Source organism: Suncus etruscus, chromosome 12 (assembly GCF_024139225.1).
Source record: "Suncus etruscus isolate mSunEtr1 chromosome 12, mSunEtr1.pri.cur, whole genome shotgun sequence".
NCBI classification, from domain to species: domain Eukaryota; kingdom Metazoa; phylum Chordata; class Mammalia; order Eulipotyphla; family Soricidae; genus Suncus; species Suncus etruscus.
Window position 1 is genome coordinate 104335657 of NC_064859.1, and position 69069 is coordinate 104404725.

At 53.1% G+C, this 69069-nt stretch overlaps 4 protein-coding genes and 1 non-coding gene across 6 annotated transcripts; 4 read left to right on the top strand and 1 right to left on the bottom strand.

The window, feature by feature from the left end:
- The first annotated feature begins 249 nt into the window (after nt 1-249).
- Nucleotides 250-4490, top strand: LOC126024332 (collagen alpha-1(I) chain-like). Its single transcript, XM_049784716.1, has 4 exons — nt 250-286; nt 404-462; nt 1997-4003; nt 4089-4490. The coding sequence occupies exons 1-4, from the start codon at nt 250-252 to the stop codon at nt 4488-4490; spliced, it is 2505 nt and encodes an 834-aa protein (XP_049640673.1).
- Nucleotides 4491-5416: 926 nt separating this feature from the next.
- On the top strand, nt 5417-6990 carry LOC126024333 (basic proline-rich protein-like). Its single transcript, XM_049784717.1, has 3 exons — nt 5417-5512; nt 5565-6401; nt 6463-6990. Exons 1-3 carry the CDS (start codon nt 5417-5419, stop codon nt 6988-6990), a joined length of 1461 nt encoding a protein of 486 aa, XP_049640674.1.
- Nucleotides 6991-8564: 1574 nt separating this feature from the next.
- SIX3 (SIX homeobox 3) lies at nt 8565-10496 on the top strand. Its single transcript, XM_049784285.1, has 2 exons — nt 8565-9259; nt 10304-10496. Exons 1-2 carry the CDS (start codon nt 8688-8690, stop codon nt 10494-10496), a joined length of 765 nt encoding a protein of 254 aa, XP_049640242.1. The 5' UTR covers nt 8565-8687.
- A 16296-nt stretch (nt 10497-26792) lies between these two features.
- TMEM18 (transmembrane protein 18) lies at nt 26793-32436 on the top strand. Of its 2 annotated transcripts, XR_007500860.1 has the most exons (6): nt 26793-26875; nt 27663-27783; nt 29236-29290; nt 30998-31091; nt 31175-31430; nt 31540-32436. XR_007500860.1 is itself a non-coding variant. In XM_049784278.1 (5 exons), exons 1-5 carry the CDS (start codon nt 26798-26800, stop codon nt 31265-31267), a joined length of 441 nt encoding a protein of 146 aa, XP_049640235.1. In that variant the 5' UTR covers nt 26793-26797; the 3' UTR covers nt 31268-32436. The 2 variants fall into 2 exon arrangements, 1 of the variants encoding a protein (XP_049640235.1); XM_049784278.1 differs by having other exon boundaries at nt 31175-32436.
- A 341-nt stretch (nt 32437-32777) lies between these two features.
- On the bottom strand, nt 32778-32882 carry LOC126025317 (U6 spliceosomal RNA). Its single transcript, XR_007501339.1, has one exon. It is a non-coding gene; the product is annotated as a U6 spliceosomal RNA (small nuclear RNA).
- Between the last annotated feature and the right edge of the window lie 36187 nt (nt 32883-69069).

Here is a 69069-nt window from a genome sequence, read left to right on the forward strand (position 1 = left end):
GGACGAGAAGCAGGTGCCCTGCGGCGGCCAGGGGTTTTGCCCCTTCTCCTGGGCGCCCGATCGCTCCAGGTCCGGCTGGGCGGGCGGCGGGAGGGGCCGTAGCAAACAGCTGTTCCTCATACATATTTCATTACACAATCAGATAATGCGCCCCACCACCTTCTCAATTATTCACAGATAAACATTTTCAAGACGTTTTGACATCTGTCTTAGCGCCTGCTATTAATTTAGTAATGACTGCAGTTAAAAATGGATGGGCTGAGCCTCCGAGAAACGGCTCTGCATGGTCTGGGGGGCTCAGGCCCTGCGCTTGGGGCCTGACGCCGCCAGGGAAGGGATTAGCGGGCCGGTCTGCCGGCGGTGACGCTGGGAAGTTGGAGGCGAGGCCCTCCCCCATCCGCAGACCCCCTCACTTTCCCGCCCGACCGGACGACCCCGGCCTTTGCCCCGCTGGCAGAGAGGGTGAGCAGGAAAGTTCTGACAGCGCTGCTCGGCTTATCTGGGACCCAATAAAACGAGGACAAGAAAAGGGAGGAGGAAAGAGAACTCCAGACAATCGCCGAGAATTCCTGACAACAAAACCCTTAATACGCAGCAGCGACTCCTGGGGTCCCGGACCTCCACGGTGCTGCCTGCAGCCCGGCTGGAGCAGACAGGATAGGCCTTTAAGGAAAAAGAGAAAAATAAACTCGCTCGAATGAGTGTTCACAGGGCAGTGGGAGCTCAGCAAGAGAACGCGGCTTTTCTGCTTGACTAGTGTGCTGAAACCGGCTGTGCATGCCCTTAAAAAATAATAACTAAAACCCCAAAACAAAACCCCTCAAAAAAAATGGTTGACTGATCTTGAAGCAATAGATGAACAAGTGGGATCTCCATGTCTGCAAGGCAGGCACTGTTGGTGCCCGGGAAGACAATGAGGAAAACCACCCCGGTACCAGTGGGCACTGAGAAATCGTCCTTCTGATGGTCAACCCAGTCGGACTTTTCTGGGGAATAAGGAAAAGCGACGCTGTGACAGAGAGAGAGAGGTCCAGGGAGAAAGTTCCCAGGCTGGGAAGAGGAAGGCGGTGGGACTCAGTTTTTACTCTTTATTGTTCAAAACACCCGCAAGAACAAACACTTGCTAAAAGGTCTGCAATCCAGTGCTTTGGGTGTGTGTGTGTGTGTGTGTGTGTGTGTGATGAGGCTGGTCTGGCGCCCCAAACGCCTCCATTTCTCCACTTCTCTGACGGCTCTGTCAGTCTAGTGGCTGCCTCCTGGCCCTGCCACAGTAGTCATGGGCCCTGGAAGTCGCCTTCTCCCCTTTGTTCTGTGTGAGGGAACCCCTGAAAGGGCCAGCAAATTGGGGGACAGAGGTCAGCACCCCCTTGGCCTAGAAAGTTCTTGCCTGAGTGGGGAGCGGAAGCTCCATCCAGTTATCATCTCCGAGCCCAGACCTGGGAATGGAAACTGTGCAGAGTTTCCCAGAGAACATTGGCCCCCCAAACCCAATGGTTCCGAGTCACTTGTCTGGAGCCCCTTCTGGTAGGAAGGAGGAGATGGAATGGGGGTGGGTGGGCAGGAGCCGAAGTTGCGGCAGATTTCTGGACAAATATAAGGCCTGCTGGAGGCCAAAAAATGGTTTTCCAACTCTTGGGGTCTGCGGGTCCCTCAGGCCAGAAACCCGGTAGGGAGGGAGCTGGACGCTCTGCTTTACGCCCCACCTTCCCAAAAAAGTCCCTCCGGGGCCCATCTCCAAACCAGTGAGGAGAGTGTCCGGTGGGAGCAACCGGCAACCTCTGGGCCACCGGCCCCGCGTGGCAGCCAATCCAGACAACTGAGGAAGCCAGCCAGGCCAGTCCTGCCCTGCTCAAGAACACCCGAGGCCTTCGTGACCCCGGATTCCCACCTGGCTCGGTGTCCTGTCCTCTGGGTTGGGGGAGGCCAGGTGACCCTCGCAGGTCAGGCTGGTGTGAGAGTGAGGGGCTCCCCTTCCCTGAATTCTTCCACCTTCTAGGACGAGGCTGGGGCAGGCCCCGGGCTGCTTCACATCTCCACGTCGGGGCGCCTCCTCCTGGCTCCCCCGAGGGCAATGTTTACGGGGGTCCAAAGGAAGATGGGACCCTCTGGGTCAGTCACCACCAAGGGCGCCAGGGCTGCGAGTTCCGGGCGAGGCCATGGCCGGGGCCTCCTTGGTATTTGTAACTGGGAGCCCCGGACCCGCCCCTGGCTCCTCCTCCCGCCCCCCGGGGGCACCGACCCCGGGGCTGCCGGAACGCGGCGGCGGGCCCCCCAGCCCGGCGTGGCCCAGGGCCGGCGGCGAGAACGAAGCGGCCTGGGGGCGAGGCCCGAGCCGGGGTCTGGGAGCGGCCCCGGTGCACAGCGCCAGGCACGGCGGCGGCTCTCCGGGGAGCTCGAGGCTCGCGGATCCGGGCAGCCCGGCAGGTGCGTTTCCTTGCTCGCCGCGCCTGGCTCGGCCTCGGACCCCCTGGGCGGTGTCGGACGGTACTTTCGCGTCGCGTCGCGTCGAGTGACCGCGCCAAGGCCCGACGGCCAGGCCGGGGACCCGAGGCGATGGGCGCGTCCCCGGATTCCGGTTCCACGCGGGTCCACTCTGCCAGCGCGGGTGGGAAGCGGCCCCGTGCCGAGCCGGGGCGTGGAGGGCGGGCGGTGCCAGGAGCCCAGCTTGGCCAGGCCGAGCCCGGGTGGGTGGAGATGGCAGGGTGGGGGATGGATGGATGGATGGCGTCGGCTACCTTGGAGAGCGCCGGCTCGTCGCCAAGCTGGGGAGGGGGCGCGTGACCCCCCGGCAAACCACGCTAATGATGTCGGGATTCCGGAGGGGGCGAGGGGCTGGGCGGGAGGAGGGAGCGGACGGGCGCGGCGCCCCGGCGCGCACAGACAGCCGCAGAGAAGGCGCAGCCGGCGCTGGGCGCCCGACAGGTTCGGGGGACGCGGCGGACAGGAGGGCGGGGGCGCACGGCGAGCTCAGAGCGCACCGCGCCGCCGGCAAGGAGGCGCGCCCGCCGCCCGCCAGATGAATATTTACCCGCCGCTGCTCGCCGCGCCCGGCCGCCCTCACCTGGGCGCAGGTAAGACCCCGGGGCGCAGGCGCCGGGGCCCCCCCGCCCACCGCGGTATCGGGGTCCCCGGCCGGGCGGCAGGGGCGGGCATCGACGGGGGAGGCGCGGTGCGCCCGGGGAGAGCTTGGGCACGGCCCCGGGCACCTGCGCGCGTGAGTGTCCGGCTGCGGGGACGCGTCTCTGGACTTGGCACCGGCTGGACACCCCCACAGGCTGCCCGTCGCGCGCTCCCTTCCTTCTCCCTCCCTCCCCCTGTCGACTCGCAGACCGGGCACCGTACGAGGCGCGGGCTCCGGGACGTCCTGTCCACTGGGGGAGCGGCGCGTTCTGCGGGGAAACTCCGCACAAAGGCCGCCGGCTGGCGGGTGCCAGCCCCGTTGCCCGCTGCGCTCCGGAGGTGCCCGCGCGCCCGGAACCCCGCAGCCGCTGACCGCGCGGCGCACCCCGGACCGGGAGGGAAGGCGCTCCTGGGGACGGACGCGCGGGCGGGACCCCAGGGCAGCGCGTGGTGCCCGTCCAGGCCTGGGACACTGGGGCGGAGCCGGCCCGGTGGCCGGATGGCCGGAGGCGCTGACTTACCTGGAGGCCACCTGTTGAGAGTCCAGTTTGGGGTCGGCGCTCCGGGGGCGACGCGCGTGCCGGACGCGGACCCAGGAGGGACGTGGGCAAAACCCATGCACCGGCTCGGGCCGCGCCCCGCAACTCCTCGGGGCCGCTTGGGGGGACCTAGGGCGCAGCGCGCGTCGACTCCGCCTGACTCCGGCGCTCAGAAGTCAAGAGCCGCCGCGCCGCCGCCTCCGCGCGCCTTTCAGGGCCCGCGCGCGCGCCGCATTCTTGAGCCGCGGCCTCCGGGTCCCCCCGACAAAGACCCCCGAGCCCGGCTCCCCCTGCCCGCTAAATCCCCTTCGGGGTCAGTGCGCCAGCAGCAGCAGCACCCGCCAGCCCGTGTCTCTTAAAGACCCGCACCCCCTCCGCCCCCGACCCCCGCCTCCCCCGCCTCTGCACCGAGCCCCCCACCCGTGCCAGAGGCCCCGCGGCCCTGACCCGCCGCCCGCGAGGCCCCCGCCCCGCCCCTCGGCCCCTCCCGGAGCAGCTGTCGCGAAGGCCGGCCGGCCGGGCCCCAGCGCTTGCGTCCGCCTGGCCCGGCCGCACGTCACCTTCCCGGGCCTGCGGCTCCTGCCTGCCCCGTGGGTCCAGGCGTCGCCTTGGCCCGCCGAGAGGGTCGGCCTGGAACTTTGGGAGCGGACTCGGCGCGGAGTCCGTGGGGAGAGGGGCAGGGCGGGGCGAAGCCTCGGCCTGGCCTACCTGGGGCCCACCTGGCTCTGGGGCAGGGGTGAGGGCTGGCGGAGCTCCGCCCTGCAGCCCCGAGCTCCCAGGTACCCGCTGGCCAGGCCCTCTGTGACCCTGCCTGGGGGTGAGTGTGGGTGACCTCCAGAACCGCCAGCCGGTGGGCAGGGTTGCCCCCGACCCAAAGCGAGTCAGCGCCGGCTCGCTCTTACTGTGGCCCATCAGGGACCACGCGTAGGGTCAGCAGGGAGAGGACCAGGATGTGGCCTCAGGTGCCTGCCCGCTGGGTGCCTCCTCCTCCTCTTCCTCTTCTGCCCAGATGTGTGAACCTGGGCTGAGGCTGCAAGGGCCTCCTGGGGGCTGAGCGGACACTTGGGTGATTTGGCAGGTTCCTGCTGGCAGAGCACTTGTGTGGGGTCTGAGCCCTGAGTCTGGAGCAGGGACTCTTCACGACTGTGCCCAGGGCCCTGCTGGCACGTAGGCGACTCCTGGGCCGCAGGGACCCAAGGAGCTCAGGTAGCCACAGGGTGCAAGCTGCCCTGGGGGCAGCGAGAGACCCGAGCGGGTGATTGGCCGGTGTGACACGGGTCTCTTCAAGGAGCCCCGGGCCACAGAGCTCGCTGGGCTGGGCTGAGCCTCGGTGGCTGGCCCGGCAGTGGGCACCCTCCAGGCTAGAGATGGAGCCTGGCGGGCCTCGTGCGAGGATGTGGGGGGCCGAGGGGCCCTTGGCGGGCCTCATTAGGCCTAGGGGTGTCCAGAGGTTCGGTGGCCTGCGAGCGGGCAGGCGCTTATTAGGCGGCGCTAACAAGGCTTACAAATGCCGGCCGCGCGCTTTCTTCCAGCGCCGGGTCCTTAGCAGGGCGCCGGGCTAATGAGGGTCAGTCCAAAGGGGCTGATCAAATATTCAAATTTCCCCGCACGCCGGGAACTTTTATGTGCGGAGAAAGTTGAGGCAGCTGAGCCGTGTTTACTGTCCGGGGCGGACAATCGCTGTGAGCCGAGCGCGGTCCGGCGGGGCGGGGCGCGGCTGCAAGGGGGAGCAGTTGTTGTTCATTCAAAGGGAGGTAATGGGGGCCCAGAAGGGCCCCGCGGCCTCCCGCCTCGAGCCCCGCTCCCCTGAGCCTTTCGGCCAGGGCCAGCTGGGAGATGCCACCCTGGGTTCGGTGCCCGGACTGGGCCGGTCGGAGTGGTCGCTGTCCTCCTTGGTCCTCCCAGGTCCGCCCTGGCCCTCCCTCCAAGCGCCTTGGCTTCCCGGGAGCCGACGCCGGGAAGGTAGGTCTGGGCTGCCGCTATAGCACTGACGACCCGCTCCCGCGAGGGTCCCTCCGAGGCCCGCCGTCCCTGGCTCCAGTGCCGCCCGCTCAGCCTCGGGCCTGCGCCTCCAAGGCCTGGAGCCCGGAGCCTGGGCCACCCGGAGCAGGAGCAGGGGCAGGGGCAGGGGACTCGGGCTTCGGTGCGCCGCCGGCCCCTCCAGAGGTGGCCGCGCCGGGAGACCGGAGCACGGACACTCCGAGCCGGAGAAGCTCCCCGCTGCTCCCGCTGCCCCTCGAGGCGGCCGGGCCGGGCGCTCTGAGTTCTTCGCTCTTTGGGCCTCCCGGCGCCTGGAATAAAGAGACGCCGCGGTGCGCCCGGCTCCCCCTCTCCGCGCCCCTGGCACCCCAGGCCGACTCCCAGCGGGTGGAGCCCCCAGCCCCGCTCCCCGCGGCAACTCACCGCGGCGGCGGGCGGGCGCGGGGCTCCGTGGAGGTCCCCCCGCGACCCGACCGCGCGCTCCCGCCCGCCCCCAGCAGCGCGGCCGCCCGGGGAGCGAGCGAGCGAGCGAGCGGGCGGGCGGGCGTGTCGCCGAGCCGGTCGTCCCTGCCTGCCCCTGTGGCCTCGGAGCTGGCGCCGGGCGAGGTGTCGGCTTTCTCGGCTCGCTCGAGCCCGCGGCACCTGCCCCACGGCCGGCGGGCGGCGGGGGAGGCGGCGCCAACCCGGGCGGGGGCTCGGGGAGGCGACGGTCCCGGTTCGCCCGCCCGCCCGGCGCCGGGGTCCTCGGCTCCGGGGGAAGCAGTTTCGGGGTCACGAGCTGCTTTCAGGAAAGTTGAGCACGATCTTCGGAACCCACCCGTAGGAATTCTCCCCACACGCGCACAATGCCCACCCCGCCCCTCTCTTCCTGCTCCCGCCCCGGGCCCTAATCCTCCCTCCAGAGAAAGGGCCACGAAGAAAGGACCTGGGTCCGGCCCGCAGACCCGAGCGCGGCCGCCCAGTCCGGCCCTCCGCGGGCCTGTGGCCTCCGTCCCGCGCCGGCCGCCTTCTCCACCCACCCACCCTGGCGCCGGCTCTCCAGGGCACAGTGCCCGCCGCCTGCCCCGTGCCATCCCTGTACCCTGGGCCCGTCGCCCCCAGTCCCGAAGGTCCCCCTGACTCCCCAGCTCGCACTTTCCCGGGCTGCGGACGCTGCGGGGCGCACGGCCGGGGGCGCGCGGAGCAGGCTGGCGGGCCGGGGGCTACCGACGGGCGCCGGCTGAACGCGCCCCGCAGCGCTCGGTCTTCCTCCCGCACCTCCCGCCGGAGCCCGAGCGCGGCGCCCTCCGCGCCGAGCCCCCCAGATCTGCATCGGAATGTGGAAAAGATCTTTGGACAAAAAAAGTTTTGAATTCCTCAATGATTTTTTTCTTCTGGAAAGGCAGCTTAAGATAATTGTGTCAGCGTTATTGAGGGCAGATTAGCCCAAGTCTGGACGCTGCGTTTCCATATGCGTCGTACACGGGCCCACAATGCGGGCATTGTTGGCCGCTGTGTGCGAACCCTTTTAAAATACACACTTTTTAACACCAAACCGAGTCGTGGCTAAATGTACACAGAGCTGGGGGCAGGGGAGGAGGAGGGTGGGCCGTGCCGAGGCACTCCCGGGGCCGCAGAGCCGCACAAAGGGGCTCTTCGCGCAGGGCCCACCTTGGAGGCCGCCCCAGGCCTCGCTCGCTCGCTCGCCCGCCCGAGCCTCCGGGTCTGCCAAGAGGACGGCGTTGCGCTCCGGTAGAGACCACCGGCCCTCTCCGGACCAACCAGCCGCTTTCCGGCCTGTCGGCACCCCAGGGCTGCCTTGGAGGTTTGGGCGCCCGTCCTGTGGGGAGACCGGACGGACGGCGGGAGTCTGGGACGCACCGGCGGGTCCCGTCCAGACCCGAGAGTCGGAGCAGCTTGGCGCAAAACTCGGGGAGGGAAGGCACAGGCGGACGCCGGCTCCGGCTCCGGCCCGACCGGGGCAGGGCGCAGGGCAGGCGGCCGTCTGGTCGGTCCCCGAGGAGGCTCCCATCCATCCATCCGTCCGTCCGTCCGTCCCCTCCCTTCCCCGTGCTCCCCAACACCGGCGCGCACGGGGGGGGGGCTCTGGGGTGGGGGGTGGGCGCCTCCCCTTTCCTCGCATCTCTCCTCCCCGCGCCGGCGCGTCCCAGGCGGCAACCACATTTTGGATTTCCCCGCAGAACTTTGGGGGAGCGGGAAGGAGGCTCCGAGGCGGGCCCCACCCAGGCGGGGGTCGGGGGCGCGGGGAGCGAGCCGGGGGCAGCGCCCAGCAGAGGCGGAGTGGTCCCGATCGCGCGGGGGCACCGCCTCGCCCCGCGTCGCCTCTCCTCTGCGCGCTCCCCTTCCTCCCGGCCTGCCGCCCTCCCGCCCCATCCCCCAGCTCGGCTTGCCGGCAAGACGGTCCTTACGTTCTGGGCCTTGATTGGCAGCGCTGACAGTGATTGGCACCGGTTGCCATGGCGACGCCGCCGCGACACGCCGCAGACCAATAGAAACCCGCATCAAAATGTTCCGGCGCCGCACTCACCGTGGATTTCGGAGAGATACGATGAGGCTGTTGTCGCCGGGGCGGACGCGGCGGCACCGCTGAACCCTGCCCGGCCCGGCCCGGCCCGGCCCGGCCCGCCTCGGCTCGGCTCGGCTCGGCTCGGCTCGGCTCGGCTCGGCTCGGCTCCTGCGCGCCAGGCCGCTCTGCGCCCTGCGCCCTCGGTGCGGATGCGGCCGCGCGCCGGTGTGTGCGCGGGGCGGCCGTGCGCGGGGTGCGGGTGTCCCCGGCGCCCTTCCTCCTCCTCCTCGTCCTCCTCCTCGTCCTCCTCCTCCTCCTCGCCCGCCCCCGCCTCCCCCGCTCCGCCCCCCGCCGCCCCCGCCGACTCGCGCCTCTCCTCTGCTCTGCTCTCCCCAGGTCCGCGCACGCTGCTCCGCGCCCCCCTGGACCTCTGCGCCTCCCACTTCTTGTTGTCCAACTTGGCGGAGTCTCACCACCGCGCCCCACTTCTGGCGAGCGGCGGCGGCGGCGGCGGCTCCAGGGCGCCCCCGGAAGACCCGTCCATGTTCCAGCTGCCCACCCTCAACTTCTCGCCGGAGCAGGTGGCCAGCGTCTGCGAGACGCTGGAGGAGACGGGCGACATCGAGCGGCTGGGCCGCTTCCTCTGGTCGCTGCCCGTGGCGCCCGGCGCGTGCGAGGCCATCAACAAGCACGAGTCCATCCTGCGCGCGCGGGCCGTGGTGGCCTTCCACACGGGCAACTTCCGCGACCTCTACCACATCCTGGAGAACCACAAGTTCACCAAGGAGTCGCACGGCAAGCTGCAGGCCATGTGGCTCGAGGCGCACTACCAGGAGGCCGAGAAGCTGCGCGGCCGCCCGCTCGGGCCCGTGGACAAGTACCGCGTGCGCAAGAAGTTCCCGCTGCCGCGCACCATCTGGGACGGCGAGCAGAAGACGCACTGCTTCAAGGAGCGGACTCGCAGCCTGCTGCGGGAGTGGTACCTGCAGGACCCCTACCCGAACCCCAGCAAGAAGCGCGAGCTGGCCCAGGCCACCGGACTGACCCCCACGCAGGTCGGCAACTGGTTCAAGAACCGGCGACAGCGGGACCGCGCCGCGGCGGCCAAGAACAGGTCAGTCGGGCCGGGCGGGCCGGGGTCGTTCCTGCGGGGGCCCACGCGCGGCCAGGACCCGCTGCCGGGTCCTCCCGGCTCAGCCCGCAGAGCCCGCGAGCGGGCGGGCGGGCGAGCGAGCGCTCTGGCCGGCTCCTCCTGGCCACCCTCGCCAACCCTACGCCCAGGCGTAGCTGCAGCTGGCGAGTGTCGCTCGGCTCCGGCTGCGGGTCCTCCGGCGCGGCGGGCACAAAGGCGGATGGATGGACCGGGCTGGCTGAGCTGCCCGCCGCCCCTCGCCCGCAGCCCGGCCAGTTCGGAGCTCATAGGCCCTGCGTGTTTGTGTTTGTGTGTGTTGTGCATTATGCGTCTGTGTGCGTGTGCTCACGCGCACGACCGCTCTCCTGTCCGTGTCGGGGTCCCTCTGTTCAGCAAGTTGGAGAGCACCCCAGTTGTTAGTCCCGATGCTAGCCGGCTGGGGCTGGGGCTGGGGAGAAGGGGACGCCGGCTGCGAGACGGCCGAGAAGGGGCACAGTTGAGGGCGCAGGGTCAGGGCTGAGCCCCCCAGGCCAGCGTCCAGTCTGAGCCCCGCAGGGCCCGGGCCTGGGCAGTTGCAGGCCGGTGGAGTCTGGGCTGGGGTCGAGCCCAGGATTCGCGGCTCCTGACAGAGGGAGCCCACTTTTCGCCGGATGGGGGAGCGCCCCGCTAGGCTCAGGCTCCAAGGAGGCAGCAGCAGGCTAGGGCGAGCGTCCTCCCCGCGCGCCCGTTTCACCTTCTCAGCCCGGTCCCTCCCCGCGTTCCGTGCCCGCTGGGGATGCACAGAGCGCCGCGGGTGTGTTCGGGGCTCCGGGGTGGGGGTGCAAGTCCCAGAAGCTGGGGGGAAGAAGCGCCAGGCTCGGCCCGCGGCGGCTTCTGCTCCTTCCCAGCCGCTAGGCCTCCCCGGGCTGCGCGTCTCTTCGGGGCCTCTGGAAATTCCGGGGGAAGCGGCGACGGGAGCCCCAGTCTCTGCGGGGACGGTGGGAGCAGCCGCTTCCCTCTGGCAGGGCTTCCTCTCTGTCTCCGCAGGCTCCAGCACCAGGCCATCGGGCCCAGCGGCATGCGCTCGCTGGCCGAGCCCGGCTGCCCCACACACGGCCCGGCGGAGTCGCCCTCCACGGCGGCCAGCCCCACCACGAGCGTGTCCAGCCTGACCGAGCGCGCGGACACCGGCACCTCCATCCTGTCGGTCACCTCGAGCGACTCGGAGTGTGATGTATGATGCCCAAGGCCAGCCTCGCGCACCCTCCTCCCTGCCCCTGCCCTCCACGGCCTCCTTCGTCCGTCCCCACCACCAGCTGGAACGGGGCGCTCGCTCGCTCGTCGTCCACGCACCCAAGCACACACACTCCCACCCCCAGCAGGAGAAATGATCCACGGACAGCCCCAGCCACCGTCTCCCGAGCATCCCCCCAGGAGCAGGTCGCTGGCAGCAGGGCCCACCGGGCGGACACATAAAAGAGGTGACCATTGTACACTTTCTGGGACAAGCTTCTCCTTCCGGTCCCCACGGACCGGCACCCCACCTGCATGATGATTTATTTGTATCTGGGAAAATAATCTCTCTAGTTTAAAATGATTAAAAAGAAAGACAGAATCGACCATTACAGCAACAACAACAACAAACCACAATGATGGGACAATAAAAGCAAAACAGACAAAAAGAGGAAAAATAAAGCTGCCATCTCCGTTCTGAATTTGTTTTTGAAAAAAGAAAAAAAAAAAGAACTCGAGAGGACAGGGACAGGGCTCCAGCCTTTGTCGCTCTCTCGCTCGCCCGCTCGCTCGCGCTGTTTCTTTCTGTTTTGAAGTCTAAGTATTGGTCAGACAAGATGCAACCCTGTTTTTTGTTCAGCCGACAATCATTTTCTTCGTAAGCACCTTTTTCGCTCCACTCTGTCACTGCCTGTGTGGGTACTGGTTATAAATGTGGAAAAAGAATAGTTATGACTGTAACAGATTTTTATTTTTATTTCAAAATTTTATATGAATTATGTATATCTTAATGATCGGTCATTTTCCCAGTTTGTAATATATGTGTAGAAATTGCCTGTATATGATATTGCTTTCTCCCCTCTCCCTTCTCTTTCTTCTCTCTCCTCCCTCTTCCTTCATCCCCCACCATTCACCTCACCTTTCCTCTGGGCACCCCCATTCCCTCGGCTGGCCTGTCGGTCTGAGAGTTTGTGGAGGGTTAGGAAGAGGGGACTCTCTCTGGTGAAAGCTGAGAGTGAGACTTTAGTGTTCTTATGCAAAAGCGATTTCAGTCTTTCTTAGCTGCTTTGGCTAGGCCGCTCACTTGCGTAGGGAGCTTTCACTGTTATCTTAACTGCGTGTTTATCTATATGTAAAAACTTTCTAAAGCAAATACAGTATTCTCCATTTTCGTACCACTCCCGGGACTGGTGTTTCTGTCCCTTCCTGGAGCCGCAGCACCGGGGTGCAGCCTCCATCGGCCTGGGTTCCCACCTGGGCACCAGGGGCTGGGTGTGGCCTGGTCCTGGGGGCAGGGGTGGGGGCTGAGAGGCTGGGGCAGCTGGTGGGGACTGAGGTAAAAACCAGATAAATCCCTAGCAAAAATGAAGATTGGCTGACGGGGAGGGGTAGCACCAGCCTCTCCCCAGGCAGGACCCCCCTAGTGGTGGGGAGATCATCGAGGAAACCGGGCACTTGGGCTTTTTTTGTTTTTTGTTTTTGTTTGTTTTGATTTTTTTTTGCATATGCTGGGTGTCTTGTCCATCTTTGGCTCTTTGGGGTTCTGCGCCCAGGCCCCCAAAGCCATTGTTTGGGAGGTGGTGGGGAAGGGTCTGTGTACTTGGGGGGTGGTGGTGGTGAGCAGGGGCAGGAGCTTGGGGAAAATTTAGGAACAGGAATCAATGAATGGTGAGTGGATGTTCTTCTGAGAGCTGTTGCATTTCCTTACTGTCTTGGGGAATTATTAGACACGGAGCCCCTTGAGACACCTCAGAACCAACACTAAAAGAAACCCCAAACTCCACCCCCACACCCCCAGGTTGGTGACACCCCATGGTGCCCCAGTCCCCCAGTTGTCCGGGCCGGGCGGCCGGCGCCTCTGCTGCTCAGGGCAGGGCGGCTGTGGGCGAGGAGGACTAGGAGGAGCCTAGCGGTAATTCCAGAAAACTTGCCCTCACTTGAAAGGGCAATTTCCAAAGCGAGGATTAGGGCAAAACGTGCCTGGAATTTCGTGCCCGTTCCACACTAATTTTGACTTCCGATTTCCGATTTTTTGTGTGTCGTCCCTGTCTTGGGCAGGGCCCTGGGGGAGCCTCAGAGACTTGGGCGGGGATGTCTAGGGGTGCCCAGGGCTTGTGACTGACAGGGGCATTGTGTGGCTGGAAGGGGAAGGGGTCCCCTCCCTTGCAGTCAGGGATCTGTGGGCGCCAGAAGGAAAGCAGAGTCTACTACTTGGCACCTCACTTCTAGCTGGTGGGGTTGTGGGACAGCAGAGAATAGCCGGAGTCCCGGGCCTAAACCAGGCTCCTCCCTCCGTTATTGGCCTGGAATATCAAGCTATGTGTGGGCTGCCTGGACCCCCGCTCAACTAATGGGCAGAACTTGAGGGCACCCCTGGATGTCCTGGGACTGGGTAGACTGAGTGGGGATGCCCACCTCCTGGGTTGCCCAGCATAGACACAAGGCCAGCAGACCCTGTGTGGAGAGAAGCACCATCTCCACCCTCTACCACAGAGTGGATGCATGTCCTGTGCTGGCTGAGGCAAGAGTCACCAGGGCTGCTGGCCAGCCTAGATGCGGGCAGGAAGGGCACCTTGTCGCTGTCTCCTGGACAGAATGCCAGGCCTTTTGCGGATGTTGGTGGGAAGGCATGGGCCGCTGCCCTCGTGTTTCAGAGCAGGCAGACCTTTGGGGGGGTGTCTCTCTCCACAGTGGCAGGTGGGCAGTGGGTAAGTGAGCCATGAGGTTGGGGTACCCTGTGTAGGCTTAACAAGAACTCCACCATGGACGCTGGCTTCTCTGCCTGCCTGTGGCACCAGTGGCTCTCTGAGAAGCCCAGCATACCCTTGGTTCAGCACGCCTGGTTGGGACCTTCTAGCACGCCTGGTTGGGACCTTCCCCCCCCCGCAGCTGCCCTGGGCCAACCATGTTGGGTGAAGAGCTTCAAAGCAGCAGCACTTTGGGGTACAGCTTTTTCTTGTCTGCCTGAGCGAGGTCACTAGGACTCTCAGAAGCTTTACGGGCTAAGGTACCTGTGGGTCAAGGTCACTGGCCTGGAGCCTGCCCCACCTTCTACTACAGCCCATCTGCTCCCCAAACCTCAGTTCTGAGGAGCCCCTCTGGGGTGAAGGGCTGCTGGGTGTGACTACAGGCCTATCTCTCGCCCCCAGGCAGACTCAGGTCCACTGGCTTTATGAGCTGTGCTGTGCGGTCAGAGGCACTTTCCTGGGTGCTTCCTTGCTTCTACCCCAGCACTGGATTGAGCTCTGGCACCCCACACCGCAGTCTCAGTCCTCTTTGGTGTCTCACCCACCCCCTCTTCAGCCCCAGGGTGCAGGCTGGGCAGCAGGAGGGGCCGAAGGAGGAGCCCACTGGTCGGCTCTGATTTCTCCGGTCAGCTGAGCACAACTTTCCATTCAAGTGTATTCATGCAGTGGCTGATTAAGCTGTGCTGGCTGGCAGGCGGGGCTGCCAGGAGCAGTGGCCCAGTCAGGCCGGAGGAACCACCACACACACACACACACACACACACACACACACACACACACACACACACACACGCACGCACACACACACACACACACGCACACACGCACGCACGCACACACACAGGCATGCACAATCACCTGCAGGTCTACATGCACACAGCACATATCCACATACGCACAGCAGTCCACCTGGACCCTGCACCCACCCTTCCTGCCTCTGTTCACAATCTCTACACCCCTGGCCTGTCTGAGCTCTCTCTGCAGCAGCCTGTGGCCCCGACTCTGACACTGGGACCTTCAGCCCTTGGCCCCAAAGGCACACACTAGGGGCCCAGTGCTCAACCACACCACCGGCCTCCCATGGTACATGCAGTGGCCCCTTGCCATGCCCCTCGTGGCAGACCATCCTCACCAACGCTGCTGGTACCTACCACTCAGGTCTGCCTGGGTGGGGAAGGTACCGGCATTTTCAGGCAGAGCTGGGGAGGGTCTTGGGAATCCACCCAAGATAAGGGGTAGCCAGGCAGTGGAGAGAGGATCTTGCATGTGTTGGTGCAGACAGGAGTCACATACACACACGCACACACAGCAGACCCGGAGCCTCTATGTGACACACACTTGCACACACACACACAGAAATGGACCTGCAGTCTCTGAGGGAGGCAGACACACTCATGCACAGACACACAGACACACACACACACACACACACACACACACACACGGGTGGACCCAGAACCTCTGAGAAACACACACATGCTCACACACGTACAGGCAGACCTTGAGTAACTGACAGAGACACACGCACAAACACACATGGGCAGACCAGAGCCTCTGAAAGGCACACACATGTTTACACACACAGTCAGACTCAGCTTCTGACAGACTTGCACATGCAGAGAGGCAGACCAGCGCTTCTGGAAAGACACACATGCATAGAGGCAAACTCAGAGCATCTGAGACACATACGCACACACCCCCACACACAGACAGAGCAGAGTCTTGGACAACACACACGGACGGGAGGACCCAGATCCTCTGAGACACATAAACACATCTACACACACAGACCCAGAACTCAGAGAGAGACGTGGGTAGAGCAGAGTCTGTGACACAACCAGACTCAGTGCTTCTGAGACACACACATTTGTGTTCATAGTCTGTCGGAGCCTCTGGTCTGTCCTTGTGCGCGCGTGTGCGGACCAGAGCCTCTGACGAAGGCCAACCTTGAGACAAAGCAGGGTCTGCAGAGTAGACATAACCGGGGGCCCCATGAGTTTCCCATTCCCCACCCCATGGGCAGAGCTGCACACACACGTGTACACACATGTAAACACAGCATACAAGTACACAAGTGTTCATCTATGTAGAATGCACTTAGACATCCCGTATAAGGACACATGTGCGTCCGTACATCGTAAGTACGGATACCATATATAACCATACATACACGCACACACCATGCATTTGCAAACAGACACCATGTGATCACCAGCACATCACATGCAAACACACATCCTGCGACCACAATGTGCACGTGTGCAGACATGCCCAACATGTAGCCACACAATACATGCCACACATGCAATCACATGTGCAGAATGCACACCAAGTAATCATGTACATGCACACACATGCAAATGCGCAGACACACACACACCATGTATTCACACATGAACACACACCAGGGCGGGGCCGGAAGGAGAGAGACAGCAGACAAGGGCCCCAGGGAGACTGACACAGCCTGCAGTGGGGCCTTCTCTGGGCTCGAGGGGCGGTAAAGGGTGAGGGCAGGAGGAAGGGGAGCCAGAGCCCAGAGCCTGGAGCCCCTTCCCATCAGCAGGCAGGGTCAAATTCCCAGCAAGCTAGGGAGCGCCCCCTGCTGGGATCTGGGGAGTCTTTAGGTTCCCCCGAGGTACTCCTTCCCCAACGACCTGGGTCCGGGAGAGACTCCAGACACCCACTCTGATGCCAGTCCCTGGGGCTACGAACCCCAGACCCACCACACCCCTGCACTCAGCTCCTCTCTCCCTCAGGCCTCTGGTCTCCCTCTGTCCTGCCCCTACCTGTTCCTTTTCCTCCTTCTGTCCCTGTCCCTTCCATCCGCCCCCATCCATCCTGTCCTTTCCTCTGTCCCTCCTCCCCTCTGCTCTCGCCTCCTCCTCTGGCTCCAGGTCTGATAATCCTCTGTGGCCATAAGATTTTTCAGGACACCCCCTCTCAGCGCAGAAGAAGCTGGCACCGGCTCTGGGGTGCATGCCAAGGCCCCCTTCCCTGCGGCAGGGACCCCCCACCCCCAGCTCTAGCCCCTCGGGAGGCCTTGGGCTGCCCACCGAACTGTGCTCTGGAGCACCTGCTGGTGAGGAGCAGCGGCCCAGGGACCCCTCCTCCAGGGACAGGGTCCCACTCAATCTCAAGACCCTGCGGAGGTCCCCCCCGTGTCCCTACTGTTGCAAGTCAGCCCCTGAAGAGGTTGACTGATGGAGGAATGGAGGATGAGGCCTCTCTCTTAAAGCTTGGAGCACGCGTCTGCCACTGTGTCCAGCCAACGGTTCTGAGGTGAAACGGCGGGTAAACAGCTCGCAGACAGTCAGGCTTGTGGAAATATTAGCTTTATTTGGTGGACAAGACTGAAGTCCAAAGACTCAGCCTCAGTTCCAGCAAAAAGCCTCTCGCCTTCCACAGACCCTTGTTTTTATCCCCCAGAATCAGGAACCACCCAATGGTGGGATCAGATACCAACCAATGGTGGAAGCAGAATCAGGTCCTACCCTAGGGTGGGGGCAGAATGCCAGGTCACACCCTAGGGTAGGGCACAATCACCAATCAGGTTAGGGTCAGTAACATAGTAATCCCCTAAAATATTTACATACACAACACCCACGAGGGGCGAGCGCGGGTGGGGTGGTGGTTCGAGTGGGTCCGGGTGGGGTGGTGGGTGCCCTGTGGGGAGAAGGGCGTGGGTCCGGGCCTGGGACCTGGCAGGCAGGCAGGTGCTGGGTTCAGCCCTACTGGACTCGCGGCCTCCTGTGGACTCGCTGCCCTCCTCTGCGGGGCTCTGCTGCCACCTGGTGACACGCGCGGGCCTTCCCGGTGCAGGGGCCGAGCCTGTGGGGTGCAGGGGTGCGGGGCGCGGGGAGGGGGCGCTGCTAAAGGCATCTGTCTGTGTGGGACCCTCTGCTCCCGCTCCAATCTTAGCAGATCAGGCTTGGGGAGCTGAGCTCCCTCTTTGCTCTTTGACCCCCAAGGGGAAGGCTTGCCCAGCCCTGCAGGTGGAGAGGAGAGGAGAGAGCCCTGCTGCTCATCGGCCAGAGACGGAGTGCTGCCAGGGTTTTGATGCCTCTGCACAATGGGGGCTGCGCCAGAACCCAGGTGAAGTGGAACCTGGTAAGTGGGATCTGGTACAGCGAGACCTAGTACAGTGGGATCTGGTACAGTAGGATCTGGTACAGTGGGAACTGGTAGAGTATAATCAGTATAGTGTGATCTGGTACACTGGGGTCTGATACAGTGAGACCTAGTACAGTGGGATCTGGGACACTGGAATCTGGTGCATGAGATCTGGCACAGTGGGACCTGGTACAGTGAGAACTGGTACATTGGGATCTGGTACAGTGGGACCTGGTAAGTATAATCAGTATAGTGTGATCTGGTACAGTGAGACCTAGTACAGGGGGATCTGGTACATTGGGTCTGGTACACTGGGATGTTACAGTAGGACCTGATACAGTGGGATCCGGTACAGTGAGACCTGCAGTGGGATCTGGTACAGTAAGACCTAGTACAGTGGGATCTGGTACACTGGGTCTGGTACACTGGGATCTGGTACAGTGGAACCTGGTATAGTGGGATATGGTACACTGGGATTTGGTACAGTGAGACCTGCAGTGGGATCTGGTACAGGAGACCTAATAAAGTGGGACCTGGTAGAGTATAATCGGTACTGTGGAACCAGGTTCAATGGGACTTGTACAGGGAATGTAAAGGGATCCGTACAGTGGCCCCTAGTTCAGTAGAATGTGGCTCTGTGGGACCTGATACAGGACGTGGCCAGAGACTGGGCACAGTGGGATCCAGAAGAAACGTCTTACTGAGACCAGCATTGGCGTGTGGCTGCAGCGAGGTGGCAGTCCTGGTCTGTGGTGTGGGAGTGTGGACACAGGCCTCTCCTTCTCCCCCGGCCTGTGGAGGAACTGGAGCCCCGGAACTAGTCGGCCCTGCTCTGGCACTTCCGCCAGGCTCTTCTCTCCGTTCCTGCCCGAGCGAGCGCCAGCCCTTCTAGGCCACTCCTTGGGCTGCCCAGGTTTGGCCTTGCTGACTCAGGAACAGGACCCAGGTTGCACAACGGAGCCCCCACATGGTTGGTTCTGTGGTGTCCTTCCAGGGCTCAGGCAGGCTGTGCTGTCTGGTTCCCGACTCCAGGATGCTCAACCTCTGTCCCTCCACTCCCTGTCTCCCCCGCCCCCTCTGCTCCTCCTCTCCCCATCTCATCTCTCCTCCTTTTCCTTCCCCTCTCTGTCCTCCACCTTCTCCTTCCTCACCTGATTGGCCTGCCTCGTCCTTGCCCATCCAGCCCTCCATTCCCCTAGTCACATCCCCCTGTGCATACCTCACAAGCCTCCTCAAACTTGCTGCCCACCCCTCTTGGCAGGACATGCCCAGGACTGAGGCATCTCCATTCCTGGGGGCGAGTCTTGGCTCCACACCTCCCAGAGTTCTCAGGGGTTCAGGAGGAGAAGCTGCCATCCAGGGTGGGATGTGGGGCCATCGGGCGACGCCCTCACCTGCAGAAACTGAGGTGCTCTGCACTGGGACAAGGGCAGCCATGGCTGAGAGTCTGAGCCTGGTCAATGCCCTGGGGGGAGGCACAGCAGCTGAGAAGCACAGACAAGGTCCTGCCCGCTGTGGGGGCAGCAGTGTGGGGTCTGTAGGCCTTTGGGGGGTGCTTGGTGCTGGATGGGGCTTCGTGGGACCAGTGGTGGAGCCCTAAGGGGTGCTGCCCCCCTCTCCGTTTCCAGATCAAAACTGAGCACCCTGCCCTGCCCGCACCGACACGTGGGCACCCCCTGCCTTGTTTCCATGCCCAGGACGGGTGGTTGCACTAATGCACCAGGGGCGCAGGGAGGGGTCTGGGCGCTGGAGCCCAACGAAGAGCATTATTCCAGGCCTCTTCCTGCAGCAGACTGGTCCACTGGGCATACAGCATGCTCCAGTTACTGTGCACAGCCACGGGCAGCTCTGGCTCGTCAATGATGCAGCAGGAGGAGGTACGTGAGGGGCCTGGGGTTGCCTCCTGTCCCCTCTGCTGCCCTGGTCTGGTCCGGCTCTGTCTCCCTGCCTCTCTCCTCACTTGGGCCCAGGCTCCATCCTCAGGCCACTGTGCCAGCACTGCTACTGGAGCTGGCATTATTGGTGGAGAGTGTGGGCTGACTCAATGATCCAGGGACAGGGAAGGAAAGTCACCCTCCCCTGCCTCTTTTATTTTTGTCACTGACAAGTCACATTTATTGTCAAAATAATTTTCCCAATTATAAGTTTATAAGAATAGATTTATTTGATTTGACATAGGGCTTCAACATATTTTTATCTTATTTCAGATATGACAAGAAGATAATCAACGTACTTGGTATATTTTAACCTATATAAGGTTACCCCAGGCCCCAGCCCCAAGCCCAGGATGGGGGCAGCACTAGGAGGGACAGGGCACAGGGCAGGGGAGAGTAGGACTGAGACAGGGGCTGAGTCACAGGTGTGGGGTCCAAGCATGTTCCAGACAGTACCTGGCAAAGAAGCCAACTGAGAAGAAGCCTGCAGCCCTGGAAGAAGGTACTCTCCTCTCTCTCTCTCTCTCTCTCTCTCTCTCTCTCTCTCTCTCTCTCTCTCTATCTCTCTCTCTCTGCCTCTTTCCCTTTTCTCTCTCACACACACCTCTCTCCTCTCCCTCTTCTCTCCTTTTTCCTCTTTCACCTTTCTCTCTCCCTCTCTCTCTTCTCTCTCTCTCTCACACCTCTCCTCTCCCTCCTCTCTCCTCTTTTCCTCTTTCACCTTTCTCTCTCCCTCTCTCCCTTCTCCCTCTCTCTCTCACTCTCTCTCTCACACCTCTCCTCTCCCTCCTCTCTCCTCTTTTCCTCTTTCACCTTTCTCTCTCTCCCTCCCCTACCTCTCTTTCTCTCCTCCCTGCTGGCCCTTTAACCACCAAGGTCATATAATCTCCTTGCAAAGAGTTGTCCAATGGGTGGGAGGGAGATGGTGAGTGAGTGAGTGAGTGAGTGAGGCTGGGTGGAGCAGCAGGGAGCTTGGGTCCTGCAGAGGGACCTGTGAGGATGGAACAGATTGGATCAGCAGCCCAAGAGCCAGTGTCCATGGGAGTGGGCCTGGTTCTCATGCCCGGATAAGCTCAGGCTCAGGGTGCAGGAAATGAGCTCTGTAACCAGCAGTAGAACTGGCTCAGAACTCAGATCTGACTGCAGTTGGGCTCATGAGCAGACCAACTCCCAGCCCCCACAAAGAGGCACCCAGGCTCACACCTGCCAGCTGCAAAGTGGGGGTTTGCATGTGGACAGCAGGTTGTGTTCTGGTCATGACCAGGATACCTCATACAGTTAGGGCTAAGACGGGGTTCCCTTCAAACCTGCACCCACCTCAAACCTGTGAGGATGAGCCCCCACCCCCCAATTCTGGTTCAGGGAGGGCTTGGCAGCGCTGATATCCTGGGTGACCCACTTGAAGTCTCTCGATGAAATGGTTCTGATGGGTATTTCCACGTTAGTCTCCACAAGGACCTGCCCCTTGGACGTGAAAGTGTGGAGGGCCAAGGGCTGTGGAAGAAACTCTCCGAGGATTTGAGTGCAGCCTTGGGACTGCACGTGGAGCCAGCTAGAGTCACAGCCCGGTGCCAACAGCAGGTGTCTCCTCAGTCAGGCCACCCATGAGTGAAGCAGATATTGCCACAGAACTCTCCGATCAATATTTTGATAACTGTACTTCGAAAGCACTGGCTTCCTTTAAGGTCCTCTTATTGACTTTTGTACCTTCCTTGAAAGCTTTATCTAGACTGACCAGGGAGGTAGGTGCTGTAAGGACCTTGGGTGCCTGTTCTGAGGGGGAAACCTGGAGGTTGGAGCTTACGGATCTGGCCCCAGGAGAGGTCCCGGTGGGGCAGAGGGCACATAGGGCAGTGTAATCTCCAGGTCACCAGGGGCCATAAAAATGCTAAAGAAAGTATGTCTCCTTGTGTGTGCCTCGGGGAACTCACACCGGGCAACACCAGCAGCCACGTGTGGGCTGAGAGGAGGAAAGATGGCATAGGAACACAAAGGCTGGCCAGGCAGCTCCACCAGGAGCCATGGGCTTACTGACGGGGATGAGCAGAGCCCATGCACGGGTATGAGTGTGAAGGTACACTCCTGTGAGTGAAGAGCCAGCTCAGAGGGCATGAGTGTGAAGTCACACTGAGGGTGTGTGAAGAACCCACTCATGAGCATGAGTGTGAAGTCACACTTGAGGATATAAGTGTGAAGAACACAGCAGAGGGGATGAGTGCAGAACAAGGCTCACAGCAGACTGCAGATGCAGATGTAGAGATGGGCACAGAGGTGGGTGTGGAGCCCACCCCCTTGTCCTCACCCTGCAGTCCCCATTACCTGTGAGGGTACAGGTGGCTGCCCTGAGTGGATACTGCCCTGGCTCCTCTCCAGCCCAGCTGGGCATGTGGCCCATCCATGAGACAGAACGAAGGCCAGACATTTGGAACCATCTCACGGCAACCCAGAGACCCAGCACTAGGCAGGTGCCTTCTGTCCCTTTCAGCTCTTGTGCTTCCATGTCCCCATGCAGGACATGGGGAGTGATGTCTCCCGTGTGTTGCCACTTGGGCCCAACACCACCCCTGGGTTCGTTTTGCTCCCCACTGTAACCAGTTCCTCTGAGGCCCGCACACCTGCTTATGAAGCAAACTGGCTTCCTCCTTGCTGGTGAATGATTGACCTGTCAGGCCCGAATGAGTTCCGTGAGAGAGCCAAGCACTTCCTGGCAGTGCAGGAATCAGAGCACTACAGAGCAGTGTCCTGTCTCAGGAAGGGAGTCTTGTTCGAGCCTGCAGGCACAAATGAGGCAGGGGTCAGTTTCTGGTCAGCATTCAAATAGAGTGTCCAGACGGGGGAGGGGGGGCAGAGACTCTCAGAGTGTCTCAGTTGGTCACATCATCACGAGAGCTGCCTGGACACAGGCTTTAGAGAGGGTGAGGAAAAGGTGAATGTTTTGGGAAAATCCCCTAAATTCATGGTGGGGACAAAGTGCAAACAAAATTGCAGAGTGACAGGTCAGTCTTAGGTCTCAGCCAGAGTGGGACTCACATCAGTTACTGTCTCATGCTCCACACGAGGGAGAGGAAGCCTTACCCTCAACCGCACATGAGGGCAATATACCTCACACCAAATGAGATGGGACACTCTACCTCACACTCACATGAGACGGGATGCTGTACCTCGTGAGGGAGGAGACATTGTACCTCACACCCGGTGAGGGAAGGGACATGATATCTCACACTCCACATGGAGGAGACAGTGTGCTTCACACCCCACATGAGAGTTTGCTATACCTCACATCTCATAAGAGAGGGTTCTCTGTACCTCACACCCCACAGGATGGTAGCCATTTGTCCTTTACACCCTATGTGAGGAGATACTGTATTTCACACCACACGTAAGGGGACACTACACCTCACTCTTCACACGAGGGAGGGGACAACTGTACCTTACACTGTGCCTCTGTTGAACCTCACACATAAGATAAGGGAGAGGATGCTGTGTTTCACGTCCAAATTGTGCAAGAGAGATTTCCATCACAGAATAGTTTTGTGCAGTTTATCTAAAATTTAAATTGGGGGGGGGATAAAATAAAATTTAAATTTACTAAGCACATTTTTTATGGTTTTTGGGCCACACTCAGTGATGCTCAGGGGTTACTTCTGGCTAGGGGGACCACATGGGACACCGGAATTTGAATCACCCTCAGTCCTGGATCGGCTGCATGCAAGGCAAACACCCTACCACTGTGCTGTCACTCCGGCCCCTTCTAAGCACATTTCTCTTACTAATCCTTGAAACTTTTCTCAGGAATTGAAAAAAAATTTTAACATCTTTTTAAACAATGAATATTTAAAACGCACCAACCATATAAACATATTTGAGAGAGGAAGAGACACAAAGGAAGAGAAATTATGTGATTCGCAGACTGGAATGTGTCCATGAGAGAAGATTTAGTTAAACCAACAACAGAATGCGCTTCCAGGAACCCTGTGTACAGAAAGATGCTGACACACCTGAACATGTCGCTGTCCATGAACTGGTAGGATGTATGTTGGAGCACATGGCTGACTCTTGCAGTATTGGTGTTGCTTCCAGCATTGCTGGAAACTTGTGGTTCTGTGGATGAGACACGGTTGCAGGACAATCTTCCGCAGCTCCACGGGGTCAAGGAACTTATTGTGACTTTTGCTTTACCTGTGGTTCCATAATTTCCAGAGCAGAAGTGTTTACTTTGTCACATGAACATGTCTCTTTGGTACACATCAAAATTGGAGATCAAGTGTCATCTGGTGACCAGTTCTAGAACTGCAGCTTGACATCCTGTTTCAGGAAGAGGGCAGGAAGGCAAGTGACAGGGAAGCAGGTGCGCCTCCCTGTGGGAATCTGAGGGAGATGGAATATGAACAAGGAAGCCTCCAAGGAGGCTCTGAGCTAGTGACCACAGGAAGCTCTTCAGACAATCATCTGGTGAGTAGAGAAGAGCGACACTGGACCCATTTTTTCACTGTTGTTATGAGACTGCAATAGGAATGACAAAGCTTTGAAACCACCGAGGGTACCCATGGGCATATTTTGAAAGGACTTTGTATGGAAAAGATCATTTTATATATATATTATAGCCATGTAATTAAATAATACGCACTGCATTTTGTTGTGCTTTTATGTATGCAATAAAAGTTTCATTTAAGGAGGCCAAGCGATAGCACAGTAGGTAGGGCATTTGCTTTGCATGCAGCTGACCTGGATTCAACCCCCGGCATCCCATATATATGGTCCCCTCTGCAGGAGTAATTTTTGAGCATAGAGGCAGGAGTAACCCGAGCACCACCAGGTGTGGACCCTCCCCTCCTCCTCCCAAAAAAGAAAAACAAGAAGTTTCACTTAAGGAAATAAGAGGGAGAGAGAATATGCAGGTTTCTCTAGGGTGGAGTCAGGACACCCCATAAATTAAAAAGAAAGCAATCACACATCTCAGGCTAAGATAAGGGTGGCCCTCTGAATAGGATGCATTGTCTTTTTGTTTAAAGGCTCAGGACTATATGGGATGCTGGAAATCAAACCTGGGTTGACCGCCGCATGCAAGGCAAATGCCCTATCAGCTGTACTATTTGCTCTGAGCCAGCTTTTTTTTTTTTTTGAGATTTTGGAATTGAGCCAGTTACATTTGTTGACAGTGGCAGAGAAAGCACCAGCTCACAGTTGATGGGAAGTTGGCATGTGACAGTAGCTTAGAGGTTTATCCTGGCTCAGCGCTCAGAAATCACTCCGGAGAGATAGCATGGAGGTAAGGCGTTTGCCTTGCAATCAGAAGGTCGGTGGTTCAAATCCTGGCATCCCGTATGGTCCCCTGAGCCTGCCAGGACCGATTTCCGAGCATAGAGCCAGGAGTAACCCCTGAGCGCTGCCAGGTGTGACCCAAAAACAAACAAACAAACAAAATCGCTTCTGGTAGGCTCGGGGACCATATGGGATGCTGGGATTCGAACCACTATCCAAATGCCCTACCTCCATGCTATCTCTTCAGCCCCTTGATAGTTGAGTTTTCAGTATATATTTCAACACCAATCCCATCACCAGTGCACTTACACTGGCATCTCCATCCACTGCCTGTCACCTTGGCAAACACAATAATGTCCCATGGAGGCCGGAGAGATAGCATGGAGGTAAGGCGTTTGCCTTGCAATCAGAAGGTCGGTGTTTCGAATCCTGGCATTCCATATGGTCCCCTGAGCCTGCCGGGAGAAAACTCAGAAGTGATTTCTGAGCATGGAGCCAGGAGTAACCCGAGTGCTGCTGGGTGTGACCCAAAAACAAAAAAAATGTTCCATGATTTCATCTTAGAGCTCATGTTTTCAGAGTTGTTGTCAGTGCTGTGAGTGAACAGCTATGCCACTCTCCCTCTACCCAAATATTACCGAAGCCCAGACTCCTATTGCCCATTACTTCCCTTTCTCATCTTCCTCCCACGTCCCTTGATTTCTTCTCTATCCTTCTGCTCCCTAGGCTCTTGGGTCAAGGGTGATCTAGGCATCTCCCCTTTACTACATTATATTTCCTAAAACAATTATATATATATATATATCTATATATGTATTATATATATACCCTATGGGTCTTTCTTCTTCTGGCTTACTTTACTCAGCACAGAATTTTGTAGTTTCAACCAGGCTGTGGCAAATTGCACTATTTCCTCGTTCCTTGAAGCTGCCATAGTATATGTTTTATCCACTGCATATATGTACATTTTCATAATCCATCTGTCATTGGAAACCTAGGTTGATCTCATATATTAGCTATTGTACTCAGTGCAGCAATAAAAATGGCATAGACGTGTTCTTTTGGATGAATGTTCTTAAGTCCTGGGGATAGATACCAAAAGGTGGGTCAAAATTCTAAGTTTAGTGTGCACTCTCCAAAGTACTTTTCACAGGGGTTGAACCAGAAAACATTCCCACCAGCAGTGGACATGTTCCTTTTTTGCTACATCCCTGCCAGCAGCAGCAGCAATGTTTCTACTATTTTTGATAGGTTCTATTCTCACTGGTGTGAGGATTCTCATTGCCTTGGTTTGGATTTCCCTAATGATGAGTCATGCTGAGCGGTTGCCTGATGCCAATCCACTTTTCTTCCTCTGAGAACACATTGATCCACTGTTGACAAAACTAAACAACAGTTAGCATGACCTGGATTTGCTCCTATTGGGAAAATCAGTGCCAACCCTAATCGATCTTTAGATCGTTGCCTTGGTTGCAGGAAGGTTAAGTTTACTGATGTTCACGGATGGATGAGGCATCATGAAGACAGAAGGCGGCGTCTCCTTCAGAGCAGGTCCTAGGATAACTCAGGGTCCTCCCATAAGGGCCCCAGATGCTTTGCACGGCTGATGCCGGGCAGCTTCCTTGCGGGGCCACTTTCTGATCTCCAGGGCTCCCGCCTGCCGGAATGTTTGAGGAAGAAGAGCCCAGACCAAGCGGTCTCTTCACCTTCCCTCTGCAGGCCTGTGGATCACCCCAGGTGGGCAACAAGCCGGTGCACGACAGGCCCCCCGATTTCGAGCACGTCTTCGCTTCACGGCTTTCAGATCTTTCCCTACGTGAGTCCTGCCTGTCGCCAAGGACGCGGCGCGTCTGCCGCCTCACGCGTGCCCAGCGCCAGGATCCTGCGCCCTCGCCCCAAAGGAACCAGCACTCCCGAGCACTTCCCAGTGCCAGCGAGTGCGGCTACTGGGCCCCGAAGAGCGAGCCCGGCCGGGGCCACCTCCTCCTCCTCCAGGCCCGGCCCGGCTCCGTGGGCGCCACTCCCGGGGCCCTGCAGGGCTGGGCCGGGCCTGACCTGGGCCAGGGGCTCTTTCTCTCCGGCAGGCGGCGGGGCCGGGCGCGAGGCAGGCTTCGCCCCGCCAAGACGAGCGGGAAACGCGGCGTCGGGGCGGGGCCAGCGCCCAGGCCGAGCCCAGATCTCGCGAGACTCGGGGACCGGCGTCCCTCCCGGCCGCGCGGGGCTCGCGAGAGGCGCTCCTCAGGCCGGCGGTGGCAATGGCGGCCGGCCCCGGGGCGCCGCCGTCGCCCTTCTCGGTCGGCTCTTTCCCCGTCAGCATTCCCGCCGTCATCCGGGTAACTCGCCGCTTCCGGGCGCGGCAGCCTCGGGCGGGCGGGCGGCGCGGGACGGAGGCGCGCGGCGGCGCGGGGCGGGGCCGGGGCCGTGTGGGCGGGGCCAGGCAGAGGCGGGGCCTGCGTGGTGGGCGGGGCCCGGTGGGCGGACCGAGACGTGGGCCAGGCCGTGTCTGGGCGGGGCGTGCGTGGGCGGGGCCTCGTGGGCGGCGGCCTCGGGCGGGCGGTAGGGCCTGGCCTAGCCCAGAGCTGGGCCCGGCTGTCTAGAGCGGTGCTTGGAACCCGTGCCGTGTCCTTGACCGGGAGTGTGTGCCCGGCCCGTGCAGCCTGCTTGTCCCGCCGTCCCTCACTGCCCTTGGCTCCCTCGGGTGGGCCCAGACAGCCCCGCCGCACCGCTGTGCTGAGCGTGGGGTGGGACGGGCAGGCGCACTTCTCTGTGTCTTGTTCCCGTGGGGCCCTGTCCAGGGGCTGCTGGACGTCCCTCGAGCCCACGGACCCTGCGGTTTCCCAAGCTCGAGACGGTTCCCGCGCCCGCCTTGGGTCTGTGGGAGCCCCCGAGGGTGGTCCTGAATGGGCCCTTTACCACCTGGGGACGGTGATCTTGGGGTCCTGCCCAGGCCACAGCAGTGCTAGGCCTCACACAGAGCTGGCGTCGCGGGCACTTCGGGTGAACGCAGAGAAGAGACCCTCTGCAGGGACCCTGGCGGGCGTGTGGCTCCCGTGGGGCCCTGACGTGGGGGAGATGGCTGCCCAGCCTGCTGTGATGAACCCACATGTCACCCCTCTGCAGGAAACAGACTGGACGGAGCCGTGGCTCCTGGCACTGGCCGTCTTCCACGTCTTCTGCCTGCTGCTCACCTGCTTCTCCACCCAGAGGTACCATCTGCAGGTGGGGCACTTCCTGTGCCTGGGTGAGTGAGGCATACACGGGGGTTGGGGGGGCATGCGTCCTTCCCTCAGTCCCCCGGGCAGGGACTTGCTTGGACAAGTCTGCAGTTGCCTGGTCACATGCTTGCTGGCTTTGTTCTGGGGACCTGGGACCAGGCACCCTGTCCTGGTACAGGAGGCATCTTGGGAGCTGAGCTTGGTGCTGCTGCTGGGGAGGGGCGTGCTGAGCTGCCGGCTGCCCTTTTGGAGGGGTGTTGGACAGAGCTGTGGTGGCGAGGAGCTGAGCGGTATTTCTGGTTGAAGCAAGATGGCAAAGGTCAGTGGGGCATTGATGTGCTGAGGCAGGGCCAGACTGAGGCCTGGGCGTCAACATGGTGCCAGGATGGTCATGACAACATAGGTCCCAGCACCTGATGCTGAGGGGCCGACAGTCGGAGAGTTCAGCCTTTCTTTTGAGCGGCAAGGGCTGTGTTGGGAAAGATGTGCCAGGGCCACCAGCACTAAAAACTGACTCTACCTGCTCTACAGAGAGTGCTTGGTGAGACTGTCTGTCTGCCTACCTGCCACTGGGAACTTGGCCTCTTGCATGGCCAGACCCAGAACAGATGTGAGCCAGGGGAGGAGGGAGTCTGGCCTTCTAGAAAGCTGAGGGGCCACTGGGCTGTTGGCCATTTATGTGTGGAGGATGCAGCCAGGAGCCTGCTGTGTGTTGCCCGGGGCTGGCCAGGCTCTGGTGGCACAGGGAGCCCCAAGTGCAGGCTCTAGGCGGCCTTGCCGAGAAAGGGGACGTGGATCTGTGACTACACATCCATAAACAGATCTCATGGGGACCGCTGATGTCTTCAGGCTCCTGTGCCTGACTGGCCACCTGGGTTTCAGGTGTCTGCTCAACCCTTCCTTTGTGTAGTCTGCCCTGAGCACCCCTGTGTGCTGGTAACATGCTCTCCACCTGTCTCATGAGTCTATCGACTGCTGTTTCTGTAACTCCTGTGTGATGCTCCTGCTTGCTGGTCCTTCAGTATCTGACTTGTTCAACAGGCGCAGGCCCTACTTCCCTGCCACCAGCTGCAATGTGGGCTCCCCACTGACCCCCGAGTGCTGACCATTGGGTGCTAAGTCACATCTTTGTGGTTCATCTGTTCTCAAGCCATTGTCAGATTGGGGGGGGGGTTGTTGTTGCTTTTCACACAGCTTAGTGCTTCTAAGTACTGCCTCTGACACTTCACTCAGGGGCACATTGACCTGATCTCAGTCCTAAGGCCCCAGGAGTTGTCCCCAGGTTCTGTGTTCAGGGGCCTGTGTATTATATCGCCTGTCAATGGGCAAATTGAATCCATATATAGTTTTACCTCTGTTACTTCAGAAGTAGAAGTAGATATTCTATTTCTCGTTCCACCCTATGTTCTCTTGTGAAGATTGTGTTAGAGCGAATATTCATGTTGAATCCTCATACATGGTTTATTTGTGTTTTCTAGTCATTCTGGTCTATTGTGCTGAATACATCAATGAAATGGCGGCCATGAACTGGAGGTGGGTCTGGCTTCCTGTCCATCGAGCTGTGGTTTGGGGGTGTCCCACCTAGATTCAGGAACATCTAGTAGCCAAGTCCAGGGGACAGGTCCATAGAGTCATTGGTCTGGGTGGCTGGACACTGGGAGACCATATCCCTGCTCTTGAAGGCCCATCTTTTTCCTGCAGCCCTGGGCTCCATTCTAACCCTGGACCTCAAACCTGAGGGAGATTTGGAGGCCCCAGCTTGCTTCCCTATGTGTTTTCTTTCTCTCTTTCTCTCTCTCTCTTTCTCCTTTCTTTCTTTCTTTCTTTCTTTCTTTCTTTCTTTCTTTCTTTCTTTCTTTCTTTCTTTCTTTCTTTCTTTCTTTCTTTCTTTCTTTCTTTCTTTCTTTCTTTCTTTCTCTTTCTTCCTTCCTTCCTTCCTTCCTTCCTTCCTTCCTTCCTTCCTTCCTTCCTTCCTTCCTTCCTTCCTTCCTTCCTTCCTTCCTTTCTTCCTTTCTTTCTTTCTTTTCTTTTCTTTCTCTCTCTCTCTTTCTTTCTTTCTTTTTTTTGTTTTTTGGGCCACACCTGGTAACGCTCAGGGGTTACTCCTGGCTATGCACTCAGAAGTTGCTCCTGGCTTGGGGGACCATATGGGACACCGCGGGATCGAACCGAGGTCCGTCCAAGGCTAACACAGGCAAGGCAGGCACCTTACCTTTAGCGCCACTGCCCGGCCCCTCTCTCTTTCTTTCTTCTTTCTTTCTTTCTTTCTTTCTTTCTTTCTTTCTTTCTTTCTTTCTTTCTTTCTTTCTTTCTTTCTTTCTTTCTTTCTTTCTTTCTTTCTTTCTTTCCTTCCTTCCTTCCTTCCTTCCTTCCTTCCTTCCTTCCTTCTTTCTCTTTCTTTTTTCTTTCTTTTCTTTCTTCACCTGATGGTGTTCATGGGTCACTCCTGGCTCTGGTTCTGCACTCAGGAATCACTCCTGGCAGACATGGGAAACTATATGGGAAGCTGGCAATTGAATCTCTGTTGGCCGCATGCAGGGAAAACACCCTTCTGTACTGTCCCTCTGGTTCTTGTCCTGTGTCTTTGAGTGAGACATTTTGTCCCTGGAAGATGAGTCCTGCCAAGCAGGGACCCACCTGTGGCCCTCTGCCCTGGCCCAGCCCAGAGATTATCACCGATTGACAGCACTGCCCATGAGAGGGTTTCATGCACAGCCCTCATCATGCCAGCTCAGCATTGGGTACCAGCTCTCAGATTCAGACTGTGAGTTTTCCTTTATACTGTGAGAGATCTTTGGTACCTGCTGTCTTTCATTTCACTTAGTGAACCCCCGCCCCCCAGCTTCCTCCACGCAATCACCATTGTGTCCGCCACTGGCTTCCACTCTCTTTGCCTTCCCATTGGGCTGAGCCACCCCATCTTCTCAGCCTCCCTCTCTGTGAAGATGGGTGCTGATGGAGGTGAATGGGCCAACATACAAGCACGGCCATTGCTGTGACATGTCCGACCACAGCTGAGCTTGACCTGATCAGGTCCTGTCCTGCTGAGATCTTGTATACTGGGCACTGCCACTGACCAAGAGGAGGTTGGCAGGTAGGTGATGATGGTGACAGGTGGTGGCATCTCTGTTCTGTTGTGGTGAACTTGTCTCTGGTACAGCATTCTAGGACCCTCTGTTAGGTAGAACATGACAATGAGATGCTGCACCTGCCCAGTAATTGGGATTTTTCTCCAAACAGGTTATTTTCCAAGTACCAGTATTTTGACTCGAAGGGCATGTTCATTTCTCTGGTGTTCTCCGCACCGCTGCTGCTCAATGCCATGATCATTGTGGTATGTACTGGCAGGTTCTGATGTTTGGGTTGGTCTCTGCATGTGTTCCTAGGGCTTAGTGTGTTTACAAAATTTGTTTCTAGATCCTCTGGGTTCGCAAGACTCTAACGGTGATGACTGACCTGAAGAAGGTCCAGGAGAAGAGGAGGCGACAGCGGCAGAGGAAAGAAGACTAGAAGCTGAGCTCCTGTCCTCACCTCGCTGCAATTTCTTTAGTGTTTGTGTTTTGAGCCCTTCCCTGACTCACAGCTGTGACGGTGACGCTCTTCTGTACACAGCACTCTCACTCTCAGTCCTTGACTCTCCTCCCGGGTGCTGAGCTGCTCCCACCTCAGACTTGTGAGTCGAGCCCTGTGTCCTGCATCTCCCTTGCTCTGTTGGCACTCATGTCATTAGAATACAGTGCTCTGGGTGCAGCACTTCCTGTCTCTCTGTTTTGGTCTTGCAGGTGAACCCCCAATGCCCAGAGCAGCTCCCAACACAGAGTGTACTCTTCCCTTACAGCGTGAGGGATGCTGGAGGGGGTTCGTCAAACCTCAGGTCTTCTAATGTGCGGACAGTCATACCTTTCTGTCAGTGGTAGGCACAGAGGCAGTGCCTGCAACTTTGTCTGGGTTTCAGCGCGAGGCTGCAGATGAAGTGGTTCGAATCATCACCTCCATTTCATTCCTCCGTGAAGCATGTGCTTCAGATTTTAAAAAGATGATCTGTGTCCAACCTTGTACAGCTAGCAACTTGAAATTGTATGTTGAAGTCGTAACTTATTGTTGTAAGGTGGCACTGTGACAGGCTGTAGCAGGAAGTCTTGAAATCCAGGTAAAGATGCTCATAAGTAATGTAAGCTCTTCGTGGGGACTCAAGACTATTGTGTGTGTGGGAGGCTGGCATCAGATTGCACTTCCCAGTGAGCCTTGGAGGCACCTTCCAATATGTCTCCTGAATGTTGACTTTCATGTTTGGAGTTGATGGAATCTCCTAGATCGGTTTCTTGTCCACTCTGAAGGTTTTCCCTTGACTTGTCAACTTTTAGTATTGAGCATAAAGGACATTAAATTGTGACATTAGATTTTTTTTTTATGTCTTATGCAGCTTGTGTTTTCTTTCCTTTTACTTTTTTTTTTTTTTTTTTTTTTTACTTTATTTAAACACCATGGTTTCTGGAATTCCATATTGTAACACCAATCCTGCCACCATTGTAACATTCCTGCCATCATTGTCCCTGGGTCTCACCCACCCGCAAGCCAACACCCCTTGACAGACATGAAATAATGTACTTTGCTTGTTTACAACTAAGTGGTATTAGAATTACTGAAAAAAAAATTCAAAAGAAAATTTGTGAAAATTGCATCATCTTACAGTGGGGTCATTCTGTGTTATGGTTTTGCTTGTTAGTGTTTAGTGGCTTCTGTGTTACTTTGACATCTGATTTGGTGCCTTCCTACTGGGGTTTCAGTATTGAAAAGTTGAGTGTGACATAGCCACAGACTTTATAAATTCTAGGATCCGTGTAGTCTGAGTTTTAGGAGGTTGGATTGGGAGCTACTGTGCAGCTCTGCTCAGGATCATCTTGGGACATGCTGCTGTGACCTCAGAAGTGTCGAAGAAAGGCTGACCAGAGTGTGTGCAAGAGTGGAGGGGCGGGAAGAGGGTCCTGCCCTGCACTGTGGGCAAGGTGGCTGTACTCAGCCTCTTCTGGAACACTTCACGAATTTGCATGTCATCCTTGCATAGGGGCTATACTGATCTTCTGTGTATCATTTCAATTTTAGTAGAAGCGAGCACTGTGCTCAACCTCTTACTCTTCCATTGGCAAGAATTGCCTCAGGAAGAGTGGTAGGACCCATTTCCATAGACAGTGATGTCATTGACAATTCTGGTAAGTGACTCAGCATGTGACCTGGGCCCTTTCCTCCTCTTCTGTGTCTGCAGGATTTCGAACAGGCACTTGGCATTTTCACAGAATCTTATGTTTTTTCCCTGTGGAGCAAGTTTCTGTCAGGTGATGGCAGTGCTTTTTCTGCCTTTGCAGGGGTCACTGTCCCTGTGACAGTAATGGGTGACCGTGGCCTGTGAGGTAACTGAGTGAGCATGAGCTCTGGGTGGGAGGGGGTTGGTTGATGACTAGGATGGAACATCGTCTTAGAACGGATTGAGGAAGGAGACAGGGCATTTTGAATGTCCAAACTGTCTCATTTGGGTTGATTGCTGTGGAGTAAAATGTGTATTTAATTCCACAAAGCATTCCCTCAAAGCACATTTGATTTTTGGAGTTGGGGAGCAGGAGTTTAGGCCACAAGGGCAGCCTCAGGAGGGTTGGCTGGCCCCACCTGTGTCTGCACTGGGCACTTTTAGGGACAGAGTGGTAGAGACACACTGTGGTTCCCCTGTGCAGATGGCTCCATCTGAGGGCCATTGGGATGAGTACTGGGTGCTCATGGCTCTAAGGGAACAGAGACTCTATGGCCCCAGGTCAGCCATCAAAATGTTACTATCCCTTTAAGGTTGAAGATGTTCTCAGAAGCCCGCCCCTTGTAAATGCTGCGGGATGACAATTGGCTGAAGTGCTAAGGGGGCTAGGAGACCTGCCACTGTCTCCCCTACCACCCCCTCATCAGATTACTCCTGCTGGATAGTCCCTGCTGAATTGGGGTAACTTTACTGGAATCCCAGCTCCTACCACCTTTTTGCTGACCCTATCCTACTGTTCCAGACCTAACATGGTGCCTGGAACATGCAGTGAGTAATGATCCTCTGAGGAATCAGTTGCGATCTGGTGGATCAAAGCCATGATTGATCCCTTCATGGACCAAGGCCCTAATCCTGTGATGGATTAAATCTCTGCTGGCCTCTTGGGTATTTAATAAAAGTCTTTTAGCCTATTTTATGCCTTTCAAAAATCTATTATTATTCATATTATTAGTGGTGATACCATGCTAGAATATATATCTCCAAATAATGATAAAAAGAAAGAAAAAATATAGTGCTCACCAAATTAATTAAAAATATTACTCCCTCATCCCAATCTCTCACCCCTAGTCTCCCCTCCCCAAAAGGGGAGACAAGACCAAATTTAACTGTGAATGTTACCCTCTCAGCCCCTCCTGTGTCTATGCCTTCAAAAAGAGAGCTCCTCCTGCAGGACCTGGAGCAAATCCACAGAGAGTGTTACGCCCATTCCTCCAATTCCTCCAGAATTCCATTGAACAAATGTCATCAGAGGGGGAGAGGTGTCTTTCCAGTAGAAATTTGGTCTCAATCTCGAATCCAACCTAGGGCAGATAATAGTCCAAATATTACTAGTGGCAGCCCAGAGATACCTGCCCCTTCCAGGCATGACTCAAACTCCTGCACCTCAGATGATGAGCCAGTTACTATCTCTTCAGACTTGGGGTCTTAAAATTCTCTCCTGCTGCATAGAATAAGGTCAGAAACCAGAAGATCTAGGCCTTGTGCAAAGGCAAGTGAGAGGAAAAGAGATTCAGAAACATCTGATAAGGCAGTTGGCCTTTGAAAATGCCAGTGAAGACTGTTTAACAATTTTGCATTCGATTAAGGAGAATGATGTTATGGGCTACCTGAAAGCATGCTGGGAAATAGGTTCCATTTCACATTGGGTATGTATAAATGGCCTTAAGGCCTTCACAGTTCAGAGGCAGGCTAGAGGACCAGGCCATTTGTGCAGAGACTATAGAGACCCACACTACCATGTATTTTTTTTTTTTTTTGTGGTTTTTGGGTCACACCCGGCAGTGCTCAGGGGTTATACCTGGCTCCAGGCTCAGAAATTGCTCCTGGCAGGCACGGGGGACCGTATGGGGCGCCGGGATTCGAACCGATGACCTACTGCATGAAAGGCAAATGCCTTACCTCCATGCTATCTCTCCGGCCCCACTACCATGTATTTTTGAGGCCACCACTTGACCACAAATGAGAAACCTATGGTACAAGTGATACATTAGTGTACAGGTATGGTGTCATGGCACAGAGGATGCAGTATTGTATGGGGGGCATAGTATTGAGAGGGGAGGCCTCAGTGTATGCAAGACTTCACTGTACAGGTCAGACCTCGTTGTGTGAGGGAGACATTATTGTACAGGTGGATTTCACTGCGCTAGCCCCTACTTTGGGGAGGCCGTGGGTGGTGGGAAGTCCCTGTGGGAAACAGGCCGTGTTCTGACAGCTGCTGGGAATCATCACTTTGAGCTGCAGCATGTCTCGGCATGATTCCGGGGCCCCAGAAGATCCTTGTGAACCTCACCCGGGCTTACCTTGCCAACACTGTTCGCATACAAGCCACTGTCTTGACTTCCCACAGCCCCATAGCCCTGCTAGGCGGGCAATGGTGAGTCTTTCTTAGGAGGCAGCGGGAGTATCTAGCGTTTGGGGGTGTTTCAGGGGCTGCCCATGGGCTGTGTGTCCCCACACATTCACGTTCCCACTCACTGGTTTTCTGAATTTCTGGTTTCCTCGCAGACAGGGATGGGTTGAGGTCCTGAAGGCTGAGGTTGTTTGGTTCCCACATATTCCAAAAAGTGCCTTGTGTGGTCTGCTACAGAGTCCACTGATCAGAAGTGTCTCAGCCACCTGCAGAGCTGTGACCCTGGGGTCTTTTCCCAGCCTCAAGCGCCCTAAAACCTCTGTTCCCATCTCCCGGAGCCGGCAACAGAGAGGTTTCTTAGATCCGCCAGAGGGCGCCAGACCATTAGGTCAAACTACTGACAGGCACCGTGGCTGCCAGGACAGCGCGTCTCCCGGTTAGGACAGGACTGGAGCGACAGGTTGTGCATGCCCAGGGGCACAGTCGCACACACGCACGTGCTCACCAAGTCACCTGCACGTGTGCACATGCGGAGGTCTTGGCCTTTGAGGAACTCGAACCCTCCTCTACACCTGCCCTGGGCCCTGGTGTCAGGGCTTGGGTCTCATGGACACTTTCTCTGGGGACTGAGCGGGACTGACATTCAAGTGGCCACACATGGAGGGGCGCCCCCCTGTGCCCATGGAGGAGAAGAGAGTGGTCTTACCCCTAGTTTGACCGGGGAGAATGGGGTGAGGTCTCTGCAGACTCTGAGGTGGGAGAGGCAGGAAAGGGTGACTGTCCTCCCAGCTCGGATGTCGACTCTGGCAAGGGGAGAGCAACTGTGGCTGTCCCAGCTTCAGTGTGGCTGAACTGCTGGCACTGCTGGATCATGAGTGTTAGTCCCGTGTCTGATGCCCCTAGCATGCCCCTAATCTCCTGCCAATACCTCTTATTTCTTGGCCCTGTGTGTGGTTCACGGACTGCCTGTCACCTACTGGCTAACCCCTAGCATTAAATTAACCCAGCCCCCAATGAGTGATGCACAGCAGGTGTGTGTGTGTGTGTGTGTGTGTGTGTGTGTGTGTGTGTGTGTGTGTGTGTATGAGGAGGCAAGTATGTGGGGGGGATTGTGCACATGTGGGGGGCAGGGGTGAGTAGGCTGCTGGGTGAGCTGTGCATGTGTGTGTGAGGAGGCAGTTGTTTGATTTTTGTGTGTGTCTGAAGAGTCAGGTATGTGTTTTGTCTATGTGCATGCATGTGTGAGAGGAGGCCACCCTGTGAGGTTTGTGTTTGTGAGAGGAGGAAGGCGTGTGATGACTCTCCTGTGAGGCTTCTAAGCAGAAACAGGATGCCCCCTTGGAGCACAAACAAGAGGGACAAAGCCAGACGACATCTCTGCACTGCCATCAAAGGGAAGCGCACCATCTTCTGCCTGACAGAGATGCTTCTGAACAAAGCAGACTCTGGCTCTGATGGTGAGGAGGAAAAGGGACCTCCGCCCACATTTCATACAGGCCCACGCAGGGCAGGACTTGCCGAGGGGCAGCTGAGTCTGGGAGACACTGGAGATGGTCAAGGTGTCATTCTGTAACATTGGCAACCTGGGACGTCCTCCAGATGTGCTCATGTCTTTGAGGCGATCAGACTCTGCTTTGCAAAATAACGTGTTGAAAATCCTCTTCTGTGCTTTCTGCCTCTAGATGCCCTGCCCCCCATCAGATATTCTAAGCCAGAACTCTTGCCTCTTTCTGTGGTCTGTCAGCATGATGAACAGTTTTCTTCACCTCTCAAGGTGTGCTGGCATTTGTGGGAATTTCCATGACCATGTGAGGGAGAACCCTTTAGGAAACCACGAGGCATATTTCCCAGAACTCCGAAAGGTATCCCAATTAGGGCGTGCTGGCCACAAGTGCTCTTGGCACCGTCCAACTCAGCCCTAAGGTGTGAACAGGCAAAGACGTAACCAGGTACTAATCCACCCTGCAAGCAAGAAGAGAATGGCACAGCAAAGATCCAAAGGAAAGTCTTCACTGTCCAAGGGGCTGTGCATCTCTGCTCACTGCCTTCATTCAGCAGCATCTCCTCTGGGTCCACACGGTTCGGGTGCAAGAAGCTACATTCCCACCCTGGTTGGTTTGCAGGATTCAGCCCTCTGGTGGGCGAAGGTACTCAGCAGGCCTGTCCCACTGTGGGCAGCCTTGGGGGGACCAGCTGATTACTCCTCATATGCACACAGATTGATCGGCAAAGTCTGCCTTACTGTGTCACACTGTTGAATGGTCATGGTCTCAAGACCCTCCCAGTCATCCACTTTGACAGACTCTAGGCTCCGGTGTTTGAGGGGGCACAGTCTGCCCATCTGGTGATTTAGAACAGAGAGCCGTGGGCACAGCCCAGTGTCCCCTGATGGCTGCTGGTACATGTCCTCACTGCTGCCCATGTCACAATGCTCTCTCGGCCTCTGCACTCTGCTGGCCCAGTACAGAGGGACATTTTTTGTTCTCTGCAGTGGCTGAGGCAAAGGGTATCACAGAGTTTCCTGGCAGGCACCAACCCAGGCTCGTGCAAACTGGCCGAGCTCAGGTGTGGAAGTCTCCTGTGGCTTCAGGAGTGAGTGTGGCTGATGGGCTAGAGGCAGGAGGCTGGTGTGGACCAAGGGTCTTGTTCACTAGAGCCCTTTAAGGAGGCCTGGCCTGGCCCTCTACTGTCCTGTATACCCTGTAGCTGGGCTCCAAGCAACTAACCTTCTCTCTAAGTGGGTCTTAGACTGAGTGTGGCCAGCCGGAGTGTCCATAGGGGTGCTAGGGTGCTGCTGAGGTTCTGGGGGGGGGCAGGCTTACCGGTGTCCTGGGAGAGGGTCTGGGGCTGCGTTTCTTCCCTCCCACAGGCTCTGCACATAAGTATTCATAGGTCCGGCCCCAAGAAACTTGTGAAATGCCCAGACACACTATGAGGGATGCTTGTCCCTCTGGGGTCTCCCAGGTCAGTGTATGAACATTTGGCCTGCTGTGTCTAATCATTGCTCTGTCAGCTCTTGCTACTTACTCAGCCCCTCATGAGCATTATGTGAGCCAGTGCTGGGTGTTGGAGAGGGTGGGCAGCTCCTTCTCTTCTGTCTGGAGCTGTACCTGCTAGTGCCTCACCCCAACCCTTCATGCCCCTCTGGGACTGGCCCTCCGTTTTTCTCATGGTATTAGAATAAATGTTTAACATGAACGCGTGTAGTCTCGAATTCTCTATGCCACAGAGATCTTTGACTCAGTCCCCTTAATCCACAGAGGTCTCTTCTGGATACTCCTTGTGTCACGGAGATCTTTTGTGAATTCTCCATATGTCACAACAATCTTTGAGTGAGTCCCTACACATTACAGAGGTCTTGGAGTGACTCTCCTCAGGTTACAGAGGTCTTTTTGAATTCTTCATAGTCAAAGGAGATCTTCGAGTGAATCTCCTTATATTACAGAGATCTTTGAGTGAATCTTTGTATGTTACAGAGATCTGTGTAGGAATCTCCATCTGTCACAGATGTTTGAGTGAATCTCTGTGACACAGAACTCTCTGAATGAAGCTCTGTGTGTCACAGAGATCTTTGATTGAAGCTCTTTAGGTCACAGAGATCTTTGACTGAATTTTCCATATGTCACAGAGATCTTTGAATCTCCCTGTATTAACTACAGAGATCTTTGAGTGAATCTCTGGACATCATAGAGATCTTTGACTAAATTTTCCACATGGTCACAGGGGTCTTTGTATGAATCTCCATGTGTCAAAGATGTTTGAGTGAATCTCTGTGTCACACAGCTCTTTGAGTGAAGCTCTGTATGCCAGAGATCTTTGACTCTCTTATGTCACAGATGTCTTTGAATCTCCATAGCAGTTTACCATAGACAGGTTACCTGTGATAAACTACAAGGTTGCCAGGCTTCTGCAGGTCAAGCTTCAAGTCTTCCTGCTACTGAGCTGCCAGGCCCCCATGCTACAAGGCTTGTAGGGGCCTGTGTGGCCCGGCTGCCAGGTGGGGCCTCGTGCCCACCAGGGATGCCAACTTGTAGCAACCGCCTGCCTGGGACTGAGCAAGAGAGACGGATAGAAATCAAAAAATATCCTTTATATTCTTCTTGGAGAGAGAGAGAGAGAGAGAGAGAGAGAGAGAGAGAGAGAGAGAGAGAGAGAGAGAGAGAGAGAGAGAGAGAGAGAGAGAGAGAGAGAGAGAGAGAGAAGAGAGAAGAGAGAGAGAATGGTGGCCAGGTGGGCCTGGATTCAATAGAGAGGTAGAGGGATAGATACAAACAGACAGTATCTCTCTGATGCCTTATCTCCGCCTCCTGCAGACCAGCAGGCGCTGCTCTGATGGTTCAAGTTTTCTTTTTATACTGGGTGTCATAGGGGGCATGTCCAAGTCCAACTGCCATTACATCAACAGACCATAAGTCACAGTCACAGAGGTCTCAAGTAGAGGTGTCATCACTCCACCAGCAGTGTCTGACATGGGTCTTGGCCTCTATGAGTCATGGGGAACAAGAACTCATGATCTTTCCCACTGAGACAGAGGAGCCGTGAGGAAGGAAATGGGGAGAAACCTAAGTCTCCTGCACCCACAGATGCTCTGGCCTCTCTTAGTGACTTTGGGGTTGTTTGGCTGCTCAGTAGATGCTCAGATGGGCCATAGCTTCTCCTGTTTTCTCTGAAACAGCCTTTTAGGAAGGGCCCGAGAAATCCTGTGGAATCAGGGCCAGCCTGGATGCATCTTGGTGGTCTGCAATGGACGCCAAGCCCCTGGACCTTGCCTGAGCCATGGAACTTTCCCTAGAGGAATTTGAATCTCCAGAGAAAGATGCTTATTGTCATCATCCAATGTTGAATAACAGTCCTGGATGGGGCGTGATGGTGATGGGATGGATGGAAGGTGAGGCCTTTCTCTACCGACCCAGGCCACACTCCTCCAACTCCCTTCAGCCGGCGGGTCTGCAGGGTTCAGGGTAGTGGTGAGGAAATGATCCACAGACAGGTTTCAGGAGACATCAGTTTTTTTTTTTTTGTTTTTTTTTTTGGGTCACACCTGGCTGCACTCAGGGGTTACTCCTGGCTCTATGTTCAGAAATAGCCCCTGGCAGGCTCAGGGGACCATCTGGGATGCCGGGATTTGAACCACCATCCTTCTGCATGCAAGGCAAATGCCCTACATCCATGCTATCTCCGGCCCCAGGAGACATCAGCTTTATTCGAGGCCCTAGCCAACGCATGTGGCTTTTAAGCTCAAACCTTCTACGCTGGGTTCATAGTCAGCCCTGACATCTCAACCTCTTTCAGCCATCTCTCCCGCTACTCCTGCCTTCCTCAATCTCTCCCTATCTCCCAATCCATCCTCCAAATCAATTCCCTTCCTGCCCCTGAGGCAATCTTGATACCTCCCAGGTAAGGTCTTACTAGCAGGTAAGGTTACACAGGAAGAATGGGGGACGGGGTAACAATCTAACATCTTACCCCAGTGCTGCTGCAGAAGGGTTAGCATTGCTAAGCAGAACCTTCGTGGGGTCCGGGAACCTTTCACAGGGAGAGAAGCAGGAGCACCAGTGGACGAATTCATATGAAATATGAAAATGAAATAAATGAGACCACACAAAATGCATTGTATAGGGACTCTCGCCCAAGGGACGAGAGACAAATTTACTTTTCAGCAGATGACTTTTTATAAGCACAGACTCTGGTATGCAAGGTGTCCTCAAAGAGCAGGAGAGCAGTACAATGGGGAAACAGGCCTTGAATTTACATATTAAAAGACCGTTCTTCAGGTGAGAGAGAACTCTGCTGGAGGTTGTGAAACAAGAGCTTAGAGATGTTTTTGGTTTAGCAAAAAGCAGGTTTTTCAAGAAACCAGGAGGAGAGAGACAGAGATATTTTTGATGTTTATGTAGTAGCCGGAAAATAGATTTTAGAGGGGACGGAAATAATTGTTTACCATCATAGAGCTAAACTCAGAAAAACAAGCTGTTGGCGCCAGGTTATACGAACTAGCCAGCAGGGAACTTTTGGCGGGCTTTTGGTACTGGCATTTCTTTGTCTGTAGTAGAGTTGAGGCTGGATTTCTTTTTTTTTTTTTCTTTTTTTTTTTTTTGGGGGGGGGCACACCCGGCGGTGCTCAGGGGTTACTCCTGGCTGTCCGCTCAGAAGTAGCTCCTGGCAGGCATGGGGGACCATATGGGACACCGGGATTCGAACCAACCACCTTTGGTCCTGGATCGGCTGCTTGCAAGGCAAATGCCGCTGTGCTATCTCTCCGGGCCCTGAGGCTGGATTTCTATAGTGTCCAAATAAAGAGAAAATGTAATGTTACAGCCATGTTGGAATTATCACCAATGATCCACGCAAAGGGTCAAATGATTGACTTTGCTAAGCGGGCCTTTTGGCAAATACTTTTTTTAGAGGAAGGCACTGCACCAGGGAAGGGAAAAACCACGTCTGGTGCATGCTTCCCTTAAATGGGAAGTAACACAGTGCCCACACATGCCTTACTTAGCTAGAAAGGACACTTGCTGCAGTTTTATTTAATCAGTGGCAATCTTCACAGGCATGCCTGAGACTTATTCTGTCCTCGTCAGAAACCGAGGTACTCATGTGGGCAGTGTTCAGCCTGACATGTTGCGGAGCAGTTGGCCACTCGGGGACAGGTTTTCTAGACCTCTCTGGCTGCTACCTTCCTTGGCCCAGGCTGGGGTATCCTCCTCTTGCTTTGGGCTGAAAATCTCCAAGGTCACATCTCTCACCCCAGCAAGGTGAGAAGGACAATGGCCCATTCAAGCACTCGAAGCTCAGTTCGATCTGTGTTTTCCAGGCTGTGTGTCTCCTCAGTGTGTCCCTCCATGTAGGCTGGAAATGCAGCCAGGACATGCGGCTTCTCCTGTTCTGTGGTTTGGTGGTCCTTTGTTTGGGCTACCAGACAGTGGCTCAGGAAAGGCGAAGACTCACTCAGGGAAAGCATCTGTCCTTACTGCCTGTGCCTTGTTGAGATTAGGGGTTCCTCAGGCCCCCGAATTGCACAGTCTCACAGGCCAGACTGTTTGGTCCAAGGAAGGATACTTGCCCTATGATCGCACTCACTGCTCAGGGAAGATTCTCCCTGGGTGATAACGGCAATAAGAGCTGCCTCTTGGCATGAAGTTTCTAGGCCATGGTGGAGGAGTGTCCCTGAGGAAGGGATGGTCTGGCATGACTTCTCTGATACTCATGAGCGCCCCCTGCAGGCTTCTCAAAGCCAGCACCCCTTGGTACCCAGACCAGGAGGTCCTGCACCCTGGGTGGAACAGGTACCCTAAGCAGTGGCCAGCCACGCAGCCAACTGACCCGCAGTTCGTGCTGCCTGCCACTTCAGCTGCACCTATGCCTCAGGCACACTCACACCTCACTTGCCCCTGCCTTCTTCTCCTCCGTGGCTGCTTCTCCATGGGGCACATGCAGTAAAACACCCTCTTGGGCCCAACCTGAGGGGAGCTGGGCTTCCTCTGCCTGACTGTGCACTGGTAGGGACCCTGTGTCACCAGGGGGTCAGAGAGAGGACTGTGCCTCTCACTGGGGCCTGTGCAGAGATGGTGCTGGCAGGAGCTGACATGAGGTGGAGGCTCCATAGGGAAAGCTCCAGATCTGGGCCCTGGGAGTGAGGGGCTAGGAGCTCAGCAGGCTTTGTAGGCGGGGCTCCCGAGGCACAAGAGAAGAGGCTCCACAGATGGATCCTCCATCTTCTCCCAAACTCGGTGGAGAGCACAGTGGAGTTCCCTGCCATGTGGCGAAAGCCTAAAGGAGCTTTTGAGTGATCAGAACTTGTGATGGGCAGATTGTGGGCTCAGGAGAGAGGTGGGGGGCAGAGAGGAATGTGGGGAGTGTGAGGGAACGGAAGGCATGAAGGAGAGGCACTTTGTGCTTATCTCTTTGGGGAAGTGGGCTAGATGCAAGTGTGAGGAGATAAAGAGGTTCTGGGGTCTAGAGAGTCTCATAGGTCAGATGGAAGGGCAGGGGCTTCTCTGCTGCCTGCCCGCTCCTGGGCCAGAGCTGAGAGGATCCCCAGCCACTCTGCCTCCAGACAGGGCCCTGGGACTGAAGGACTCATCCCAGCACTGCGACGCTCTGACAGCCTGATTAATCTCTCTCATCACCAATAGTGCTCCAGCATTAAGCCGGTAAATAACAAAATCTAATTAATATGCCATAGCATCGGGAAAACTTAATTTCCACTGTTCGCTGTACTTTGGGGCAAAAACAATTCTATTTCCTGTGCTATTTAGGATTTGTGATGATAATATGAAGAGACACCCAATAAAATGGAACTATAAAAATAAGCCAACAAAACGAATTATTAAAGATTTGTAATGGGATTGGTTGCCTAAGCCCAGAAATCATTTCTTTCCCATTTCCGATGGGAGACCATAAACCCAGACACTCAGTGCAGGTGGCCAAGGAGGGTCTGTGTTGTGATTCTTGGCTCTGCCCAAGCTGCTGGACAAGCATGTGGGGTTGTTGGACCCACAGCCCCAGAGCCTGAGGACGCAGCCCCTTGTTCTGTCCATGGAGAACCACCTGGGTCTGGCTGTAGAGGGGCGGCTGCTCCACCTCTGGGCATGGCAGGGAGAGCAACAGGGTCTCCTGATCACCGTCCTCCCTGAGGGTGGGATACCTTGACAAATGTGGTTTTATTTTCTTTGTTTTGGTTTTTGGGCCCCACCCGGTGACACTCAGGTTATTTCTGGCTCTGCTCTCAGAAATCACTCTTGGAGGGCTTGGGGGACCCTATGGGATGCCTGTATTTGAACCCAGGTTAGCTGCATGCAAGGCAAATGTCTTAACTACTGTGTTATTGCTCTGGCCCTGACTCTGACAAATGTCTTCCCTCAGGGACAAAAGACTCTAAGTGTCTTCTCCTGGGGAATGGCGACCCTGACAAGTATCTTCCCTGGAACACATGACCCTAACCAATCGTCCTGTCAGAGCAGAAGGTTGTCAATGGGCTTCCGGTTACTGATCGCCATTACTCAGGGGCTCATCCTGAGATCTCAGGAAGGAGCCTGTGCCGCCATGTCCCTGATCCTTAGGATGTGGGTTTGCCCTCTTATGATGAGGGAAGGACCCCAAACTGAAGCCTGGGGCCAGGAGGAATCACCCCCATCAGGACCTTTGTGGAACCAAGGGGGATGGAAGTGTCTGAGGGGAAGGTCTGGGGGCGTGTCTGTGTGGGGAATGTCAAAGGCCACAGAATTTGAGGAGGCAGGATCTGAGAGGTGTCTGAGGGGTGAATCTGAGGAGGAAAGATCTGAGGGGGGAAAGATCTGAGAGGGAAGTGTCTGAAGGGTGAATCTGAGAAGGATCTGAGGGGGTGTCTGAATGGGAAACACCTGAAGGGGAAGTGTTTGAGGATGCAGAATCTGAAGGGAGTGTCTGAAGAGGGGGCGTGTCAGAAGGAGTATCAGTGGGGACTGGAGTGCTCCGTCTCTACAGTAGGCATGGAGAGGGCTTGCACGTGTCACTGGCTCCCCTGGGTCCTCTTATGGCCTGGCCTGGCCCTTGGCTTGAGATCTTGACAGGAAGCTATGACTGCACAGCTTGAAGCTCACAATGGCGTCTGAGCCTGCCTGTCGGCCTTGCCAATCTGTCTCCACGGAGTAAATGTCATCTGACCTTTACAGATGAATGACTCATTTCTGTCTCAGTCCCCTACATCCCAACTTCCATTTTCTGGTGCAGTGCATCTCCAGGGCCACAGCCATCCTCCTGACTTTTCGAGGGATGTTTTGTCTGAAACAGTGGCAGGTGAGGTGAAGAACAGAGACCATAGGCCTGTGGACCCAGGGTGACTCTAGGTCTAAGAGGAAAATCTGGGCGAGGTTGCACAGGAAAGAAACAGATTTTCTCTCTATTTTGATCGCATCCCTGTGAACTTGGACCCTTCTACTCTGGTGAGACAGAGTCGCAAGGGCGGGCTTGGTGGCTGTGACCTCCCATAGTGTGGAGCTGGCCAGGACTTGACTTGCCTCACGAGTCTGGAAGGAGTTGGGAGCAAGTGGTGAGAGAAGAATAGTTGCCTGAGGAGGCTGACTGAGCAGTATGAGCCCACTCAATGATAGCAGAGGAGAGACTCAGAGGCTAAGCAATCCAGATCACCCTCTAGCCACGAGTCTAGAAGCTTCCGACTCAGAGAGGGCGTCAGTGCCTGGGGGTCAGGGACAGCATCAGTGCCAGGAATTGGGGCCCGAGTCAGGGCCGGGCCTCTCTGAGAACTGGGTCTGGGTGAGTCTAGCTGCATCAGCCTCTCTGGTTCATTCTCAGTCCTGAGTTGGATGTGGAAACCCAGCATTGGGTACAGGGAAAGAACTTTCTGATGCTCCGTTTCCCTGGGCACGGAAACTTCCGTGCTAGTGCCCTGGACCCTCAGGACCTTCTGGCTTAGGGTGGGCCCTAGAGGCTTCTCCTCTCTGCTGCTCTCCAGGGCCTCAGCACTCAGCCACATGGTCTCCTCTGTGGGGCAAGCCAGGTACCTTCTCTGCACCTGGCCCACATCTCTCCTTCACTACCCATAGCAAACACCTCCCAGAACAGGACTTCTGTCCCCAGCAGTCTCCACTGGGTGCACCCAGGACCCTTGCTGGCGGCTCAGCATATGTGCAAGAACTTTTCTCCTGGGCAAGCGTTGGGTCTAGAGAGTGCGGCCTGAACAGGAGGTACCTCAGGGGTGCAGGTGGCTGCACTTCCTGCATAGGTGATGGTGCTCTGTGGTTCTGGGCAGCGCAGTGCAGATTCAGCACACCCTTGTGTGAAGATCCTTGCAGGAGTAGTCCCCCCCCCATTACTCCCCTGGGAGAGCAGAGGAACAGGCCTGACTTATCTCCACAGCTCCTTCAGGAGCCTGTAACTCACCTGCAGAGGGACAGCAGAGTGGAGGGGAGTTGGGTCAGGGAGCAGAAGGGACCCGGGTCAGACCATGGAGGGTCAGGACAGATAGGTGGGGATTGTGCACCTGTGAACGGTCCCAGCACTGATAGCAGGTGATTCTGAACCCCTCTGTTTCCATCCTCATCCTTGCCTATGGCCTGCCTGAGAGCTGTGACAGTCTGGCACCCTCCTCTGTCCCTGAGCACTGATGCCTGTGCCTGTGGAGACATGAGTGATCTGTCCATCATCCCTATGGTGGTTCACTGCAGACCCACATGGCTCTCCCAGCCTTTCAGCTCTGCCCGCTTGCTCCTGGGCCTCGGGTGGCAGCCGCCTCTGCAAATGCCATTACTGTGAGTGACACCCCTTCCAATCGGTGGTAACCAGATTATGGCCATCCAGACACCCAAAACGCTCCTGGGCGACTGTCTCCAGCCACCCACACAGCCACCCGCCTTGTCTGCCTCGTGGGAAGGTCCCTGCCTCTGACCAGGTGCACGCAGTGCCCGCCCAGACGGGGTGACACATGAAATGGGGTGGCATTGGGAAAGGGACTGCCTGAGTGTGCCCGCTGACCTTGAAGCCCACATCCCTGCAGGGAGCCTGCCTGTGGCCCCTCTTCCCTCAGAACCAGTGAGGTTGGCTTGACCTGAGGTGGGCCCTGGGGGCCCTCGGCTGTTTCCTGAGGCACCTGTTTCCCTCTTTCCATAGGAGACTGTGAGCTGTGAGACGTCCAATATGCCCACCCTGAACCTACTAGCCACCCTGAGGATGCTGTGGAGACACTGAGGACTCTGGAGGAAATGAGTGTGGAGGAGCTGAGGACTCTGTGGAGAGGAGGGCTGTGGAGGAGTGAGGGCTCTAGAGGAACAGAGGATTTCTGTGGAGGAGGGATGTCTGACATGAGTCAGAGGAAAGGTATCCAGGAGGTACTGCTCTATCCTGAGTGCATTGGGGATGCAGGGTGGGCAAAGTCTGAGGACAGGAAGTGGCTTAGCAGGAACCCAAATCCTCAAAGATGGAAGTGGCTTAATGTCACACAGAAGCAGAGTCCTGCTCCAGTTCCTTCCTGTTCCAGGTCCATCACACACTGCCCTAGTTCCTTCCTTCCTGTATCAGGCCCTTGTTGCTCCAGCTCCTTCACATCTTGCTTCAGGTCCTTCCAGCTCCAACATCCTTCCTTCTTAGGTCTTACTTTCCTGGCTTCTGGCCTGTAGCCTCGGCGCCCTCCCAGCCATCATTGGCCAACGCCCACTACCCCCCCCCACCAGATGCCACAGCTGGAAACAGTTTTGTTGTCAAACCTGCAGTTGCATACCTCATCGAAAGGGTTTAATAAGGAACCTGCACATGAGAATCCCAAGCAAAGAGGAGCAAACTCTAGCTTGTACAGCGTTTAAAATAAGACAGAAAGAAAACCACACTGCTCCCAAAGGACTGGGTGACCGACCTTTCCTTTGTGGGGAAACGTTTTCAGTAATTCTGCAGTAAAGACACATCTTTCCAATGATTGATAAGACTTGATTCCTGGTCTGTTGGCTCCTAGTTAGCATAATACAGGGGAAAATCTGGGGGCTCTTCGTTAGCTCCTAGAGCCCCGTACTTGAGGAGACACACTTGCAGCCAGTTTCTGCCCATTTGCTTTGGGATGTCAGAACTACCTACAGGCCAATGGTTCATGGGAGTGGGGTAGTTTTCTGGACAGAGACAGGGACTGTAACTGAGGCATGGGTGCAGAGAAGAGTGGAACAGTGTCTGAGACATGAGGACAGCACCTGAGACATGAAGACAGTGACACATGAAAAGAGTAACTGAGACATGGAGATAGAGTTTGAGACACATGAGAACACATCTGAGAATCAAGGACCATGAGACATGAGGATGTGTCTGGGACTTGAAGACAGTGACTGAGTCACAAAGGACTCACTGAGGGTCCCCCTGTTGTGAGGAGGTGCCATTGCCCCTAGGGGCGGGTCGGTGGGCGTCTCAGATAGCTCTGAGCAGAGCCCTTGGTCTGTCCTATCAAGTGCCATTCCCACCAGGCCATCCCACAACTTGAGGTGAAATCCCTGCTTCTAAATAGTATGCAAATTTGATGTCCCCCCTGTAACGTGGGCTCTTTAAACCTTTCATCAAATGCAAAATTTATAATCGTCTTCATGAGCGTCAGCTGTAACCAGCCTGACAAAGTCCAGGCCGAGCGCAAGATGATTGTTTCCAGAGCCTGAGCTGGGTCTCCTTGGCATGGAGGCCCGGGTTCTGGAAACAGAGATTGCAAGCAGCTGTTTCTCTGCAAGTCCTGGCACCACAGGACAGCCCTGGACTCTGAGGGCACCGAGCAGGCCCTGCTTTGCCTTGTTCCTCCAGGGCCGAAGCCAGAACTTGCCCCCTCTCCCCTCGCTCCTCAAAGGTCCAGGCCTATCCTGGGTGAGAAGGCACCCCTCGTAACATGCCTGCTGCCCTGGCCTGAGGCAGGGTTGATTCCAGCCTGGGTACTGGGAAAAAAGTTCAGGAACTAGAGGAAAGGACTGGAAAGGAAGTCCTGGTGAGGTCTGCAGGTGGTGCCAAGAGCCTTCATTGATGCAATTACATTGGGGACTCCGGTTCTCTTCTGTGGAACCCCAGAGCCTCTCAGCAGCAGGAAACTCACAGGCTACTGTCTCCCTGTGCCCCTTCTTCTGCTAGACCAGTGCTTCTCAATTATTTTCTGTCATGCCCCCCTAGGAAGAAGAAAACATTTTTCATGCCCCCCCCCCCCGTGCGATTGTAAATAGTATCTTCATTAAAAAAAACTTTAACCTGCAAAACAAAAATATATAAAATAATCTGAGCTGATGTTTTAATCAGAGGTGTTGTCTGGATTAATGGCTACAATGAGCACATTTTGCAATGCATAGCTTTTTGAAGCGGGGATTGAAGCAGGGCACAGCAACTCTTAGCTCCAGAGATATACAGAGACGTAAACACGGGGCATACATTGTTATGACAATGTTTGCCGAGGTCAAATGCGTCCTTCTTTAAGGAGCCTCCCACCCCCTATTTGAGAACCACAGTGCTAGACAAAGCAGAGGGATGTTGATTGCTTATGCAGGGAACTGGCCCCATGCTCAGGCTGGCCCCGTGACAGAGATAATTCTATTCTTTTTCTTTTGTTTTGGATTTTTGGGCCACACCTGGTAGTGCTCAGGGGTTACTCCTGGCTCTGTGCTCAGGAATCACTCTTGGCAGGCTTGGAGGACCTATGGGATGCTGGCATCAAACCTTGGTCAGCCACATGCAAGGCAAACACTTTACCCACGGTGCTATCCCTCTGGCCCTGGTAAGTCTGCTCTTGAGGGAAACACTTACCTTCTTGCAAAGACAACTTAGGTTTACTCTAAAAAAATCAGAAAATCACATAAGCAACCCTGAGTCACCCATAACCTCCTCACCCAGAAATAACTGCACTGACACTTGGTTCTGTCTTCCTCCAGAGTTTGCATTTTAATTCTCAAAACCAAGATGCTGCTGAATGTCCTCTTTTGTAACCCAGTTTTGCAACATTCTCCCACACCAGTGCTGCGATTTTTTGATGTTTATATATACATTTGACTCTGAATGTACCCAAGCAGTGTATGCACAGTGGGTGCCACTGTCAGACTGCCGGCATGGAGGGCGTGTGGTTACTGGTGCTCTGGCTCTCCTGGCTGCTGTCCAGAGTCCCCGTTCTCTGGCCCCTTCTTTCACAGGCTGACCGATGTCCCTCTCAAGTCAGCGGCTTTGTTGGTCTTAGATGAGGAGAGCTGGTAAGTGGCCACGCAAGTCTCAAAACTATGTTGTGGCACAACCAGTGTCCCTTGGTGACCAGCCCCCAGACAGGCCCACACAGGCAGCCAGAACAGAATCTGGTGCTTCTTGCTTCCGGTGGCCTGGGGTCAGCACAGGCTCTGCTGACTCACTGTTGGGTTTGCACACAGGGGAGCCCGGATGCCCTGCACCACCCCTGTGCTCTGCACAGTGACTCACCTGTGACCCAGTAGAGCACAAGGTGGCGCCCTTGGAGTCAGGAAAGCAGACACTCTGCCTGCTCAGACACTTCTGAGGCGCCTGAGGCTGAGTCACGCTCCAGAGACTTCGGAAAGAACGTAGATCCGAAGTCTCGAGGATGCACTAAACAGGGTGTCTGCTTCAGCCCGAAAAAGACTCTCATGTCTGTAGGATGCTTTGGGAAGTGCAGTTAGAGAAGAGTCCACTATGATAATGATAGTTGGAACTGGTCACTCTGAACAAGAACTGGGTGCCAAAATGGGGCTAAAGTGACATGCATGGTACCCCTTCATGAACAGTATCTCAAAGCATAGTGTCAGAAAGGAAAGGAGGGGCAGAATGCCTGCCCCAGAAACATGGGGGATAGGAAGGAAGCTGGGGTTATTGGTGGCGGGAAAATTGCACTGATGAAGGGTGGTGTACAGTCTATGACTAAAACTCAGTTAGGAACAAGTTTTGTAACCACAGTGTTTAAATAAAGTCATCATTAAAAAAAACTCCCAGGTCTGGGGCTGCAATCTTGCCTCCATCATGGGGACACAAATGCCAATTATTTCCACCATGATAACTTCGCATTCAAGGTTGCTTCTTGCCTTTGGTACTGACCAGCCTTGTTCTGATTCATATGCATATGGCATGCACACAAATGCACAGCATACACATACAAGCACATAGGCACACAAACAGGCACACACAGTTACAATACAGTCACAAATGAACACGGAGACACATAGGCTTGTTGGTTCCCACACCTGCAAGTCTTCAAGCCTAGTAGCAGTTGTTTTGTGTATTTTGCTGGTCCCTCATAAGAGGTGCCAGAGATGCCAGTGGTGTCTACTGTTTAGGAGTGTGGGTTTTTGTTTTTGTTTTTGAGCCATACCCAGCACTCAAGGCTTACTCCTGGCTTTGCACTCAAGAAGCACTCCTGGTGGTGCTTGGAGGACCCTATGGGATGCCTGGGATCACACCTGGGTCACCCTCTCTGCTCTGCTATCACTTCAGCTCCAAGAAGTGTGGGTTTTCAGTGGCGTACATGTCGATGTGACCCATTGCTCGCATGTCAGTGCTCAGGCTGACAGTGTACATGAATGTCCATGTTTGCTCCTGGTATTAGTCTGACTCGTTTCCTGCTTTTTCACCCTTGCAACAAGATCTGGTTCTCTCCTCCTCATGCCTGTCAGCCATGTCTGGATGTCTGTCCAAAGTTCTAGAAACATTGAAGTTACTCTCCGAAATATTTTCTCCCCGTCGTCTATCCTCACCATGTCTATTTGCTCCTTTCTATCTTTGTCCTTTGTCTTTGTTCTGTTCTCATCAGCTGCCCTGTCAGTGGGGTTCAATCTACGACATGTAGCAGACACTCACCCCTGGAAGTGATGGGCCCGGGACAGTCTCCATGTGTTGGGTTCTTTGGTGGAGCCATTTCAGGACACGGACCCCCACTGCCTTTCCCAGCCCAGTTTCCACCGAGCTCTCCCTCCCTCCACAGCACTTCGTGGGACATGTTTCAGAGCTGTTGAAGTCGACATTTGCTCATCCCTGGACCTGCTTCTGAAGGTCTCATGTTTCAATCTTGTCTGTCCTCCTAAGTGCAGGCTCCACTGGTGGTCCAGGAGATGTTTTCTGGAAATTATTTCTGCAAAGAATGTGGGGTCCTTCACAAAAAGTCAGTCTCTTCTAACATGCGTGGAGCACCTGGTCACCCCCAGGGCAGCTTCAGGATGGGTCAGAGGTTGCAGGTTCCTGAGACGAAACCCCCTGCCTTGTCCAGCCTCTGCTGTGGGCTCTGGTCAGCTGGTCTTTGGGATGCTGGTGATGGAATTGGTGGCCCTGTGTCACAGCTGCCAGGAAAGCTGTACATGGTCTGGGCATGGCCTCCACACTTTGCCCGTAGGTCCGTTGGGGCTCTGTGCTCTGAGTCCTGGCCCCCGTGGGTGCCCATGCCCACTCCTATCTACCAGAGAAGCACAGATCTGAGCCCATCCACCCTCTTGCAGGGCTGGGCTCTTCCTGCAGGCAGGGTGTGGCATCTGCATCTGGGCCATGTTAGGAGACTGGGGAATGTCCTGGTTGGGGGCATGTCAGGGTCGGGGTATGTTGAGGTTGGGGCAGTGAGCACACTGCTAAGCTCATTTGGAGCAAACTCCTGCTCACCTATGAGCTTGCTCATAGGGCTCAGAACATTCTAGCACATGGGCATAATACAGCCTGCGTGTTCCTCTGAGGTCACCCCAAGCCAACAGTACTCTTGTCCCTAGAGAGGTCCCCGAGTCAGGGCCTGGGGTAGGCATATGTGGTTTCATGGGGGGAGGGGCTGTAGCGGAGGCACCAAAGCAAAGGGCACTTCCCCCGTCAAAGGTGGTCGAGAGGATCTCAGTGAAGGCTCTTTGTGCTCTGGTTAGTTGGCTACAGGCTGCTGTGATGTGTCTGACCCCTCAGCTGGCCTCTGTGACATGTTGGACCCCTCAGCTAGGTTCTGTGACATGTCTGGGTCCCCTCTGCTGAGCTACCACCATGCCTCCCATGATCAGTCAGGACCTCTCCTGATATCAGGGAGTCCCTGTTCCCATCCTAGGGCAGACTCAGCACTCAGGTGTTGGTACACAGGCTTTTTCTGAGGAGTGAGACTTCTCTGAGGGGCATAGTGCCCTGGAGCTCTCCCCTGCTCATGACCTCTATTGCCACCCTCAGAACAGGCCACGGAGGGCTGTGGCCCCCACCCCACCCCCTTAGTGCCAGGCTCTCAGGCCCATTCTCAGGCCTGGACCCTGGGTTGAGCGTGGCTCACTTCCTGCCTGGATTCTTGGCACCCCACACAGTAGCCACATTGTGGGACCCAGGGGAGTGGCAGTCTGGCATCCGAACTCACCAGCTTGCTGTTGGCTTTCTAATTTTCTTTGTTTTTTTGGTGCCACACCCAGTGGTGCTCAGAGGCTAGCTAGTCTTGGCTCTGTGCTCAGGAATGACCCGGGGCAGTGCCAGTTTGGGCTCCTATTTGGTACTGGACCCTCAGTGGGGTCCACTGTGTGCAAGGCAAGTGTCTTTGCTCCCAGGACTCTCTCTGTCCCCTTGCTTTCTTTCAGCGTCATTGCAAACTCTAAGACAGGTGGTGGGACTCACAAATTCTTCGTGTTCAAACAGTTCAAAGAGATGTTACTATGGGCAGAGTGAAGACAGGAAACACAAAGGCATATTCAGCTCTGTCCAAGCTCCCCTCTAATTTTGGATGTGGGCCTCCTCCCCCAGCTGAGACTCTCCCTAGAGGAGCCGATGATATGAGTGAGGCCCAGGGTCTGCACTGCTCCCCTGAGTCAGTGAGGCCTGATAACAGACGCAAGTATCAGCTGTATCACTGGCAAAATTTTTCCAGTGTTTCTTCCATAATGTACTGCACATCAAAAGCTTACAGAAATTTTTTGTTTTGTTTCGTTTTGTTTGGGTCAGGGGTTACACTTGGCTCTGTGCTCAGAAATAGCTCCTGTGTTGGGGAACCATATATAGGATGCCGGGGATCAAACTTGTGCCCATCCTGGGTCAGCTGCATGCAAGGCAAACACCCTACCACTGTTCTACCAATCCGGTTCCATGCTTACAGAATATTGGGGCTGGAGAGATAGCACAGTGGGAAAGGCATTTGCCTTGCACGTGGCTGACCCAGGTTTGGTCCCAGCATCCCATAGGGTCCTCTGAGCACTGCAAGGAGTGATTGCTGAGTGCAGAGCCAGGAGAAACCCCTGAGCACTGCTGGGTGTGGCCCCAAAACAAAATAAAACAAAAGAAAAAAAAAAACCTTACAGAAGCTAATTTTTGTACTTGAACTCATGACAAGAGGCCTTCACACACAGGACAGAGGGCTACTGGGCATGATGGAGGGTCTTTGGAGCCCACCCCAAGCACTGAGATGGGACCTGCACCAGACATCCCTCGTGGCCCACAGCAAGTACATCTGTGTGACTGACAAACTCAGTGCACTTTTCAGTGCACTGAGGAAATGCTGGACCCCAGACTCACCTGGGAATTTTTTTGTTTGTTTCTGGGCCACACCCAGGGACACTCAGGGGTTACTCCTGACTAGGCACTCAGAAATTGTTTCTGGCTCGGGAGACCATATGGGACGCCAGGGAATCGAACTGCATCTGTCCTTGGCTAGCAGGGCAAGGCAGATGCCCTACCACTTGCGCCACCGCTCTGGCCCCTCACCTGGGGTTTTTGGTGAGTGACTGGAACAGAGACACTCAGAACTTGGGAGCCAGGAGTGAAGGGTGGACCTCACCTGCAGCCCACTCGGACAGAGGAACCAGTGCCAGTCAACGGCGGAAAGACAATCTCTCCCACAAAAGATGCCGCAAAATGGTGTGTCCGCAGCACAAAAGCCTGGTCCCCACACAGCCCTTGAACAGAAGAATCAGCTTGGAATGAGGCTGGAGAGGAGCTGAGGAGGCAGCATTATGAGACCGAAAAGGAAAGAGAGGCGAGAAAACGGAGGTACTTGGGGTGGGTGGCGAGGTTCTCCGAGCGGGATCTGTGAAAGAAAATATTGATGGACTGGGCTTCACCGGCCGCTCTGTGAAAGGCGCTTCAGAAACGAGAGGCAAGTGCAGGCGAAGAAACACTTTGAGCCACATGCCTGACAATAGGCTCGTCTCAAAAGCCTACAAAGAACGTTTGCATTTCACCAGGAAAACAGGGAGCTGGAGAAAAGGGCAAAAGATTGGCATGAATGCGTGACCAAGGAAGTGTGTCTGGGGGACAAAGAGGCCTCCAAGGGACACGGCCCCTGCCGACTGTTGGGACCAGACAAGGAACAAATGCAGAGATGGCTGCAGGCGGAGCAGAGGGCCCATGACTGGCAATCTGGGCCTCCTGGCAGGCTCCAACTCCTGCCCAACTGGTGATTTCTGGCTTTATTGGGGCCTCTTGGGGGTCTGTGTCATTAAGAGCCATAGCCCCAACATAACCCAGACCTCCAGGATGGCACTGACTAACTCCCCGTACCATCCAGGGGTGTCTGTTCAGGCCTCAAATCTGAAGAATCCTTGGCAGGGACTGCATGAGCGAGTGGGTGTGAAAAGCTGAAGCTGGGTGACAGGACCGGGTGGCCAGAAAGGCACAGATGGGGTAGTGAGAGGCTAATACTGCTCTGTGTGTGTGTGTGTGTGTGTGTGTGTGTGTGTGTGTGTGTGTGTGTGTGTGTGTGTAAGGATGGGGCAGGACTCAGCATCAGGTCCATTGTGCCCCTGTAGTCTCGTGCATCTGTACAGATCATGAACTCCTGGAGTACTAAGCAGCCTTTGAGGGTGTGAGCAGAGAAGCTCTTGAGGACTGGGGCATCCTGGGAGGAGGCTCAGGCCATCAGTGAACCTGGGAGTAGAAGAGAGTCTGCTTTTGGTCCTCAGAGCCTGCACAAGTGCATACATCCAAGTGGGGGGCTGCTGAATGGGATTCACAGAAGAGTAGGTGGGAGGAAGGCAGGAATCAAGGGAGCAGGATTTCTGGGAGATACCAGGCTGAGCTGTGCTCAGAAGCAGGTGGGAAGTAAGAGACACATGTAGTTTAATGCTCATCTTTTGCTTGTGGGCCTCCACTCCTGCCAACTCTAACTCACACCAAGAAGCACAGAGCAGAGGCAATACCACCTCTGGGGGTGCTGCACCCATCCAGGGGCTGGTGTAGTTCAGGTACCACTAAGGTATTTTTCATCCATGTGCACAGATGTTGTGTATGTAAACATTTTAATGGGATTATTATGTTACTGACCCTACCCTGACGGTGATTGTGCCCTACCCTAGGGTGCGACCTGGCATTCTGCCCCCACCCTAGGGTGGTACCTGATTCTGCTTCCAGCATTGGTTGGTACCTGATCCCACCATTGGGTGGTACTTGATTCTGGGGCATAAAAACAAGGATCTGTGGAAGGCGAGAGGCTTTTTGTCCTGGACCTATTCTTAGGCCTTTTGGCTTCAGCCTCTTCTTGGAATAAAGAGCTGTTTCTTCAGAAGCCTGACTGCCTATTGGCTTTCTTCTTGCCGCATTCACCTCAGAACTGCCGACTAAACAGGGTAACAGACATGTGGTCTGAGCTGGAGGAGAAAGGCCTCATCCTCCATCCCTCCATCAGTCAACCTCTTCAGGGGCTGACTTGCAACATTATGGTGCCTGGACAGGCTGAACCTGGACCCTCAATAAGTGAAATACTTCATTGGAAATTTTCTCTGCTGACCATTAAATGGTTTCTGTGGTTAGTCATGTGGATTCTGCCACCTTTTTGCTTACGCATTGGTTCTTTATTATACAAGTGAATTATTCCATTTTGTTTTCAACTAATTGGTTTTGATCTAAGGACAATCACTGTAGTTGGATGGTTGTGGTCTATATTTCAAATGAAAATTGCATTGTCTTCAGTCGTCATAGTTTGTGGAATTTCTGTGTTGGCTCATGTTGTTACTGTGAGCATAGGTATTGGCTGGTATTTAAGAAATAGAAAGTGTAGAAATGGTGAGGCTAAAACCAGAATGGATAATAAGGAAATTTTTCCGACGAAAATTCAGACCAAGGTGCGGGCTGACGAATCCAGCCCCACCATCAACAATATAGGAATTTTTGCTGGAAGAAAAACAACTCGGAAAGTTAAGCCTGATTCTAGCGAATTGCATGACAGTAGTGACTCAGACAATGATCAACCTCCAGTGCTAACTCCAGAAGTGAGGTCTGATTCTATTCACAAAATTGAATCGCACAACAGTGCAGATTCAGACAATGAACCACACGCATGGCCTCAGAGCTCTATTCAGAGTAATTTTGCTAATCCGGCCTCATCCCCTTTACACGGGGTAAATGTTTTTAACTATGTACCCTATCAGATGGAAGAATTAGATCGGTTTAAAAAAGCATGTAAAGAGTATGGTCCAAAATTACCATACAGTGTGGAGTTACTAAAACTTTGGAGTCATAACTCATCTTGGACTTTGTATGATTTTAAAAGAATCACTGATATATGCCTGTCATTTAAACAGCAAACTGAATGGGAAATGTATTATTTAGAAGGCGCAAAAGCCAAATTATATAGGTCGGATGGTACGAAAAAACAACTGGCAGGTGTTACTCTATCATATGAAGTATTGATGGCAGAAAATCAGTTTGCAAATATTCAGACACAAGCAGCTTTACCTAAAGAAATCTTAAATTTATTAGGGATATTGCATTGTCATCATGGGAAAAATTGATTCTAACAGCATTGGTAGAGGAAACTTTTTAAAAATTACCCAAGGCCCTTATGAGCCATATGCAGAGTTTGTAGGTAATATTAAAGATGCTCTGAAGTTACAAATGGAAGATGAGGAGATGAGAAACTTCCTAGTAAAATCTTTGGCTTATCATAATGCAAATTTGGCCCGTAGATTAGTATTGAATACATTAAATGAAAAGGCAGATGTGAATGATTTCCTTTATTCCTGTCAGAATGTTTATGGGGAACCCCAACCCCCACCCCACTTAAACTCGGTACAAACCTTCCCAGTTACCAAGGGAATGATGCCTTACTCCCCTTGGGGACAGGGCACTTTCTGTAAACCAGGTCTTTGCCCAAAATGCAAAATGGGTCGCCACTGGGCGAAAGATTGCAGATCCGGAAACCTCATTGATAATAACCTAAGAAGAGGTTTCAACACAATCCCCAGGAGGCAAATCATCTGCTACCATTGTGGAAAACAGGGGCATATCAAAAGGAATTGCTGTCTTCTTTTTTTTTTTCTTTTGTTTTAAATATATATATATATATATATATATATATATATATGCACAAATATATATATATATATATTTTTGTTTGTTTTTTGGGGCCACACCCGGCGGTGCTCAGGGGTTACTCCTGGCTGTCTTCTCAGAAATAGCTCCTGGCAGGCACGGGGGACCATATGGGACACCGGGATTCGAACCAACCACCTTTGGTCCTGGATCGGCTGCTTGCAAGGCAAACACCGCTGTGCTATCTCTCTGGGCCCTATTTTAAATATATTTTTTAAGTAACATGATCATATTTGGGTTACAGTCATAACCAGAACACCCCCCTTCACCAGTGTAACATTACCCCCTTCCCTCTCCCCATCCCCTGCCTGTATTCGAGACAGGCATTTTACTACAATTGTTTTTAAGTTCAGTATGTTGTATTTTTTTTCCTTAAAGGATAAAAGTAAAAAAAAAGTAAAGGTGTGATAGTAGCAATCACCGTTGTTTGCATAGGTCCAGAAAAATGGGGAAAATGGAAAAAAAATCCTTGACCTGATTACTAAAAAGGCCTCACCTCAGTTTATTGGCATAAGACAGACTCTGGGTTCCAGGCAAACCAGTCCGTCCAACTCCAGTCATTCTCAAGGTTCCGGTGAAACTTTTTCACACTTTAGCTGTTGTTGATATCAGATTCTTATATTTAAAGACTCTGGATTCTGTGCATTTCTTTCATCGATGTCAGGCTGATGTGGAGCATCCTCTAGTTTCAGCATACCATTAAATGTGGAGCGATCTGCCCTGCATGCAGACTGTTGCTGAGTCGTCTGGGTCTGGGAGCACTCTTTGGAGTAAGTCACTGCCAAAGCAGTGGTAGGTCTTCTCTGGTAGAGGCTTGGATCCTGGTAACGTTAAAGACAATTGTGGTTGTTTCCATAGATGGTATCCATTGTTCAGGTGTGTATGGGCGATGCCCATTCTTCTGAGGCCTGAGCCAAATCATTATGCCAATGTTCAGGGTAAAAGGCCTAATTATATTACCAAATTTGTGTCCCCATCTCTATTAGATAAGAACTTGTTTGCATATGTGTTATTTCCCCATTTTAATGTGCCTATGCAAAAGAGAAGCAATACCAAATATATTGTTGATGCATCTGGGGGCTGATGAATAAAGTCCAATATTCCCCGTAACTTGGTACAAACATGAAATCTATACAGAGATACTCTTCTGCCAGTATTGCTTATAAAACATATCTCAAAGGGGGAAAATCAAACAATCAAATAACAAATCCAGTGGGCAAAATTGTCACTATATGAGGATATTCGAAAAGAGTTATAGATGTTAAGGGAATACATCTGAGATATACAAAGGAGATACACGTGACCCTTTTATGTTTTAGAAATAGTCAAGAGAGAGGGGGGTGTTTCTGAGACACCACTTTGGTCTGTGATTGGACAAATGAAGAGAGCATGGAGCCATGTCCTCCACTTGTTGCCTGCTGAAGCTTCCGACTCCCCGAGAGGCTTTTGCTTCCTAATTGCTGGAAGTTGAGAGTTCAGCAGTCCCCTCCCATCCCCTTGCATGAACAAGGAAACCTGGGGTCTCTTTTAAATTGCACCTCACTGGAACCCATATGCTGGGACCCTGAGCAGGTGTCTAGGAATAACCCTGGGACAGGGAGGAAGGAGAGAGAAGGCTGTGGGGGCAACGGAGGCTGCATCTTCACCTTATCTTGGCCAAAAAGCCTACAGCATGAAACCTTGCCGTGACACATTGCCTGCTGAAGCTTCAGACTCCACCCAAAAATTACTGTGAAAAATATGTAATCCACCTTGGCCAAAACAAAAATCATTAGTACAGAAAATAGTTAAATGTGTGGTAACAAGAGATGGGAGTGAGAGGCAAAGGAATAAAAGGAGCACATGGACAATGTTCAGAAAATGACTAGCAGATGAAACACAATGATGTCCATATATTTCTCATAATGTTGCCCCCGCACGGTTTCGCAATGGACAGTTTTTTTTGGTTTTTGGGCCACACCCGGCGGTGCTCAGGGGTTACTCCTGGCTGTCTGCTCAGAAATAGCTCCTGGCAGGCACGGGGGACCATATGGGACACCGGGATTCGAACCAACCACCTTTGGTCCTGGATCGGCTGCTTGCAAGGCAAACGCCGCATCTCGCCGCTGTGCTATCTCTCCGGGCCCAGATGGACAGGTTTAATAAGGAAACTTCCCTGATAAGTACTAAGGCCAGAACCTATTGTGACCAATGTCCCGCACCCCCTTCTTAGGCCTGGTTAAAGCAGCCTTTGGCATGGCGGAGGGCTGCCAAACGCCATGCTGGCAGGACCTCCTGGCTCAGCTCCCAGGAAGGAAAGAGGTCCTTCCCAAGCCTGAAGGTCAGGAGGTCGGAGCCCCCTCCCCCAAACCTTCCCTTTCGAGGTGAGAGGGAAATGGGGCAAGCCTAGGGACACCAATAAACTCCTCCAAGGGACCCACCTCGCTGGTTTGCCTCACCATGTGGCCAGGCAAAGCCCTGGAGTACCAGAGGAAGGAGGTAGGGGGGTGCTGGGGTGACCCATGTTCGCACCCCCTTCCTAGGCCTGGTTAAAGCAGCCTTTGGCATGGTGGAGGGCTGCCAAACGCCATGCTGACAGGACCTCCCAGCTTGGCTCCGGAATTGCTGTTTCTTATAAATTCAGCTCCTCAAGGGCACACATACAAGATGAAGGGAAATGCCCACAGAGCCTCCCACCAGGCCCTTCCAAATTAGGGGCAAAGTTCACAGAATAATCCTTCCAAGCCCAGCCCAAGAAAATTCATCACTATAAGGGAATTAATTCATGCCACATCAGGGAGTGCTGGATTAGACATATTATGCCCAGAGGACATTACAATTTACCCAGGAGCATGCCCTTGCATGTTAGAAACTGGCATTGTGGGCCCGCCACCCCCAGATACTATGGGTTTGATTCTTGGCAGAAGTTCCCTCAACATAAAGGATATATCAGTAACTACTGGTGTCATTGACTCAGATTCTATGGGAGAAATCATTGTAGTTATTACTGTACCAGTTACATAGATCTTTAAAACAGGAGAAGCGATTGCCCAGATAGTAATAGTGCCTTATGTCAAATTTGGGACTTCAGATAAGACTAGAATTGGAGGTTTTGGAAGCACAGATCTGGGTGGCTCTGGTTACTAAATATAAAAATGAACACCCAATGATCAAACTTCACTTGGAAGGGCAACCCTTTGACGGCATGATAGATACGGGTGCTCAGGTTACCATAATTTCTGATAAAGAATGGCCAGAAAATTGGCCTCTCTAGAAAATCCCGTATTCGCTAGAAGGAGTAGGAGGCCTGAGCTCCTGTCTGTTGAGTACGAGGACTATGATATATTATGGATCAGAAAATCAAAAACCAATAATCAGACCTCACATGGGCCCATTTTCACCATCCCTGTGGGGCCGCGACCTACACAAACAGTGGAAAGCAGAATTCCACATTTCATTAGCTCCAGAAGAGCCCAAATCTTCTTTTGATTTAAAAACCCAAAAGTTTTAGTAGGGGCCACTACCATAAAAACGCCAGCACCAATAAAAATGAAATGGAAATCTGACGAACCAATTTGGACAGGTCAGTAGCCCCTTAAAACTGATAAATTAAAGGTGCTGACAGAATTAATGGAGGAACAGCTAAAATTAGGACATATTGAACCTTCTTTTTCTCAATGGAATTCACCTATATTTACTATAAAAAAGAAATCTGGAAAATGGAGACTTTTGATGGATCTTAGAGCTGTAAATCTATCCATGATACCTATGGGCAAATTGCAGACTGGTTTACCATCACCTGTAGTTATTCCAAAGGAATGGCCACTAATTATAATTAATCTGAAGGACTGCTTCTACCATATTCCTATTCACCCAGATGATAAAAAGCGTTTTGCATTCTCAGTTCCTTCTCTCAATAATATTCATCCCTGCAGATGTTTCCAATGGACTGTTCTCCCCCAAGGCATGCTGAATTCCCCAACAATGTGCCAGTTTTTTGTAAATAAGGTTTTGAGCCATGCTCGTGAAAAATTTCCTCAAGCCATGATATTTCTTTATACAGATGATATCTTGCTCACAATGAACAATGAAACAGATTTACTGGACTTATACTCTTATGTTACTGACTGTTTACAAACATCAGGACTGAAAATAGCTTTAAAAAATACAGATAATGCCACTGTGTCAATATTTGGATTTTATTTTGGACTGGACATCAATACGTCCACAAAAATTTTTTTATCAAAAAAGAAAACCTCAGAACGCTTAATGATTTTCAGAGACTTTTAGGTGATGTAAATTGGCTCCGCCCTGCACTAGGAAACCCGAATGCAGAGTTATCTAACCTGTTTAAAATGTTGGAGGGGGACCCTGCTTTAGATAGCCCGAGAAACTTAAAAACAGCTGCCAAAAATGAATTGGACATCTTCTTGAGCAGATTACAAAAATTGTTTCTCTTAAGATTCATCCCAGGAGAAAAGGTATTTCTGTTAATTTCCCTACTATAGAACCCCCCCACGGGGGCTTTGATGCAACAGGCAGGACCTTTGGAATGGGTATATTTACATAACAAACAGCCTCTCTCAGTTGTCCCCTACTTGAAACTGATTTCAGAGATTATTATCAAGGCAAGACTCAGATCTATATCTTTACTAGGTTTTGACCCAGATATAATAGTTTTGCTAATTCCAAAAAAAAAAAAGAAATTGAGTCAATATTGTCTCTTAATGAATATCTACAAAGGGCCCTCTCAGATTTCACAGGAGAAATATCCTCCCATTATCCAGCAGGAAAAACTTGGAACTTTTTAAAGAAAATTCAGTTTGTTATTTTTCAATTGTTCGGGATTCCCCTATTCCCAATGCCAAGGTTTTTTTACATCGATGGATCCCAAAATGGAAAAGGAGAAATAACTGGAGACAACATTAATATGACCATAGATACCAAATATAAATCTGCACAGAAAGTTGAATTAGCAACATTAATTTACCTATTAAAAATGTATCTGAAGCCATGAATATCATTTCTGATTCTTTGTATGTGGTAAATTTATGTCATGTAATAGCCACTGCTTCCCTTAATGCTAATAACCCGATCATACAGAACTTACTTAAACGATTACAGCAGCTTCTTCAAAAATGAAGCGAGCCCATCTTCATCACGCATATTAGAGTCCACTCAGGTCTTCCAGGACTGATGGCTCAAGGAAATAAAACTGCTGACTTGCTAGCAATGCCTATATTTAAATCACCTGTAGAGGAACATTCAGCTCTACACACAAATGCTTGCCGTTTACATGTGAATTACCAAATTACATGGAGGCAAGCTAGAGAAATTGTAGAAAACTGCAACATATGTGCACCATTAACAAAAAAAAAAACTCACAAGCAGGAGCAAACCTAAGAGGCTTACAGTCTTACAAAGTTTGGCAAATGGATATAACTCAAACAGATTTATTTCCAAGAAAACCTTATCTTCATGTTGTGGTGGACACTTATTCTCGATTTATGTGGGCAATTCCTATGTCTTCTCAAAAATCTAAGGCTGTTTATAGTTTTCTTTTACAATGTTTTTCTGTGATGGGTATTCCATATTCTATAAAAACTGATAATGGGCCAGCCTATGTTAGCAAAACTTTTGAATTTTTTGTAAAGAATGGCAGATAAGACATCTGAAAGGAATTCCTTTAATTGTAGGGGACAGGCCATTGTAGAAAGGACTCACAGAACCTTAAAAACTCAATTACAAAAAAATAGAAACAGAGGCTTACCACCAACGGATTTGCTATCTTTGACTCTTATCACACTAAATTACTTAAACTTGCCCCCAGGGGAAAGTTACACTGCAGCGAAAGACATTTTATTTTTATTTATTTATTTATTTATTTATTTATTTATTTATTTATTTATTTTGGTTTTTGGGCCACACCCAGCGGTGCTCAGGGGTTACTCCTGGCTGTCTGCTCAGAAATAGCTCCTGGCAGGCACGGGGGACCATATGAGACACCGGGATTCGAACCAACCACCTTTGGTCCTGGATCGGCTGCTTGCAAGGCAAACACTGCTATGCTATCTCTCCGGGCCCGCGAAAGACATTTTAAAGAAGATATTCAGAGACAAGAAACAACCCATAGGGTGAAAAATGGATAACTGGATATCTTCTCCTGAGAGGAAGGGGTTATGCCTATGTTTCTACAAATGACAACCCTTCCAAGAAATTTTGGGTTCCATTATGCCTTGTTAGAAATCGGGCTAGCACAAATAATCAGGTTCAGACTATAAACTCTCCTTCAGAACAAAAACAGAATACTCCAGACACTAACAACAGTAATATTGCTGAGGTCTCTGAGGCAGGGAACAAGGATTTAGCTGTCACACACCATACATTGAGTGAGAATGACGGTAGTGATAAAATCTTACACTCAGAGATGCAAAAGGAAAGACAAGAACCTGTCTTAACTGGGCTCCAAAATAAAGGAAACTCTTGGTACATGAACTCAATATTGCAATGCTTGTATAATATTTCAGACTTGACTCAATATTTTCATCAAGATCATTATAAAAAGGATATTAACAGGAAAAAATCCAATGGGGCATGAAGGTAAATTAGCCAAAGAATTTGGTCGGCTCATCAAAACCATGGGAAATGGATTTCATAGATATATTAACCCTGAAAGCTTCAAAGTAACAATTGGTTTACTTAATGACCAGTTTGCTGGACACAATCAGCAGGATCCACACAAACTACTGATGTTTCTAATAGAGGGACTACATCAGGACTTGCTTACTGTAAATCTAATGACAGATAAAACTATACATCTTATGGAAAATAAAAATTATGAACAATTTAGTCCAGAACACCAAAAGGCTCACAAATTTATCATTTATGATCTCTTTCAAGGACAATTCAAACCTATACTATAGTGTCTCACATGCCACCAAAAGTCCGAGGTTTATGAGACATTTGTTCATTTGTCTCTGGCTGTTACATCTACAGATAAATGTACATTACAGGAATGCCTCTCTCAATTTTTTAAAGAATAAGAGTTAAGGGATGAAAACAAAGTTCAGTGCAACAGCTGCAAAACTTAGAAGAGATTTTTCAAAGAAAACGTACTTATGGGAACTGCCACCAGTACTTATAATACACTTGAAACGTTTTGCTTTTGATGGCAAACAAATAAAAAAAATTGCACACTTATGTGGATTTTTTTTATAGAAGACCTCAATTTAGTAGAATTCACTTCAGAGAATAAAAGCAAGATTAAGAAATACAACTTATCATCAGTGTCAAACCATTATGGCAAAGTTCACTATGGACACTGTACTTCATACTGTAAAATTGCTGCAAAACAACACTGGATCAATTTGGATGACAAGAAGATCAAAAAAAGTCCCTAATACATTGGTGAAATCCACAGCAGCATACATCCTGTTTTATACTTCTTAAAGATCTACAATGAACACCAGGTAATCATTTCACTTCCTTGTCGGTTGCTATTAATGCTCTGTGATTCTTTCCACAGGCATGATCAATGAATAGGATTGAAAATCATGGACCCCCAATGTGTTTCCTTGTATGGTGAATTTATGTCTTAATTTCATTATTGCTCTAGGTTTCAGTTAATCATAAAATCTTACAATTTAATTTATTCAAGGTTCACCGAAAGAAAAATTTCTCATCATATTAATGTTGTTTTTCTTTCTAGGTATACTCATTTAATGACTTTCACTTTTTTATTTTAACATCATTGCTTGATTTTCCTCAATTTAGGTTTTAATACACTGACATAAGATACTTTTTAGGTGGATTTTCTTCACAGTGCTTCTCGCCTATGACTGACTATCATAGAGTTACTGTTATACAATAACTTTGTATATATACTGTTATACACTTATAGTAGAGTTTTCCATGTTTGTATTATGCATAAAATTCTCTTTCAGATCTGCTCTTCTCTGCCATTAAAATTTTTTTTTGTTTTTGAATTTGAAATGATTCATCTAAAGAGTTGCTGGCTATTACATTTTAAAGCACTTTTAGTTGATTCAGCTGAATTCTTTTTTCTTTTGCTCTATTTTGGATCCTTTCCAACAAATATTTTTTGGTATGAGTGAGTGTTATGGCCATATTTTTTGTGAAGTCTGTATGTGTATGTCTTGTTCTGTGTCTGTCTGTTTTGCATATTTTGTATATAGTTCCCTTTTTCCTAACTTTATCTTCCCCAATTTAGTCTTCCTTATCCTTCCTTCTCTCTTCCTAGTCCTTAACATTTAATTTTCAGGATTCCCTTCACACGTGTAACTCATCTCCTTCACCCACAACTACAAGCCTCCTGATCTAGGACTGAGGAAGAAATCGGTGACTGTTGAAGTTTTGAACCATGTTTGCTGCAAACTGTTGGAAATGAAGCCACCTGTAATTTGTGTCACAATGTAACCCCGGATCCATGGATAAGACTTACAGTCTCTGGATCCCAGTTAAATTGTGCTATCTGAATTTCTGGTTTTCCATCCACATACACAGTGCTATTGTTGACCATTTCTACAATGGCTACCCCAAGATTGCACCGATCCCAAAGGAAATGCAGAAGCCCAACCTACTCATGATGGCAATGATGTAACGCTTGAGGATGCCCCAACACATGGATGACTGTACTGGCCTTCCTTCTTTATTCAGCTTGGTGTTATCTTCTGTACCAGGCTTCAACCCGCTTTTCCAGACCCATCAAGTGTTTTTTGCCGGTCTTTTCGGAGTTCCAGACCCCTCATCTTTACAGATTGGTATTGGACTCTGTAGAAATTTCACCTTTTGTATTTTTCTTATAATTGTAATCCTTTGAATTTATATTTGGTACTACACTTCTTTTGACTATTATAATTAATGTTTTTCTATTTTAGTTTTTAATCCTAGGAATTGATGTTTATTACATTAGGGTTTTGCTTTCTTGACTTTAGGTTAGTGGATTAGATAGTGTTGTCCGTAATTTTCTAAATGATATTTTTGTTTGTTCTCAGGGTTTTTTGTGTGGGCGCATCATAGGCAAAATATTAGGTTTATAGGAGGTTCCATCCATTTTGGATGGGCCCTCAAGTTGTTTATTTACACAGGGAGGGTCTCTGCCTTAAACATTTTGTTTTGGTTTGTGACTTAAGCTCCCATCTATAATCTACTGTATTGGTACATCAATTTCGGACATTATATGGACTTCAGCCTGGATTAAGAACTTGGATTAAGTTCAGAAGCCTACTGATCATTGCAGTGCCCCCCCCCCCCCGCCCCACTGTGCAGGGGGTATATGCTTCTTTCTCCAAAATAAAGACCTAGTTCAATGCCCTCAAAGTAGGGCTTTCTGGTCTACCTGGACTTGAATGGAAAATGGGTCCAGAGAGATAGCATGGAGATAGGGCATTTGCCTTTCATGCAGAAGGTCATTGGTTCGAATCCCGGTATCTGCCAGGAGCGATTTCTTTCTTTCTTTATTTAAACATCTTGATTACATATATGATTCTTTCTTCTTTTTTTCTTTATTTAAACATCTTGATTACATATATGATTGTGATTAGGTTTCGGTCATCTAAAGAACACCCCCATCACCAGTGCAACATTCCCACCACTAATGTCCCAAATCTCCCCCCATTCCACCCCACCCTCATCTGTACTCCAGACAGGCTTTCCAGTTACCTCATTTATTCACATGATTATGGTAGTTCTCTGTGTAGTTATTTCTATAACTGCACTCACCACTCTTTGTGGTGAGCTTCATGAAGTGAGCTGGAAGTTCCAGCTCTCCTCTCATAGCAGGAGCGATTTCTGAGCGTGGAGCCAGGAGTAACTCCTGAGAACATAAAAACCGGCAAGCTTTTGCAGAAGCCGGGTCCCTGTTTGGGACATCAGGCTCGGAAAATCCACGAAACTACGCCTGCCCAGTGGGGCCCAACTGTGACAAACTGTGAGTGCTACCTGTGTATGTCTGTCTACTGTCCTCTTGCGTGAAACTCTTGGGAGTGGGGCGAAAAGAGGCTCCAGAAAACTCGCTCTCCCAGAGGCCATTTTCAGGGCAGGACTCCAGAACATAAAACTGGCAAGCTTTTGCAGAAGCTGGCTCCCCTGTTTGGGACATCAGGCTTGGAAAATCCACGAAACTACGCCTGCCCAGTGGGGCCCAACTGTGACAAACTGTGAGTGCTACCTGTGTATGTCTGTCTACTGTCCTCTTGCGTGAAACTCTTGGGAGTGGGGCGAAAAGAGGCTCCAGCAGAGCCTTTCTAAGAAAAGAACACCATCGCAACAAGAAGAAAAAATCACACTAAGAACTGTGCTATATCACAGAAGCAAGCATTTCTCTCCGGACTGTCTTCTCTGTTGCATGCTCGGGCCTAAGATTTGATCCAGTGTGAGGCTTCATCCACGGAGGACTCCCCTCCCTTAGAGGCAAGTCAGCCCATCCAGAAAGGGTGGAGTCAGAGGAGTGTGCTGCCTGCATCATATAGCCAATGAATACCACCACAACACGTAGAAAAACCCACAATACAAGTCTGACAACGGGGAAACAACGCAGGCCAGCATCAGACATAGAGAATGAAGATGACAATTTTGATGACCAGATAATGACCAACCAACTAATCAACCTCTCAGATAAGGACTTTAGACTAGCAATATGGAAGATGCTCAAAGAACTCAAAGGAGTAACTCCTGAGCGCTGCCAAGTGTGACCCAAAAACCAAATACCAAAAACTAACAACAACAACAACAACAAATAAAGAAAAGGTGCTTCTTCTTGCCTGCTACACAACCTTTCTGGCGTCTTTTATCTATGTATGTCATAGATTTATCTTTTAGCAGCTTGTAGTTGATTCCTTGATACATGTTTCTGGTTTTAGACACCCTGTGTTTAGGTTAGAAGTTTTTCTTTACATTTTCCTGTGATGCGCTTATGCAAACAGCTGCTCTTTTATT

What these genes read in the sequence shown, in the direction of transcription:
- LOC126024332 (XM_049784716.1), top strand. Translation starts at nt 250, where the DNA reads ATGGATGGGCTGAGCCTCCGAGAAACGGCTCTGCATG. An exon ending in CCGAGAAACGGCTCTGCATG is followed by an intron (nt 287 to 403) that starts GTCTGGGGGGCT and finishes CCCCATCCGCAG; the next exon opens with ACCCCCTCACTTTCCCGCCC. An exon ending in TTGCCCCGCTGGCAGAGAGG is followed by an intron (nt 463 to 1,996) that starts GTGAGCAGGAAA and finishes TCCACCTTCTAG; the next exon opens with GACGAGGCTGGGGCAGGCCC.
- LOC126024333 (XM_049784717.1), top strand. Translation starts at nt 5,417, where the DNA reads ATGGGGGCCCAGAAGGGCCCCGCGGCCTCCCGCCTCGAGCCCCGCTCC. An exon ending in GAGATGCCACCCTGGGTTCG is followed by an intron (nt 5,513 to 5,564) that starts GTGCCCGGACTG and finishes TGGTCCTCCCAG; the next exon opens with GTCCGCCCTGGCCCTCCCTC. An exon ending in CCTCGGCTCCGGGGGAAGCA is followed by an intron (nt 6,402 to 6,462) that starts GTTTCGGGGTCA and finishes ACCCACCCGTAG; the next exon opens with GAATTCTCCCCACACGCGCA.
- SIX3 (XM_049784285.1), top strand. Translation starts at nt 8,688, where the DNA reads ATGTTCCAGCTGCCCACCCTCAACTTCTCGCCGGAGCAGGTGGCCAGC. An exon ending in GCCGCGGCGGCCAAGAACAG is followed by an intron (nt 9,260 to 10,303) that starts GTCAGTCGGGCC and finishes CTGTCTCCGCAG; the next exon opens with GCTCCAGCACCAGGCCATCG.
- TMEM18 (XM_049784278.1), top strand. Translation starts at nt 26,798, where the DNA reads ATGGCGGCCGGCCCCGGGGCGCCGCCGTCGCCCTTCTCGGTCGGCTCT. An exon ending in GCATTCCCGCCGTCATCCGG is followed by an intron (nt 26,876 to 27,662) that starts GTAACTCGCCGC and finishes ACCCCTCTGCAG; the next exon opens with GAAACAGACTGGACGGAGCC. An exon ending in ATGGCGGCCATGAACTGGAG is followed by an intron (nt 29,291 to 30,997) that starts GTGGGTCTGGCT and finishes TTCTCCAAACAG; the next exon opens with GTTATTTTCCAAGTACCAGT.